The sequence below is a fragment of the Apodemus sylvaticus genome, chromosome 19, assembly GCF_947179515.1.
Source record: "Apodemus sylvaticus chromosome 19, mApoSyl1.1, whole genome shotgun sequence".
NCBI lineage: Eukaryota > Metazoa > Chordata > Mammalia > Rodentia > Muridae > Apodemus > Apodemus sylvaticus.
The window spans coordinates 43724364-43796240 of record NC_067490.1 but is presented as its reverse complement, the minus strand read 5'-3'; the positions used below and the strand labels follow the sequence as shown (position 1 = coordinate 43796240).

At 46.1% G+C, this 71877-nt stretch overlaps 2 protein-coding genes across 2 annotated transcripts in view; both read right to left on the bottom strand.

The window, feature by feature from the left end:
• Positions 1–14464, bottom strand: part of Mettl24 (methyltransferase like 24) — a 109729-nt gene extending 95265 nt beyond the window's left edge. The window contains 1 exon segment of the mRNA XM_052164303.1: positions 13991–14464. Coding sequence (XP_052020263.1) covers positions 13991–14299 — 309 coding nt within the window. The 5' untranslated portion in view covers positions 14300–14464.
• Positions 14465–46358: 31894 nt separating this feature from the next.
• Ddo (D-aspartate oxidase) lies at positions 46359–66142 on the bottom strand. The gene is made up of 5 exons (XM_052164272.1): positions 66061–66142; positions 64375–64549; positions 63039–63147; positions 58587–58763; positions 46359–48755 (listed from the first exon to the last, which is right to left on the bottom strand). The coding sequence occupies exons 2-5, from the start codon at positions 64544–64546 to the stop codon at positions 48188–48190; spliced, it is 1026 nt and encodes a 341-aa protein (XP_052020232.1). The 5' UTR covers positions 64547–64549; positions 66061–66142; the 3' UTR covers positions 46359–48187.
• Between the last annotated feature and the right edge of the window lie 5735 nt (positions 66143–71877).

Below are 71877 nucleotides of genomic sequence, written 5' to 3'. Positions count from 1 at the left end.
TAACAGACTCCAGGATTAGCTCCCACAATGTTTAAGCTATACAGTAAGGCTGTTTTTTTATCACACAGGACTACAAGATGTAGACTGTGTCTTAGTTAGTGAACAGACACCATGACCATGGCAAACATTTAATTGAGGTCAGGTTACAGTTCAGAGGTTTAGTCCCTTATCATTTTGGCAGCACAAGGGCAGACATCTTACTGAAGAACTAGCTGAGGGTTCCACATCCAGATCTGCAGGCAGCAGGAAGAGAGCAAGACAGGGCCTGGCTTGAGCATCTGAGACCACAGCAGTGAAGAGGAAGTAAACACTTCCTCTAACAAGGCATCACCTTCTAATAGTGCCATTCCCTGTGGTCCATCCTTCCTATGGAAGCCATTTTCCTTCAAATCATCACATTCTGGTTCCTGGCCCCCATAGGCTTGTAGTCCACCATCAAAAGTCTCCATAGTTTATCACAGTATTGGCACTATTTAAATCAAAGTCTCTTCTGAGACTCATGCAATCTCTTAACTCTAATCCTCTGTAAAATCAAAATGAAAAAGCAGATCACATACTTCCAACATACAGTGGCACAGAGCATACATGACCATTCCAAATAGGAGGAGAGGGAGAGGGAGAGGGAGAGGGAGAGGGGGAGGGAGAGGGAGAGGGAGGGGGAGCGGGGTGAGGGGGAGGGGAGGGGGAGAGGAGGGGGGGAGGGGAAGGGAGAGGGGGAGGGGGAGAGGAGGGGAAGAAGAGGGGGAGGGGGAGGGGAAAGAGGGAGGGGGAGGGGAGGGGGAGAAGAGGGGGAGGGGGGAAGGGGAAGGGGGAGGGAGAGAGAGAGAGAGAGAGAGAGAGAGAGAGAGAGAGAGAGAGAGAGAGATTGGGCCTGTCTTGAACATCTGAGACATCAATGCCCACCACAGTGCCACACTTCCTCCAACAAGACCACACTTCCTAACAGTGCCACTCCCTATGGGCCTATAGGGGCCATTTTCATTCAAAAAAATCACAGACTGCTACTTCATTTCATATCTCAGCCCCTGAAAACAAACAACCATGCTTTCTTCAATACTGTCAACCATGATGATCAGCAAGGAGCTCCAAACATAGACATAAAACATGACCTAGGCAGTGTCTACACAGACATCCATGATTGAGAGGTTGCATGCTGCCCACCAAACATTTCAACTCTTCTGGCACCTGGCAGGAGGGCACCACTGGCCTTGGGTATCTCTGAACATTGTTCTATGTGCAAGAGAGAGAGAGAGAGAGAGAGAGAGAGAGAGAGAGAGAGATGACTTCTAGACTTCTTTTTTTTTCAATCCTTAATTATGCGTGTATATACACCTCTGTATAAGTTCATGTGCACCATGCCCATGCAGGAGTCCAGAGAAGCCAGAGGCGGTATCAGATCCCCTAGAACTGAAGTCATTAGCAATTGTGAACCGCCTTGTGGGTGCTGAGAACTGAATGCAGATGCTCTGAAAGAGCATTTAGGTTATTAACTGCCAAGCCATCTTTTCAGCCCCCAGGGGCCAAGCTGGGCCAGCTCATCCTATGCTCAGATAAATAAAGAGCCTCAAGTCCAAGGAGAGAACAGTTACAGCACAGAACAGCATGGCGCACACCCATCCTACAGCAGTGTGAGCCTCGAGTCCAAGGAGAGAACAATTACAGCACAGAACAGCATGGCGCACACCCATCCTACAGTAGTGTGAGCCTCGAGTCCAAGGAGAGAATAGGTACAGCACAGAACAGCATGGCGCACACCCATCCTACAGCAGTGTGAGCCTCAAGTCCAAGGAGAGAATAGTTACAGCACAGAACAGCATGGCGCACACCCATCCTACAGCAGTGTGAGCCTCAAGTCCAAGGAGAGAATAGGTACAACACAGAACAGCATGGCGCACACCCATCCTACAGTAGTGTGAGCCTCAAGTCCAAGGAGAGAACAGTTACAGCACAGAACAGCATGGCGCACACCCATCCTACACTAGTGTGAGCCTCAAGTCCAAGGAGAGAACAATTACAGCACAGAACAGATGGCGCACACCCATCCTACAGCAGTGTGAACCTCAAGTCCAAGGAGAGAACAATTACAGCACAGAACAGCATGGCGCACACCCATCCTACAGTAGTGTGAGGCCTGCCCCACTGGTCTCTCATTTGTGACACCCTCAAGCACACGTTCCTTCCTTCCTGATACCCCAGGCAGACAGCACTGTGAAACACGGCTCGATGTCTCCAGAGATGACTTAGCAGATCTGTATAATTTAGTGTCTGAAACTAAATATTATCATCTTGTCAGGGAGAGACTCCTCAGCCCATAGTTCACCCAGCGCCTGATCATTATGCTCCAAAACCTGAATTAAACAGACCCAAGCTAAACTGAAAAGCAAAGTTATAGCCGCAATCCTCCAAAGTATCAGCTCTAATTTACTGTTCTGTCAAGGTTCTTCATTGTAAACAACAGAAACCACTCTGGCTAGTTAAGCAGAAAGGGAATTGATTAAAGATTTATTGGCTTACAGATACCACCTTCAGACACACTAGTATAGACTGCACTATCTCACCACTGGATACAGACACTAGGACATCTTGCTTACCCATCGTGAGACCCCTGGCCTCAGCTATGCTGTGGTCCTCCTGCCATCTGCTTCTTTACATCTGTAAAGCATAATCCAATCTTCCTTGAAGGTGTGTCTGAGGGATGATGCCCAGGTCCCTTGAAGGAACATCAGGTGCAAGGAAAAATCGAGAAATGTTTTCTTAGAAACGCGGAGAGAGTACAGACAACACTACCAGTCGATATCCACTACATTGTGACATGGGGTCATCCAGATAGCTAAGGTATCCAGGCTCAGTTTAGCCCCTGCTTGATTTTCTGGAACCTTCCTTGCTTCTGTATTTCTTCTTTGTCCTGTTAGACTGTTGCAACCATTCTCCGGTTTTACAAGTTTCAACTAGGTCAGTCACTCACAACCCAAGTTCTCGGTGGTACAGAATTAACTTATACTAAGTAATTGTAAACTAGCCTGCTAGAAAAGAGGTTGCAAAGACGCAGGAATACTAAGCAATAACTTGGATGGTTTTGAAAAGGAACTACACTAACAAAAAAAATCAAATACCGTAAGACTCTAATTTTGGTTTGAGAACCTGAACTGAGATGATGAGCTAACTATTGCTATTTAATTTTCTACAAATCCTTCCAAAGAAGGTTTTGAAAAAAAATGGAATAAAGAAGAAATGAAGAGATGGAGAAAAGAAGAGATGGAGGTATAGACAGATGACTGGAAACCCATAGGGACTCTGTGTACACACACCCACCAAGTGTGTACCAGATGCCAGCTTCCTGCAAAGCACAACCTTAGTATAGGATGTGTGATGGTTTGTATGTACTTGGCCAGGGAGTGGCACTATTTGGAGGTGTGGCCTTGTTGGAATAGGTGTGTCACTGTGGGACTGGGCTTTCATACCCTAGTACTAGTTGCCTGGAAACCAGTCTTCTAGCAGCCTTCAGATTAAGATGAAGAGCTCTCAGCTCCTCCTCCACCATACCTGCCTGGATGTTGCCACGTTCCTGCTTTGGTAATATGAACTGAACCTCTGAACCTGTAGGCCAGCCCCAATTAAATCTTGTCCTTTATAAGCCCTGCCTTGGTCATGGCATCTGTTCACAGCAGTAAAACTCTAAGACAGAACTTGGTACCAGGAACGGGGTATTGCTGTGATAGGCCTGACCATGCTTTTGTTAGGAAGAATGTGGATTTTGGGACTTTGGATTTGGAAAGTGGTAGAATGCTTTAAATGAAGTTTAATGGGCTATCCTAGTAGGAATATGGAAGTCTTTGATGCTGAGAGTAATTTGAATAGTTCAGACCTGGTACAAGAGGTATCAGAGGAGAAGAATTTCAGTATGTGGCATAGAGACTCTTTTTTGTTGAAGAATGTAGCTGCTTTTTGCCATGGTCTGAAGAGTCTACCTGAGGCTAAAGTAAAGAGATTTATATTAATTACATTGACAAAGGAAGTCTCAAAAAAGCCCAGAAGAGACTTTGTTCTCTGGTTAAGTCTCATGAAGATCGTTTTGAACAAACGTAGCAAACTGAGAAAGGAAAAATACAGAATATATAGTTTTAGTATTAAAGGGACACCAGAAAGTAAAATGGAGCTGAATCCCGTGTTCAAGGATACTAAACTGAGTTAAAGGAGTAGCAACCTAGGGGCAAGATTCCACCCAGCTTAAGTTTAGGTCCAAGCATGGTAGTGCAAGTCTTTGGAGGCAAAGAAAAGTAGATCTCTGAGTTCAAGGCAAGATTAGAACAGAGCAAGAAAAACTTAAATCCAGACTTGGTGGACCACATCTTTAATCTTAGTGCTTCGGAGATAGGCATACAGATCTCTGAGTTCAAAGTCAGTCTATGGAGCAAGTTCCAGGACAGCCAAACTTAGTGAAGGAGTTGGAAAACAGAAAACTGGTGATAATGTAATAGAACAAGGGAGAATGTTCCAGCCTCAGCAAGCAGCAGAACTCAGCACGTGGACACGTGGTTCTGGCTTTAGAGTCCAGAATAGAAGGGACTACTGGGACAATTGATGCTGGTTAGCTAGAGCTAAGAACTTAGTGGGGATTGAGAAGAGACCAGTATCACTGAGGTGAAATCTTCTGAGAAGTGTTTTCTGAGAGCACAAAGAAGCTATGCTCCAGAAATAGCCAAGGTTGTACCTCTTGCAGCAGTTGTACTTGGTAATGTGTAAAAGTCACCCAGGTGGTACTGGTTTTGAAGGTATGAAGGGGTCGTGAAGAACAGCTGAGGCTTGGCACTGTGAGAGGCCATTGGAGGGCATTGGTGAAAGCGTACCTCAGTTGCAGTTGTTGTCCCAAGACTTAAGGGGTCATGCAAAGGATTTGAGGCTTGGCACTATGAAGAGAGCCTATGAGAGGCTCTTTGTGAAGCCTAGTTGCAGCAGAAGAACCCAGTGTATTGGAGATGCCAGTACCATGGGATGATCCCCAAGAACAGCAGCAGCAGTGAAGCAGATCAGCCTGAGCTTAGAGTGCTACAGAGGGCAGAGTTGGAGATGTGACCCAAACCCTTTGGAGGATCCCAGAAGATCATTTCTGGATTCCAGACATTGAAACAAAAAGCTATAACATTGAAGTTGACTTGGAGACGCCAAGATGTTGGAGATGCCAGAGCTGTGGGTTATCTGCTGAGGAAAGCTGCTAACAGGGAGTGGAACCAGCCCAGGAGAAAGAAGTAGTCTACAGGATGAAAAAAGAGTTGGAGATCTGAAGTCCACTTTGACATCAGCCATGGAGATGCAAAGTCTGGAGTTTGCCCAGCTGGTTTCCTGTTTTGCTTTGGGGATTACGGTTAAGTGATTGGATGAATCTCAGAAGAGACCTTGTGGACTTGTAACATTGTTGAAACTGCCATATATGGGGATTTTGGAAGTTGGACTAAATATACTTTTTAAATTATGTTATGGCTAGCTATGTCCCCCATAGATTTGTATGTTTGAACAAGTCTATTGGGGGGGGGGGCAGGGAGTGGAATGTGATGGTTTGCATATGCTCGGTCTAGGGAGTGGCACTATTAGAAGGTGTGGCCCTGTTGGAGTAGATGGGGTCCTGTTGGGGTAGGTGTGACACTGTGGGAGCGGACTTTAATACCCTAGTACAAGCTGTCTGGAAGCCAGTATTGTGCTAGTAGCCTTCAGATGAAGATGCAAAACTCTCAGCTCCTCCTCCACTATGCCTGTCTGGATGCTGCCATGCTCCCACCTTGATGCTAATGGACTGAACCTCTGAACCTGTAAGACAGCCCCAATTATATGTTATCCTTATAAGAGTTGCTTTGGTCATGGCGTCTGTTCATAGCAGTAAAACCCTAATTAATAAAGGATTTTAATATAGAAAAGGGCTGGGAGACGGCCCAGATCTCCCACACTCATGTAAAAACCTGAGTATCATGTACCTATAAATCTGGCATAGAAAGCCAGAGAGAGGAGGATCCCAGGAGTTTGATGGCCAGCCAGGCCAGCCAATAGGTGAACACCAGGTTTAATGAGAAACACTGTCTCAAAGTTGAGGTTAGAGAACAGGGCTAGAGAGATGGCTTAGTGGTTAAGAGCACTGGCTGCTCTTCTAGAAGACCCCAGTTCAACTCCCAGTACCCACTACACAGCAGCTCCCGCCTGCCTCTAACTCCAGCTCCAGGGGATCCAGTGAATTTGTCTGCTTCCTCTGGTACCAGGCAAAACACTCATACACAGGAAGTAAAAATAAATAATTCTTTATTTCAAAAAGGGCAAGGCAGTAAAGCAGGAGATCTAATATCAACTTCTGGTCTCCACATGGGGACTAACAATGCCTACACCCCAAAAAATATCATTAAAGGGTAAATAACTGCGAAAGAAGGTAGACACATACATTACTGTTTAAACTCTCCTATACAAGACAGGGTCTGGGACCAGGAAAAGCAAAGCAAAACAAAAATAATAATCTATTTCTAGGTCCCAGGTCCAAGATTTCCAAAATGGGTCACCTAAAATAATATAAAACATGAGAAAACAAAAGTCTAAGGGAAAACAACAAAAATAATTCCAAGTAGTTAGGGAGCAGAAAGGACTTAGCTGTTTAGAGCGAGCAATTTAGTGACATTCTTACTCTAAGAATGGCTTTTAGGACAGGAGATGACCTTGTGTGGTGTTTAAAGACAGTGGTCAGAGCTGGTCAATTCAAAGTGGACATCAGAGAGCTAGTCCTAGGGTAGAGCAAGGAGAGCCACCTCCTGGCAGCCCCTCAGAAATGAGGACAGGAGACTCTGAAAACTGGAGTTTTCTGAACAGCCCCTTCCTCCAAAAGGAAGCAATTGAATGCTTCCTCCAGCTCAGTGAGAAATCGCCAGCTTCTCTCAACAGACTTCTCTAACTCTTCTCTTTGTTTTATTTAAGTCTGGCAAGAGTGCAATTTTCTTATTTAAAAACCAAAACCTGGGGCTGGAGGGAGATGGTTCAGCAGTTAAGAGCACTGACTGTTCTTCCAGAGGTCTTGAGTTCAATTCCCAGCAACCACATGGTGGCTCACAACCATTTGTAATGTGGTCTGATGTCCCCTTCTGGTATGTCTGAAGACAGCTACAGTATACTCACATACATTAAACAATCAAACAAACAAACACATAAATAAATATTAAAAAACAAAAACTGAGTGATTTATAGTTATTGTTTTTGTTGCAAAACCCATAACAGTGCTACACTGAGTAAATACATTTCCTTAAGAGCATCTTCCCCAATATCCACTTCTGGCCCCCAGGTAATTCATCTGTATCTGTCACTTTCTCATTCCTGGAACAAAATACCAAGAGGCAAGTTAAGGCAAAATTCCTCTCCAACTGACTGATTCAATCTGGCTTCTCTGAGCTTCTCACTGAATTGCTCTGCTTGGTCTCACACTAACACTGGTAATTTGTTCTAATCCTCTGGCTACTTCTCATTCTCTGGCTTCAACTGCTTCTCCTGACCTGTACTGAACTGCACTGAACTCAAGAATGAACTCAGCTTCACTGCATCCACTTCCAACTGACTCTCTGTCTCCTTGAATAGCCTTTTTCCCCCCTGCGCTAGTCTCATGAGAGTTGGGAAAATCCCATCCCTGACTCATGTAGTCAAATCTTTCTCTGGTTTGTCACTTTGCCTCTCAACCAGACATCACTTTCAAACATGGCTGCTTCTTTCTACAAACTAAATTTGTTTGTTTGTTTGTTTTTTGTTTTTCGAGATAAGGTTTCTCTGTGTAGCCCTGGCTGTCCTGAAACTCACTCTGTAGACCAGGTTGGCCTCAAACTCAGAATTCCGCCTGCCTCTGCCTCCCAAGTGCTGGAATTAAAGGTGTGCACCACCATTGCCCGCCTCTGCAAACTAAAGGTGTGTACTAAAGGTGTGCCTGTACTCTGGTCTGAAGGATTGAAGGTGTGTGACATGTCTGCATGCCAGCTGGACCACAAAGACTCAGGTCCCTCCATGTGATCCCCTGTCAGAACAATGCTACTGGACCAAAACTCCTCTACAGGGCTTAGTGCTGGTCTCACTGGATATCCTGTCTAAAGACATCCACATTATAGTAAAGGCAGGGCTCAGGAGCAGAGCACTACCATGTATGTGCTCTGAGTTCAATTCCCCTACTAGAAAAAAAAATGCTATGTGATTCAAATTCATTAGCTATATTTACCTTCAGGGTGACTAAGAGGCTAGCTTGCTATTAGTTGAAATTACACATGTCCCTGGATTGTAAGGCTTCTAAAACTCCATTTTCTTTCAATCATTTGATCGGGATAAAAATTCTTGTTGGAGAGCAAAATTTGGCCACCCTTCTTTTTCAGAAACCTCCACAGGACACTAATGGGTCCACTGTGACATATCCAGAGGACCCAGGTGCTGTTTGAAAAGACGCTTATCACTGCTGGCAGATTGCTGGGCTGAGACTTGTCTCATGGTAAATGAAGCAGGCTCCTGTTACTTCCCGTGTATGAGAGAACAAAGAGCCCAACTTCTCAGAGGCAGAAGGCCTGCAAAGGTATCATTGTACAGATGGAAAAGCACAAGGGCCCTCCACCCTTGCCGATCTTCCGTTTAACTATGAGGCCTCGATTCTCTTCACAGACTGAAAAAGGAAATCCAATTCTATTCAAGAAAACCGGCAGGTCATTTTTCTCTTTAGAGAAAATGGACTGCACAAACTACACAAAAACCCAAATCCCCACCTCTGGTTGTTGAAAAACAATAGGGCCTCCATTAGCAGCCCTCTGCCCACAGAACCCGCTCCAAGAAATTAACTGTAGGGTTTGGGTAGAAGCAGAGCCTTGGTCCCCACTGAAGGCACATCAAAATTGTAATAAAAACCCACTTTTTGAAATGAAACTAAGCAACTGCTATTTCACACCCACGGACTGCTGGAGCTCGCTCAATTACTCTCCACTGACTTTGTTTCAAATGGAAATGTTCTGCTTTCTGTGGGAAGTGGGAGGGGGCTGACTCATGCTGTTCCCTGTACGTCGGAAGTATGGGTACACATGCATAACCAGAGGGGCTGGACATGACTGCTGAGTTCCAAGATTGTCACAAGCAGAAGAGGCAGTGCTTATGCACCATCTGTTCTGTTCTCATCTCCCAGTGCTCACAGATCAGGACTCTGCATGTGCAAGAGGACTTCATATTTAGAGTGAGTTCTATAGAGCTCGGTAAAGGAGGAGAGGAAGCAAAACAGAGGACTGTCTTCTCTCTGTGTCACAGCGGATCCAACCTTCCCGCAAGGAGTCTGAAAACAAAAAGGGCTCTTAAGGCAATTTCGTAGACCTAGAAGGGACATATGCCATTTCCCCATCTTCTCGATGACAACTACAGAGTTAGAAAACTAAGAGAAGGACAAGAAGCCAGGCCACATTTGCAATTTGGTTTTCCAGAAGAGGAAACAGTTTCCCCTACACACACACACATACACGCATATGCACATATACACACATACACACACAAACATGTATGCATGCACACACACACACAAACACATGCACACACACACACACACTCAGGTACACTCACACATCCATGCATGCACATGCATGTATGCAGGTGCACACACATGCACACACATGTATGTATGCAGGCATACACACAAGCACACATGAACACACATACATGCACATGTATGTATGCAGACACACACAAATACACACATGCACATACATGCACATACATGTATGTATGCAGGCACATATGCACACACACCACACACACACACACACACACACACACACACACATGCACATCTATGCAATCATGCACTCAAACACTCATGCAAGCACACTGTTCCAAAGGATCTGTAACACACCAGACAAGTCAGCAGCACATTGCTGGGTTCTGTAGCTCAGTGACTCACAAGTCACTTTTCTTGCCAGGATATTAAATGTCAAATGACATAGCTCTGAAAAGACATTTCTCCTGGCAGCCTGGGCCTCAGTTAGGTATCCCCAGAACAAGTAAGGCCTGGAGGTTAAAAAGCTGCTTCCTTGTAGGTGGACCGCTGACCTGTAAGGGGTGCCACATGCACTCCAAGAGTGCATACGAAACCTATGTCACAGGACCACATCTAACCTTCTGTAAGTAAGCCTCCCCCACAGGAGAACTTCACCCACAGGAACCGTAAATGCCGATTTAAGAAAGAAAACAACAGCAAACCCCAGACACATGCAGGAAACAGAAAGTAAAGAGACATCAGGAATGTTTCAACACGTACGTACTCTGAGAAGTTTATGGACTTCAGTTTATCTCTTCAGTTAAGCACTGAGGAGATGCTCAGAGTCTAATGTGCAGAAATGGATAGGTTCCAAGATCGTCACAATCAGAAGAGGCAGTGCTTCCCATCTGTCATGTGTCCCCATCTCCCAGTGCTCAAAGATTAGAACTCTTTATATGCGGGACTTCATATTTAGAGCTAGTTCTATATAGCCTGGCAAAGGGAGATGCAGGAAGAGAGAGCGAATTACAGGAGAAATTATCCTCTGTGTGTGTGTGTGTATCTGTCAGTGTGTCTCTGTGTGTGTCTGTGTCAGTATGTCTGTGTGTGTATCAATCTCTCTTTCTCTCTCTCTCTCTGTCTCTCTCTCTCTCTGTCTCTCTCTCTCTGTTTGTGTGTGTGTGTGTGATTGTGTCTGTCTTTTTCTCTCTCTTTCTGTGTGTGTCTCCAGATTGTTTCCTTTAAGAACAGCATATAAGGGGGTAATATAATTGCTGAATGTTTGTGCCTCTCATTCCTGTAACAAAAGCTTGGTAGCAAGAAGCACTCTGCAACCCAGGTAAGTATTTTACGCAAACTCTCATCACCCAGAAAGCTGCTCACAGAATGGAATTCGATCTTCTTCACAGATGTGGAAGCTACCCAGGGCAAAGGAATGGAGAATCTTGTGAAACTGTTGATTGGTATTCACAAACAATTAAAATAAAATAATAAAGTAAAAATAAATGAAAGTTCAACGGGTAACTTCCAAATTCTATTTACTTTTATTAATGGTGCCTCATCTTGAATTATACCTTGCCTTATAAGGCTCAAAAGGACCAAGGTTTATCCCAGGATGTAAGATGGTAAACTCCGTTCCCATAAGTCAGAAAACAGATTAAATAACTGGCCTTTCCAGTTTTGAAGAATATTTTAACTCAGCTGTGAAAGACTGGCAAAGTGAAACAAATCCAAAATCCTGTCTAGGAACTTGGTGAGATGAGATATATTTTCTCATAATAAGTATGAGAATACTTACCATACAGTAAGTAAATTTTATAAATTTATAATTGTTATTTTATATATTTATATATAAAATTTATGGTTGATATATAAAATATATTTCTAAATCTATAATATATTATAAATTTATAATTTTAAAAATCTCACATAAAATAAGTAAATAATTATGGAGAAGATAATCTAAGGAAAATGTTCCCAGGAGAGGCTAATAATATTTTTTTACAATATTGATAGTCCTTACTTTTTTTTACAGAGTTTAGCCAAAGACTTTTAGAATCACAGATGAGAAACTCAAGAAGGAGCAGCATCCATCTTTCACAAGTTAGTGTCTCCGGAGTTTACCACAGTAACCGTGGGAAAGGAAATCCCTCCTGGTTGAGAATGCTTTGTTCCGACAAAACATTCCGTCTGAGATGGATTATTAGGTCTCCGCATGAACACAGCAACTCACACTGACAGAGGGCGTTGCTATCCACTGCCATCACGGGCTACAGCGAGATCGGCATGGAGAGAGGAGTAGGCTCTCAGTGACCCTTGACCTGAGTGTTTGAAGTATGAATGGGCAGAAGATTGACAAGATGCAGGATGGAGTACTTAGGCAGGACCAGATATGGCAAAGGGATGTAAATACTCTGTGACGGTTTACACTTGAGGAACAGCTAAGGCTGGGGACAACTTAGAGAAAAATAAAAGCTGTTACATTGTGTTTGTAACATGCTAGACACTATGCTAACATTTTCCTTTTCTTTTTAATTTAATTGTAAAGACTGAACCCCAGTACTCAGACTCCCATCCTGTGAGCCACACTCACCCCCAGACGACCTCACACCATCTCATAGTTGTAGTACCACTTGCGAGTAATGGCCCCAGATTGCCACTTCAGCCTGGACACTGCCTTTTAAGCTCCAGACCAACATGTCTGAGTGTCTATTTGACATTTCCAACTGAATCACTAAAAGCTATTTGAAAGTTATCTGGAGCCAGCACCTTCATTCTGTAATCTACCAAAGATAAATAGATAACAGAGATAAACAAAGATGGCTGTTTCTCCAAGTAACTTTCAAACATACCCAGTGTCTGCTACTTCTTGCCACCTCCGTATCTACCACCTGCCTGCCATTTTCAGACTGATCTCTGTTCCAGATCCTGCAGGGGATAGAGGTGAGCTCCCCACAAACACCCCCAGTGATCCTCTGAGTCTATGCATTCCAAACCGCAACACTGTGAGGCAGGCTCTAGTTACCAGTAACGTGGAAGACAAAACCTTAGGTCTCCTTGAACAGGCGACAGCAGAAGCAAAAGTTGTGGAGAATCGCTCTGAAAGGGAAGATTATCAAAGACAGAAAGTTCAAGGGTGTCCACTGAGGGACAAAGAAGACCAGACTCTTAGGAAAGTATCAGGTCTCTGTTCAAATGTCTCCTTTGTTCTCCCTTTGATCTTTCTTTATAGGTTCAAGGCCTGAATCAAAGTGTATGCCTTTCCTGAGCCCCCAGCCACTTTGAATTCAGTTTGTGTGGGCAGCTCGTGACCTTGGCCAGCTTAGCATAGCATCCTGGGAACTGCAAGGGCACAGAGAGAAGGAAGTGTCTCCTAGATAACTAGCTAAGTCTTTCTTTATATATAGGAGGTGCATTTCAGAGACAGAAAACAGAGCTGTGTTTATCCCAGAAAATAAGAGAATCGCCTGCTAAGCAACTGCCCTGTTGGACAGACTGAGCACCCGCCCGTGTAGAAGTGGGGGAAGAAAAGAACTGGAAGGGTGTGTGTGTGTGTGTGTGTGTGTGTGTGTGTGGTGTATTAGAATTGGAGAGAGGGTAGAGGAGTCAAAGGAAGAGTAGGGTGATAAATGCAGGAGCCACACACCAGCAGTGGGGGAGGGAGGAGGGGCCCAAATGCCATTGAGACCCCCCCACCCACACACACACACTCCAGGCAGCATACAAAGCCTTGCTTCAGAGGATAGCATTGGGGTTGGAAGCCAGAGTGACAGGTGTAAGGACCTGGCAAGCTCACATATGCAATTCCTAATCTTTATGCTCCCAGGAACCACGGAGTTCCCAAAAGAAGGCGGGGAGGCGAGGCTTCAGCAACCAGAGGTTTAAATTGACCTACTCAGTGCAGTGTGGGAAGCTGACAAAGCAAGGACCTGGTCTTGGAGCATCCAATTATTTCCCACTAAGTGGTGCTGGGGTGTTGGCTTCTCACCCTGTGCCAGAGGTAACCCTTGGGTAAGGGACTCGGGGTTGGAGCGGGGGAGGGGGCGGTTTCGGGATGCTGCTGGAAGGCAGATCTTGACCATCGCCTGGACCAGTGGATGCGCCATTTGTAGTGTCTACCCATCCGGCTTTGACCAGGCCTGGGTGGGAAAAACACAATGGCAAGCCATGACTCCTTCCCTTTCAGCGCCCCCTCCCTCACTGAAATGGGTGTGGTTGCTGGGTGCTCCAATCCTAGAAGGAAGCCTGCCGCTGTAGGCGCTCAGCAAACATTAGTCAAATTTGGATGAATCCTGCTCCACTCCATTCTATAAGGGCATGGAGTGAGACTACAGAGAGTTCCAAGGAGAGAGAGAGCTCAGTTGGAAGGAAATCGAAGAGTCTGGATGTCCCAGTGGGGAAGTCCACCCGCCTGAACAGAAGGCTCCCCAGCGCCATCTAGGTGCAGGCTCAACTCCAAGGTCCATATCTGCACGGTTTGCAACTGACCTTCCTGCGGGGAAGCCCGCGCTGGGCACAGCAGCTTGGCTCTGGGGGCGTCGTGCTCCTGCCACCCCGGGGCAGCGCTCGGCGCCCACTACGCACGTAGGTCACCTGCCTCCTTCTGGCTCCGCGCGGGGGCCCGGGCGCCGGCAGCACGTGTGTCCGGGGTGGCCCCGGGGGATCGCGGCGACCTGGTGGTCTCGAGCCCACGTGGCGCAACTCCATGCAAAGCCTCAGGCCCAGAAGCAGCGCAGCACCGAGCAGCCACCGGGGCAGGGCTCCACAACCACGCCCGGGAGGCTTGGCTGTGGCCATGGCGGGGACCCTGGCCTCCGGCTGCGCTCTGGGCCGCCTGCAGGGAAGCGTCCCCCACGGGCCCCGGCTGCCAACTGTGGCAACTCCCCAGCGGCCCGCCTTCTTCCCTGCGACAGAGGAGGCCCCAGCGTAACCTTATCCTGCCCAGCCGCAGCAGGAAGAGCGAGGGGCGGTGGGCTAGGCGTGCACCCAGGCTGCCATAACAGGGCTGGGTGTCGTTAGGTATGACCAGTCTGCAAAGCCTGGCTCAAGGGGAGAGCCTGCCACAGAGTCAGCACAGAGCACGCTCCTCCCGGAGGCCTGGGGCTCTGACTTCATTTGTTGGTGTTAGTATTCATCACAAGGGAAGAGGAAAGGTGAGCTCCCAGGTTTGGCACCAAAGAAAAAGTTCTGTCAAACAGTTTGTGCCACTAAGCATGATATAAAAATAAATCATACTTATGCTCGGGTTTACAACTTCTCTCCCTCCTGGAGAGAGAGAGAGAGAGAGAGAGAGAGAGAGAGAGAGAGAGAGAGAGAGAGAGAGAATAGCACTCCATGCAGAAGAATCAAATTAGTGATTCAGCTCCTAAATTCTGCCTGAAGCCAACCCTTGCGTTCTCCCTCTGTGTTATGAAATGTGGGGGGGCGGGGGGGGGGGGAAGGAAACAGCCAGCGAAGACATCTGACAGCGGGAGAGAGGGAACAGAAGTTACCATGGCGTGATGTAAATCAAATTAATTTAGCTCCAAACACACACCTCCCTGCTGCCTGGCAGAAATACAGCGGGACATATTTATCTCAGGGCAAAACGCTCCCCAGCCGCTATTACCATCATCACCTTGACCTTAATTTAAGAAACCGAGATGCTCACCGTTTGGACTCACATACGGGGCTGATGTCCCACTTAGAATTGTTGGGATTCCATCCCTCCACCTGTTTAGGGTGACATTCATTTCTAGATTGACATTCAGGTTCCTTTGGTTTCTTTGTTTTCTAAACCACAGCTGCCAGGTACCCACCCCCACCATGTGCGCACACACACACACACACACACACACATGCGCGCGCACACGCGCACACACACTCACGCATGCACGCACGCACGCACGCACGTGCACACATGCACACGCACACACACGGATTTATTTTCCGTGGTTCTCTGTAGGCTGCCTCTCTCCTTAGCCTGCAACATGGACAACTGTGATGAGGATGAAGTCTGGCCACCTCCCCCTTTGAATTCTGGGATTTTCCCATGGGGAGCTCTGCTCTCTGAAATTCCCATTCCTTTTTGATCAAAAGTCCAATTTATTCTTTGTCACAGAGCACTTAACCTGTTTTCCAACAGTCACAGAACTTCTCAACCTAATCTAGTGTATTCCCTGGCCACTACCAGTCCTCAGGGTCCTGGAAGTTTTATTACGCTTGAAAATATACACGCAGTATTGGAATAGACAGACAGATATCTACCCACCCACCTCCAGGGAAATTGCAGTTAAAAGTCTGTATTAAGGTTATAAACAAATACTCCTTTATTCACACAAACTGGAAGAGACAGCCTCACATCTGCAATTATTTACTTAAATTGCTTGACTCAGAGCCCTCCCATTGCGTGGTGTGAGACATTAAACAAACTATGTATCGTTTCTGACCTTCCATTTTCCTGTGGGGAAATAGACCAATATTTAGGGTTACAAATATTAAATTACTACTATGTATTTAGTACCTAAGTAATAACTAACCTTCAGACATTAATGTTTTTATCATTTACCAATATCAAAATTCTAGGTATTGTCACAAAAATATGCATTTTTTTTTAAAGATGGGCGGAACACAAGACAAAGTGATTTATAGACTTGGGACTTATAACTATATTCTCTTGACTCAGGAATTCCCAACTGATAGGATAAAATAGGTTGTGCGTGTGCACCTAAGCTCCATTAGCAAACCCAGTGATGTGGAATTGGCATACACTATGTGTTATAGATGGTTCTAATGTCAACTGGCCACAAGTGAGAATCACTTCAGTGGGGAGCATCACCTGAAGAACTCTTGCGATTGTCTCCACTGGTGTGAATCTGCCTGCCCAGACTGTGGGTAACACCCTTGGGTAGTAGCTCAGATCCAGTGAGGGTATTTCAGACTGGGTTAATTCTCACCTTTGTTTCCCTGACCCTTCCTTCACCGCTCCTGGGCTGAGGGACTGATTTCTCTGCTGTAGCAGAACCAGAATTTCCAAGCTTACACCAGAGAATGGGGACCAGTGCTCTCCAATAACTTGGCAGACTTCCAGCATCAGCCTGACTCCTAATGCACCCTGCCCTGTGGACTGGCTAGTTACAACTGCCTCTCCTGGTAAGAGACTCAGACACCTAGTATTGGGTTCTCATGTCTCAGATGTGATTTGGCTATCATTATTTTAAAGCTTCCTTGATAACATATTCACCCACTTGGTTCTGCTCCTCTTGTGAACCAGACTAAAACAGCAACAGTTTCAAGGACATGTAAGACTCATGATTCCAGGGTACCTAATAGGTAAAGATCCAGGATGCTACTAAATGTTCACCACTGGAAAAAACAACTTACCACAGTAAGGAATGGTTCAGCACAAGATGTCAGGAGGGCTGACTATGAGAAAGCATGCTTTTCTAGTGACAGATGTTGATATTGAAATTTTAAATTACTGACGTGCCAAGGAGCACGTCAAGAGAGACCAGCAGAAATGATTCTTGCCTTCTTAGTTTGGTTCCGCCTGTTCTGCTGTGTAAGGCGGAAGCACCCAGAGTGAACCAAAGCAATCAGGTTTTCAAGACAAATAAAGTTGGCGTGTGGGCATCCGCAGCTTCCTCCAACAGTCACTGTCTTTGCTCCACATGTACACTGGGTGAGATATATACAAACCAAAGAAGACGTGCCACGGACTGACCCAGCCGGGGAGTCACGACCGAGGGAAAATCAGGGCTTTGGGTATTCAGGAAGACACAGGTACGGCAAGATAATGACAGACAGACACACCAGAGAGCGGTTTGAATCTGCTGCAACTTTACTTTTTAGTCAGGCATATTTATAATACATTGAGGAACAGATCGAGGTTGGAACACCTCCAGAAACACTCAAACAATTGCTAAACAAGGTACATTTCTATCTTAATTAGAACAGCAAGTAGACATGACATGATGCCCACAGGAACCCTTACTCTGTGAACCGTGATCAAAAGCAAACTATGATCATGAACCTCAGTGTTCGATTCTAGTGTTCGATTCTAACTTGTGGTTACTTATTAAAGTTGTGTTAATAATCAACAGGAGAACCTGGGCCTTGAGACCAATTTGTATGCTTAAAGCCTTCTTCTGTCATCAAAAGTCAAAAATGCTTTTAAAATGAGCACATATTCATTACAAGAGCCTTCTCTACTGCCTTGGACAGCAAACACCACAGTGGTCTGGCTCAAGTTAATCTATGTCCATAATCTCAGGAAAATTATAGGACCTTCTAACCTTCAATGTTTTTATCCATTTATTACCCTTATTATCATAAATACCTGTATAAAGCAATAGCTCATCAGTAGTCCTATACTTTTTCATATTATTTTCTTCCTGCTACAAACTATTCATCATTACCTTGGCTAAGGCTAGTGATAAAGATGGACCCTGTTGAAAAGCACTCCAAGGCTTTCTTTCACTAAGGTTCAATATGAGTTCATTGAGTTTAGGACTGGAAGCGGTAGGTGTAATCGCCACATCCTCTTTTTCTTTCCACCGGAATACCAAGTTCTCCTTTATCAATTAACCAGCTTGTAGGCTGGGATCGTGCTGTATAAAGAATTAAGAATGGGAAGAAGAAAGACACAGTGCAGAACCCATAACCCAGGAAGCGCAATATCCTTAGGGAACATCAAGGTCCTTTCTTAAAGCCAGAGGTGGGCACACTGCCAGAGACCTCCAGGGAGCCTAGCCCCGAGGGGCATTTTTCTCCCGTCTGCCTTAATGACGTACTGTCATGTCACACAGACGACACTGGGGTTGGTGTGGCAAAGACGTGAGCAGTCATTTGTTTCTATTCAGAGATCAGTATGTTGTCAAACTCTTCCGTTTCCCTGGGAAACCATATGCATCCTCCTGTAATCTACATTTGCAAAATAATATTATATTATTATATACCCAAGGTATTATACATACCCAAAGAAAATAAAGTTACCACCTTGTAAATAATACGTCTAAGAGTTGCCCTAAAATAATCCTGTGCAGAGAGGTGAGGGGTGAGTAGAGCACAAATAGCAAAAACAAAAAAAAACAAAAAAAAACAAAAAAAAACAAAAAAAAAAAAACAAAACAAAAAAAACAAACAAACAAAAAAAAACAAAAAACAAAACAAAAAACGGCTGTAAGTTGATCTTTGTTACAGTTTGGTAATGGATTCACAATTATCACTAAGTATGTTTGAAGTTATGCACAATAAAAATGTTTTAAGTTGTAAGCTAGTAGCTACATCTTCAAAATGGCACAATTAACAGTTCACGTTAGCTTATAAGATGTTGTTAGAGAAGGTGGATGGTCCCATTGTCACTAAAGACTGACACATCTGGAATCTCAAATGGTTTCTATATTGGGAGAGCAAGAGTGTCTAAAATCTAAGTAGTCTAGATACCGTTCACCCACAGAAGATCTGCTCCAAAGACCCACAATGGATGCCCGAAACTGTGCAGAGTAGACTCTAGCACTGCTATAGAATGAAAGTCAATCTGGTAACAGAGACACCCGTGTGGCAGGTGAGTCGAGTATTCATCACGGGTGTACCAAAAAGGGATGACTGATTTATCATGCTACCTAAACAGTATGCAAAGAAAACTTACAAACTTTTTTTTTTTATTTCTGGAATTTTCCACTTAGTATTTTCCCACCTAAGTTATCTTCAGGAAACTGAAACTGTTGAAATCAAAAGTCGGGTGAAGGAGATGTGGGGTGTTTATCTAGCAATGATACTTAACAGGACGCAGTGCGGTTCCATTAATCAGAGATTTCATATTGGACATTAGGCCTCTAAAACTCAACTTCCCGCATCTCTGCCTTTCTTATCTTTTTAACCTGCAGCTCCCCACTTCTTTCCTCTCCTCTTCCATCGATGGTGATCACTATTCCGTTGTCAGTAGACTCAACTCTGTTGTGATGAAAATCATGCGGCATTTTTATGACTGCCTATAGCTTATTTCACTTGGCATAATGTCCTCTGCTCCATCCATATTGTAGGAAATAAAGAAAGCTCCTCTTATACTAAGGGTCATACTACCCCGCCATATAAATACATGGTCTTTATGCATGCTTATTGATGGGCACTTGTATTTCTTGACTCTTGTGAAGAATAAAGCAGTGAGTACAGGGATACAAACGTCTTTACAAAATGGTGGTTTTGTCTTCTTTGAGCACATACCCAGAAGAGGGCTTGCTGGCCAGTATGAGATGTCCAGTCTTAACTCCTGCAGAAGGCTTGCCATATTTGTCATGATCAGCGTTCCAGTCTACACTGTTACCTGCTGTAGACTCCAGTCCTCATCCTTGCCTACAGGGGTTGTCAACAGGCATTATCTCTTCTCTTTTGTTTGACACCATCTTTGTGGATTTCACTGTTTTTATTTTACCTTCATTGATTATTAGTGATTGCAATATTATTTTAATGGCTAGGAGTACCACAATTTATCCATCCTTCCATTGTCGAACAGTTACATCATTTTCAAGTTTCTACATTTCAGAACAACACAATGGTGAACATCTTCGCAGCTAAATCTGAAGGATCAGAGAAAGAAGTCAAGAATGATTCCAATATTTTTCTTGAGTAGCTATAATAATGAAGTTGTCATTAACTGAAAGGAAAAAGGTACTTGGGGCAGAAAACCAAGAGTTTGATTTTAGTAATTATACTAAGTTTGAAAGCTTCTCTAGATGTCCTACTGAAGAAGCAGATTAGGCAGTTGGGTTTGAAATTAAAATTCCTAGAAGTGGTAAGGGCTTGAAACATAGCCAGACCATCGGCATAAAGTGGGGAAGAGATAAGAAGATTCCGAGATCTTAGCTCCAGTATTCACCAACTTAAAGTCAGAGACATAAGCAGAGTTCACAAAAGGCGCTGAGTTAGATACACAACCAGGTGTGAGAACGCGGATTGCAGAAATCAAGGGTCCTGGTTGCTTTTCTACTAGTGTGATAAGACACCATGACCTAGGCAACTTGCAGAAGAGATTATGGAGGGCCTACAGCTTCAGAGGGCGAATCTATGGTCATCGTGGTGGGGAGCACGGTGCTGGGCAGGAGCCGAGAGTGAGCTCACATCTTGACCCATGAGCACAAGGCCAAGAGAGATGACTGAGGGTGGGATAGACTTTCAAAACCTCAAAGTTTGTCCTCAGTGACTCAAAATGAAAAATGTACTTCCAGAGGGGGCGGGGATCTATTGGGATATAGGCAAGTGGTTCCCAATCTGTGGGTCACAACCCTCATAGGAGTTAGTATATCAGATGATGATTCATAACAGTCACAATATTACAGCTACGAAGTAGCAACAAAATAATTGTATGGTTGAGGTCACCACATGAGGAACTGTATTAAAGGGCCTCAGTATTAGGAAGGCTGAGAACCTCTACTGTAGACTAAGACTTGCCTATGGGAACAATGTGTTCCCCTTGCTATGTCTTCCCAAGCTATAGGATACTGTCTATGAGCTCGGGGACTTTATTTTAGTTATTGTTATTACTCCAATACCTTAAACATTAGCTTGGCAACTATTTTGTCATATTTAGTCCTAAGAGTGGAGTGCTAATTTAAGGGAAATTTGTCTTCTGATGAAATGTGTTGCTATTAATTTTTAAGCATATCACAAAAAGGCTGTACTAATACCATGTAAAGACCATAATTGGGAAACATTGTAGCCTTGAGCCCGCTGCAACAGAAGGATGACCTCAGCAAGTCTGGTCTCCTACTTCCTCTGTTACTTACCTCCCTCCAAATGCCTCCCAAACCCACATCCCAGACAGGGTTTGTGTTCAGTGGCTTATGAATTAGTCTCCCCATCTCCTGGAGTCATAGCTACATATTAAGAAACTAGTGAACATGGCTTACACATCACAAGCCTCCGTGTTCAAGGTCCAACTCACAACGCCTCACCTATTTGAGACCCAGACCATCTCACAGACTAGTCTTCAAGCTATGGGAGCTGGCTAAGGCTGGCCGGCGGAAACACCCAGGTGGTGTGTCTGAGCCTCCTGGTCTGCTGGGCAGCTCGAGCAGGAACCTGCTTCTCTCTTTTGCCACCTTACCTATAGTGTTACACTGTTCCCGTTGACCATGCTGTGGGCCTGTGGTAGCCCTCCTCTGGGATGTTTCTCACACTTAGGGATGGAGAATCTGTTGCCCTGATGCCACTTCCCACAATGCCTTTCACAGCATTGGTTTCAACCACATGTCAGGATGATGGACGAACAACAGGGACCACACTCCGATCCCATGGAGTGGCGGGATGCAAGACACCACATTTCTTCCAGCAGACTGTGTTGCTGGCCTTATCTCAACCAAATAAGAGTCGCAGTCAAACCCAGACTGCCTGCTCACAGACTGCATTCCAGCCTGCTACCCCTTGCACTGCAGGACCTGGAGAGTAACCAGAGCCACCATCATGGAAGTCACCGGGAGGAAAACAGGCACAGATCAAATAAACAATTGTGGAAACAATAGTGCTCAGGAAGGGTGGAAACTACAGCTGGCTCTGAAGTCAGTCCTAGGTCCTGGGTTTCTGACAGGAAGTTTTACTGACAAAAGATGTAACACACGCTCACATATACACACTCACTCACACATGTACACATACAAACACTCACACACATTTGCACACACACATGTGTATGCACACACTCACATACACACACTCATATATGAACATGCACCTGTGTACACACACACACACGTACATTGTCACATATGCACTCATAGACACACTCACATATGCACACATACTTTCTAAACACATTCTTGAAACAAACTTCAAGCATTCTTAGGAAAAAAAATATGTTTGTATAAATTATCTTCCACCATTCCTAGATTTTAACAAAGGGTCTTGAGTTAAGAATGATCAAAACATCATTTTTCACAGGGTCTCTTAGGGAACACCTCCCTCCTGCACCTTCCAGGAATCTTATCATTATGATATATACCAGAAATAATCTCCCAGCTGTAGGTCACTTTAAAGTTAAAAAAAAAAAGCCCTGATTTAAGCTCTCCCCAACCGTTCAAGGTCAGAAAAGAGCACCAGGGGCCTGACAGGATAGACTGAGGCACAGCACACCCAAAGGCAAAAATCTCAGGGCTCTGTCATTTCAGCTCAGCTTGTGAATATTTTAAAAACCCTGAGGTCAGAAGCCATCTTAGCTTCTCCTCACAGTAAGGCAATCGCCCTAGAGAAAACTCAAGAACTGTCTAATTTTCAGACCAGATCACACAGACTCTCCGACACTTAGGCGTGCTTGTGGCAGCAGCAAAAGCCCCGCCTCAGGAGAGCTCTGTCAGAGGCAGCCCTGTAAGTGTCGGGGGCCCATGGTCCAAGCTCTAGGAGCTTGTCCCCCTCTGTGGCAGCAGCAGGTGTGGGAGACGTCGCTTTTTACAAGGCGCCTTCGTAACCGTGGGTGCAAATGTTCTGTCAGTTCCCTCCGTACACACACTAACAAAGCTTCCCAGCATTGACAAGGAGTCTTCGCGTCCAAAAGCTGCCTCTCGGTCTTCTCCCAGCGCGTCTCACGCTTCTCACGGGGAGGTGAAGAGAGTTCCTCCCTCCATCCTTCCGTCTCCATTTTTCCTGCTCCAGGTTGTTCTTGGAAGTCTCCAGAAGAGTAGAGTAGGCCTCTCCATTAGAGTTGCACAACTTGGCTAAGAGGCAGAAACTGCCTGCCTCAGCACTGTCAACTGGAAAACCGGAATAAATAATAATAATAATAATTATTATTATTATAGTAGTAGTAGTAAAATAATACAAGTTCTTCGTGGGGTCGTAATGACGAAATGAGTTCATAGATTTGTATAATTTTCAGACCAGATCACACAGCTGCTTTTCCCCACCCAGGCCACCAAGCCTGCATGAGTCCACATGTCTGAAGAGCTTGCAGGGATGTGCGGGGCCCACAGGATAATTTGTTGCTGACATCGTCTGTAAATCACAAAGGACATTTGCTTCCATTCTGTGTCTTACAGCAGTTCATGTTCTCCTTCCCTGGCCTTCAGTTGAATTGTTTGTGACTTGGGCTTCCTGGGTCTCAAATGGCCTGGAATAAGACGAGGGCATCTGTCCGTCTGTCCGTCTGTCCGTCTGTCCCCTCATCCATCGCCACCCCGCCCCAGCCTGCCATCTTTCCCCTCGGTGCCTTGTAAGCCTGGAGGTGGCACTCTCCAGAGTCCCTGCTCTTTCTGAAGTACACTGGTCCGACTTAACTGGCGGGTCTTGCCCTCTGATGTGCACCCATGTTGACAGCTCTCCTTTCATTTCTGTCTCTCGGACTGTCGTGTTCCCTTTTATCTCCTCCTCTTTCTCCGTTGGGATGCTCACACCACCCTCTGTCTCTGCAGCTCACTCTTGGCTGGTACTTTTAACCACAAGCCACCTCTAAGTCCCTTTCACCTGCCTCTCCTCCCCCAGAACGGCCTCAGCAGCCAGAGGTCACTAGACCTCACATCATCATCAGATGCAAACGGGCTTGCAGAGCACACATCCTGCAATCCCTCCTTCTGGAATTTTCCAAAGCTGAGAGCAGCTTCCACTGAGGGGGAGCAGGATGCCTGGAGCTCTGCCTGCCTTGTCTACTCCTCCAGCTTCCCCAGCAGACTGAGCCAGTTGCTCAGAAAGGGAGACAGATGCCTTCGGAAGGGACTCTGCTGTTGCTAGGAGAAAGGAGAAACCACTCCTTGTCACAAAGGATAGCCAGGAGAGATGCCACCCGGATGGACAGCAAAGAGAGGGTGGAGGTGTGTGTGTATGCATGTGTGTGTGTGTGTGTGTGTATGTGTGTGTGTGTGTGTATGTGTGTGGTGCGTATATTGTGTGGTGTGAGTGTGTGTGTGTGTGGTGTATGTGTGTGGAATATGAATATGTGTATATGTGTTTTGTGTGTGTGTGGTGTGTGTGTATGTGTTTGTATGTGTGTGGTGTGTGTATGTATGTATGTGTGTGTGTGGTGTGTGTGGTGTGTATGTATATGTGTGTGGTGTGTGTGTATATTGTGGTGTGTGTGTGTGTGTGTGTGTGTGTGTGTGTTATGTGTTGCTTCAGCCACTACGGCCATGTCACTGCTAAGTTTCTAATAGCCAAGAATCTTGTTTAAGGTCTTTGTGATTTTTAAATCCTGCTATAATGTGGGGAAACACATTTTTTTTAATCAAGAAAACACTCCCGTCATTGCCGGGACCAGGACCTGAGCAGATGTCAAAGCTATTAACATATCTGTGCCTCTTGTGCACCGGCCCTGAACCCACAGCAGATGCAGGGCTGGAGCTAGGAATGCGGATGGTGAGGTCATAGTTTTTGCCTCCCTGCCACCAGCCCGTCTCTGGCAGCAACTCAGTCCAGTGTGTGTGACAGAGGATTCAGGAGCCTTCCAGTGGCAGGCATGGCACGGGGCCCAATCTTCAGGCCCATTCATTCACTATCGCGACCTGCACTGTGATGCCCTGCCACTAGGCCTTTGCTCTGGTTGCTCTCTGTGCCTGACAGTAAAAGCCCTGTGACAGAAATGAGGCAGTCACAGTTGTTTGAAAAGCAGTGGGCTGAGGCGTTTGGGTTCACTGTGGGCACAGGGAGTCACTGATGGTTACAGTCATAATATAGAATTTATATTTTATGTATATGAGTATTCTGCCTGCATGCCTATGCTCCACATGTGTGCCCAGTGCCTAGGGAGTCCAGAAGAGGGCTTTGGATGCCATGGACCTCGAGTTGCAGATGGTCACGTGAGCCACCATGTGACGCTGAGAACTAAAGCCAGGTTCTCTGAGAGAGCAGTAAGTGTTCTTAACTGCTGAGCCTTCTTTCCAGCTCCAAGGTATGGGTGAACTCTGAGCAGAAGACATTGGCATTGAAATCAACTCTGACTACAGCCTTCATAGACCTCAGAATGCAGGGACGGGTCCTTCCAGAGCCCTGTCATATCAACTTCAAAATAAAAACAGCGTCACGCTGGGGAAAACACAAAGTGTCAGCTACTGATTCCAGATCTTCTGGGGGAAGACAACTAAGAAGGCAAACAAAGACTTACCTTAGCGCTCAAGTCCGAGTTAATCTCTGTACCGTAGAGCATCCTGCCACGTAAGGCTTGATTGTGAGGATTAAACAAAATGTCGTGGTCGTGGCCCAGCTGTCAGATAACAATATAACAAATTATTTCTGAATAAATTAAATCCCCCTAGGCTTTCCTCTCTATCTTCCTTCCTTCTTTCCTTCTTTCCTTCCTTCCTTTCTTTTCTTCTTTCCTCTCCCTTCCTTCCTTCCTTCCTTCCTTCCTTCCTTCCTTCCTTCCTTCCTTCCTTCCTTCCTTCCTTCTTTCTTTCTTTCTTTCTTTCTTTCTTTCTTTCTTTCTTTCTTTCTTTCTTTCTTTCTTTCTTTCTTTCATTCTTTCTTTCTTTCTTCCCAGAAACAATGGTAGCTCAATATCAAGGCACAACAAGGCACAACAACTAAAACCTAATCTTGTCAGCCTTATTAAATTTGATTCCTCTGGAGGCAAATCCTGATCGATCCGCCATGATACCAGGAAACTCTAGCAGTTACATCTTGCCTTTATGCCATTCCTGTTCCAAAAGCCCCTCCAGGTTTTCCACAAGCACAAAGAATGTTCCAACAGCTTCAGAGCCATGCATGCGGCTGTACATGAAAGGTTCTGCCCCCAACCCCTAGCTGATGACATTTTAAGGGAGTCTCACATGCGTATATTTAGTATATTAGATTTTGTGCTTGCTAAGTTTGGTGGACAATACCAAAGATTGTTTGGAAGCCACACCGAACTTTTCCAGAATTCAGTTTCAGCTAAAGTGAGAAGCTGTCGAGCGCTTGGGCAGCGCATGACCTCCTACGTCCTTCAAGTTGCCAATTCTAGATTAAAAGGATAAAAAAAACGAATTGACTTTGCAAGAGGCCTCCAGGCCTAAGCTTTTTTTAGCAATTAAATATGAAAAAGAGATGCCGTAAGCAGTCATTGATAAGAAATATAATCAAAAGTAAATCCATAGCCCATCTCAAACTGATCTCATTAAAACAGAAATTCGATTCCACACAAAGGGTCTCTTTCTCCTTGACTGCCCGCTTTCATGAAATACAGCTATTTCCATGTAGCCTGCTTCAAATCCTGTGCTAAACAAAGGGATGACATTCCCTTCTCTTTCGGGGCCTGAACAATCTCATCACCAGCGTTAGAAACTGAGCCTTTGCTGCTGACAGGAGTAAAACTTATCTGGCAGAGCAATGGAATTATTTCAATAGAATAAGAAGACAATGGCAAATAATCCTTCTCTTTTTCATCTGCCTTTCCTGATCAGTTCATGCTCTGAGAAAGCCTTTTGGAGTTGCCCAACAAAGACTACCCCAAAAGGGTCTACAATATCATGTCTCAATTTTTTTTTTCTGCAACTTTGAGGCTTCTGCAGTGCCCAGCTAAAGAAATCATTCTCTATGCACAGACCAGAGCCAGTACTGTAGGAAAATCTTCACATTCCTAGGGGGTCTGCTGTCAGTCAGTGCCACACCCTGGGTGACCACACTTGAAGGTTCTTGGTGATCCAGGGGTCAGAAGAAAAGGAGAAAGAAAGCACAGGTTTGCCCTGAGCAGAAGACTTACCTGGCTAGCTTCACACCTTGGCCCCGGGTGCTTTCTTTGGAAAATACTTGTTATGGAATTTTATGAACTGTTAAAAAAAAAGTGTAAGAAGGGTTCTTACCTATCTCACAAGACTCCCGGGAAAATTAAAATTAGATCATTGTGAAATTGCGCCTCAATCTCCTAGGGAAGACGGGAGCAAAGCTTTGTGGGTAAACAAGCCATTGTAACCTCACAGTAAGCCTACTGAGTCCGTCTCAACCATTACATGTTCTTGGTTCCACTGACCAAGCAGCTCTTTCCCTGGTCTCTGAATAGCTCCTTAAGATCATCCATCCACAGCCCCAAGGAATTAAATGCATGCTGATAGCGAGTGGGGAGGAGGTCACACCATCTTTCTGTGCCTTCCTGGGTTAGTCAGAACTAACTCCAAAAGCCTTGCGCTGACTTAGTTTCCTCCACCCCTTCACTCCTGTTCTCAAAATCCCTTTGTCCCCAGCAAGCACACTGGCCACCATCCATGCCCTCTTTACATCTGCATGTATCCGTACTGTCACCTAAGCCCTCGCCAGAGATGGTGTGGCCCACCTTCAGATAAACAGGCTTCATCCATCACTTCATGCTCCAAGTTCCAAGCACCATCCCCCTTGGCGACAAATGCTTCTAGCTCTAGCAGATACTTCACACATGTAGATCTCCCAAGCATTTTCGCCTTCTGCCCTGAAGCCATTCCCACTGCCAAGTTCACGTTATCAAAGACAATCGCCCTCGGAAACCTGCAACACATTCAGGGCGTTGTAAATGGTCAGTGTCTCTTTCTGGTCACACCTTCTAAAATATGTTAAGAAGTCAGTCATGGTGTGTGGGTGTGTGGGATGTGTGATGGGTGTGGGGGTGCGTGGGTGTGTGTGGAGGTGTGTGGGGGTGTGGGGGTAGGGGGTGAGGGGTGAGGGGGTGGAGGTATGTGGGGGTATGTGGGGGTGTATAGGGATGGGGTGTGTAGAGTGTGTGGGGGTGGGGAGTGGGGGTTGGGGGTGGGGGTGCATTTCAGCTAAGCTCATTGGAAGGGTAGGACTTCTTCAGGTGACACTTGAGGACAGTAAAGTGAGCATTCCAAGCTCAGAAGTCACTGGACTCAGGTGCTGCCTGGTCTACAGGCAAGCCAGCCCCAGCAGCCTATGGATCCTAGCGAACCTTAGACGATGTTTCAGTCTTCAAGACTCCACAGAAAATGCCCATAATATGGAGTCAGAAATGAGTGTTACACAGTTCACAGGGTCTTCTACACAGTATTTCTAATTAGCAAAGTTTCTACGAAATGGGAAGACCAATCAAAATATTAAAAGCTTTAATGTGAACTCTTTCAAGTTCCGTTACTTCTTCCAGATTCATTTAAGAAAGCAAAGACAGTATAATTTATTTTCTCTTGATAATCCCAAATCATATCCACAAACATCAGTTATTTCCCGGTCCTGGAAAATAGCCATGCCCTGATAACTGTTGAAGTATGGAGGGATGCGGGTCTCCTCAGCTGACCTCCCATATGGTGTTGTGTCAGTCTCCTCTTCCCTCACAGTTTGTTAGCTACCCAGAATTTCTCTAAAGACGATTGGTCAGCTGTCTATCAAACTTTCCTCATTAAAAAGGAAGTGAAGATTGGATACATAGGTCCATCACAGAGCACATGTCTGGTGTTTGGTCCTCAGCAGAAAAAAGAAGGAAGGAAGCTGAGGGGAAGGCTCAATGTCTAATTGGTTCTCTCTCCCTCCTCCCTCCCTTTCTCTTCTCCCCCACCTGCTCTCCTACCTCGCCTGATCCCCTCCCAGGGTTTCCCAATGTTCCTGATATTTATCTCTGAGTACCACACAGCTCAGATCTCTCTGTGTTTCTCTGGTGTAGTTTTAATGACCTGTTGTTTTTAGTTTCACTAACAGAAAAGTAACAGTAAAGGTGATGTTTTAGTCAGGGCTCTCTGGAGCAGTGATCCACAGCCTTCCTAGTGCTGAAACCCTTTAATACAGTTCCTTGTGTTGCAATGACCCCCAACCATAAAATTATTTTCATTGCTACTTCATAACTGTAAGTTTGATACTGTTATGAGTCATAATGCAAATATCTGATAGGCAGATATCTGTCTGACATTTGGCCCCCAAAGGGATTGTGACCCACAGATTGAGAACCACTGCCTTAGAGGAACAAAATGAATAGTGTGTGTGTGTGTGTGTGTGTGTGTGTGTGTGTGTGTGTGTGTGACTTACAGGCTGTGGTCCATCTAGTCCAACAATGACTGTCTTCTATCTGAAAGTCCAAGGGTCCAGTTCAATCCATGATGCTGGATGTCTCAGGTGGTCTTCAGTATGCATCAGGATCCTGAAGAAGCAGGCTCTAATGCCAGTGAAGAATTCTCAGCAGCAGGATAGATGAACTTGTCCATGAGAATGAGGACAAGAAGACACAGCCAAAGCCCCTTTCCTCCCCAACTTTGATGTAGGCTGACATGAGAAGGTATAACACAGATTTAGTGTTCCAATTAACAAAAATTCCTTCACAAGTGTGCCCAGATGCTTGAGCTTTTACTTGGTTTCAGATGTAGTCAAGTTGACAACCAAGAATGGTCATCACAGGTAAGATCTTAAAAGTTTCAAACTTTCTCAACCTAAAAAAAATTTAGTCTGGTCCCAAGGGATCAACATCTGTCCCCATTTTCCTTCTCTCACAGCTGAATATTTCTTCCTCAAGCATTAGTGTGTGTGACTAGCTCATGTTTTGCCTGCAAGAAATTGGCATCAAATCTCTTAGCAAACACAGAGGACTTTTCTTCATAAAATATCAAATGATCTTCTCATTCCAAATTCCAACACAGTGACCCCATTTGTATTTTGTGTTGTACATAGGAAGATTTGTGGCAAGAGCTTGAATTACGGGCCAGCCTTCCCAGCTCAGAGGGCTGGAGTCACATCAGGCATAACATACGATAGCCAGCTCATGCCTGTGCCCTCCTCATTGACACTAGGAAGGAGGGTCACAAATACCCAGCCATAAAAGGTTCACAGTGATACAGTCCCTGAATCACAATTGGTAATTCTTAGACACCTACGGTCCAACAATTCAGGAAGCTGAGGAGAATGCTCATGAGTTCAAGGCTGGCCTGGTCACACTTAGACCCAGTCTCAAGATAAAAGCAGGCTGGGGAGAGGCTCAGTGGTAGAGCTCTTGCCTAAAATGTGTGAGGTCCTCGGTTCAAATTCCAGTGGTAGTACAAAAAATAAGGAGAAGGAAGAGGAGGAGGAAGAGAAGAAGGAGGAGGAAGAGAAAGAAGTTATGCTTTTGCTCTGTTCATCCATATCTCTTACTCTACTGACCCCCACTCTCCATTCTACTCCTTGCATTTTTATCCTTCTATCTTATCCATTACTGGTTCATGGGCCATAGTACATTATAATGACCAAAAGTCTCCTAAGGGACCTAAGATGAGACCTGTAGAAGCTGAGACTGGAGAAGACAAAAACTGGATTCCCAGGTTGGGGTGGGGGGAGAAAAAAGAAAACTTCTGGGAGATTTTTTCCCCCTCTGGAAACATCTGTCAATTTGGTGTGTAGGTGAAGATGGTGTGTGTGTGTGTGTGTGTGTGTGTGTGTGTGTGTGTGTGTGTGTGTGTGTGTGTGTGTATAGGAGTTAAGTGACATTTCCAGGAGTCCTCTGAGACTGATGTAAGCCCCAGTAGTGGCTGGGTTCCACTATAAGGCACTTGCTGCGTGCTGGAGTTGTGTCCAAGAGGCTGGGTGGAGAGTTACAATGTGAACTGTCTTACAGTCTTGGTTCCTGGAAGCAGAGGCCTAGAGCTAAACTGTGGCTCAATTACACATTCTTTTTCCCGAGATATTTGCCATGATGTTAACCTGTGGGTAAATGAAGATAAGTGTATAAGGCCCAAACTCCCCAAACCCTCAATATCTAACAGCACCACTGGGCAGAATATGGCATAGGCCACTGGGACTTGATTCACTAAGCCACCAAACTGTCACTCAAAACTCTAGGTCACTCACACGTCAAAAAAACACCAAGAAACCCAAAGTAGATTAACTTTTACAAAAAACAATGTCCTGTCTTTGTTTGCCATTGTTTCTCTCCTCCAAGGATCACAGTCCCACCTCCTTGGCCATCCAACCCATTCCATGGGGTCCCAATTCAGCTACTCTGAGCAGTGCCTGAGGTGGTTGTGCCTCCAACCCCCCCCCACTGTATTCACCCTACAGACCATCAGCTATGAACTGACTGTATCATTCCACAGTATGTCCTCCACTGTCGTAGATAGGGTTCTGTTGCTGTGAAGAGACACCGTGACCAAGGCAACTCTTACACAGGAAACCATTTAATTAGGGTTGGCTCACAGTTTCAGAGGTTTAGTCCATTATCATCATGGTGGGGAGCATGGCAGTGTGCAGGCAGACATAGCAGTGGAGAAAGAGACTGGGTGCCACACTGGGTGTAGCTTAAGTGTAGGAGACCTCAAAGTACCAGCCCCCCCCCCGCCCCCACAGTGACACACTTCCTCCAAGGTCACACTTCTTAATAGTGCCACTCCTTCTGGCCCAAGCATTCAAATACATGAGTCTATGGGGGCCAAATGTATTCAAACCACCACACTGGCTGTAATCACCCTACGTCTGTCAGCTTCGAACTGACCTAGTGCCACAATCCGCATTCACAGTGTTGCCCAACAGCTCAGTGGCTCTCTGGGCTACATCTTCATGTTGCTGCTTTTCATCTCTGTCCCTGGGCATTGTGAAACTCCTTATGACTCATCTCCCACTTGGTATTTGTACTTCCTCTCTCCTCACTGTCTCTTAAGCCCGCTCCTCTCAGAAGCTTCCCCTTTACACGTCAGAGATATAGTTCTCCTCACCAGTGGTTTCCTGCGAAGCCCAAGGCCTCACTTTCCAATGGCGTGCCACACAACCTCGTCCTTCACTCAGCTCTAGAGACCCGCTCTCCCAGGTTCTCTTCTTCCCAGGGAAGAGTCTTACTCTGTCTTCGATTCTGCTGCCTCCCCATCATCCCACCATCTAAGTGCTGGTGGCCTCCGCTGTCTTCCCCAGCATCTTCTTCCCTCTTTTTATTACACTTCCCAGGTGGTCCCATAAAAACTCCTTAGCCTCAAATATCCTGACAGCTCTAAAATTTATACCTCCAAGCTAGCCCTGAGCTCAGAACCATCTGTTGACCTGCGTGGCCTACATGTCCACACAGATCTCAAATCTAATATGCCTCAAACTTGATTAGCCATTACTCCGGCCTTGCACCTGGGTGTTCTCTTCTCTACCTGAGAACACCAAGGTTTCATCCACGTAGCTGCTCAGACCAAACTTCGTTGAGTCAGCATACCCTCTTTTTTAACCTTCACACCCACATCCAATCCCTAGCACATCCTGTGCTATCTTCAAAATGGATGCGGAATACCGCCACTCCTGACCTGCGTCATCGCAACGGGTTTCTTGCCCTGTCTTTCTTTTTGCTTTCCTGCCCGTTCTTCAGTTTACTTTCTGTGGTGGTTTGAATATGCTTGGCCCATGGGAAGTGGCACTCTTAGGAGGTATGGCCTTTTTGGAATAGGTGTGGCCTTGTTGGAGGAAGTGTGTCACTGTGTTGGCAAGCTTTGAGGTCTCCTATGCTCAAGCTCCACCCAGTGTGGAAGAGAACCTCCTCCTGGCTGTCTGCAGAAGACAGTCTCTCCTTGCTACCTTCAGAGTGAGATGTAGAACTCTTAGCTCCTCCAGGACCATGTCTACCTGTCATGCTGCCATCCTTCCTGCTGTGATGATAATGGACTCTAACGGTAAGCCAGCCCCAATGAGAGCTTTTCTTGTATAAGAGTTGCCTTGGTCATAGTGTCTCTTGACAGCAACAAAACCCTAAGACACTCTCCAAATATAAATCAGGTTAATGTAAGTCATGTCATCACAGTCTTTAGCTTTGCATTGCACTTAACACATGAGGCCCACACAGCTCCAATCCCGCATGATCCCAACCGGATCTGGGTCATAGCTCAGTCCTTACGTCACTGGCCTCCTTGCTTCTCCTTGTGTGTACCGAGCACATCCCACTCTGTCTTGGGGACTCTGCACTGTGTTCCTCTCTGCCTGAAATGTCCTTCATTCAGTTCGTCACGTGGATCATTGTTCCCTCACTTCAGGCAAGCATCTTCTCAAGGACAAACCCGACTGAAGTGCCAGAATGGAATAATAGTTCTAAGTGGTGATCCCCCTACTTCAAAGAGAATTTGCTCTTCTTCATAGCGTACACTGTATAGCATTAGAGCGCGGTGTGCGCTTACACATTATGTGTCCTCCGATTGTGTATAATCTCTGTGAAGACAGCTCTTGTTTGACCCTCCTGTGTTGGAGAACTTCACCTGGTACACTGTAAGAATTTAATAAATATAACTTATTAATTAATTAATTAATTAATTTGCAGAATCAAGGCACCAACTTTAGGATCATTAACCTCTAGGTATCACTTAGTGAACAATAGCGTGTGCACATAGTCAGAGTCTGTAGGTTTTTCTTTTCTTTCTTTTCTTTTCTTTTCTTTTCTTTTCTTTTCTTTTCTTTTCTTTTCTTATTAAGTGGACACATTCTGGAATCACCTGGATGAGAGTCTCAGTCAGTGAGTGTCTAAATAAGGTTGTCCTACAGGCATGTCTATTGGGGACTTTGATGGCTTTACTTGAGGTGGAAAGACCCACCTGTTGTGGGTGGCACTGTTCTCCAAGCAGGAGCTGCTGAACTGTTTAAGAGTGGGTAGAGCTATCTGAGTGCAGACGTGCAGGCAACCATCACTTTCTTCTGTCTGTGAATATAACGTGACCAGCTATTTCAGATTCCTGCCACTGTGGTTCCCCACCCCGGGACTGTGAGCTAATAGGCCTTCTTCCTCAGAGTTGCTTTTCTCAGACATTTTTCTCCCACAACACCAGAAACAAACTAGAACAGAGCTCTCAGGGGTCTTGCCATACTGATGCTACAATTTCTCACTCATCAACAGCAGAAGGTTTTGTTTCCCACTGCACAGGGAACAGTTGAAGACATCAGGTGATAACCCCAGCAGACTATTATCCACGCCAGCAGAGGCTCCCATAGCCACTTCCCTTTGTCGGCTGTCTCAGCACAGCACAGTATTTCTCTCTACTTTTCCCTCCCGCTGCCTTCTCAGTTTTACCAGAGTCGTTAGGATGAGAACCTGAGCCCTAGCAGCAACCCTAAAAAGCTACTAAATGGACCTAAATGGACCAACTGAACAGACAAGTTATAACCAAAGACAGAAGACAGATATTCATTGTAGCTGCATTGGGAAGAGGTCCTGGGACCAGTCTGCATCCACCTTTATGGTCCTGATGGAGGCTGAGGTTTAAATACAGAGCAGGAAGTGCAGAGAGTGACAAAGTCCTGATGGAGACGTGGTCCCACCTGTCATCCTCTGGGCTCCTCTCTCCTGCAAGGTGGCTTACAAGTTGTCAGACTGTGAAAACTCTTCCTGGGAGACAAGCACTGCCTCTGGCTTGTACAAGGCTTCAGTCACAGGAAGGGCATGAGTTTCTTTTTAGAATAACTTCATTCTGCCAGGGAAGTTAGGTGGGTGACTGGTGAGGTATATGTCAGTTAGCACTCGGGCTTGGCTTTACCCTAAGTGCTAACTGACTGAAGTCTTGTATGAGCCAGAGGCGGCGCTTGTTCTCACCAGGACCAGAACTCTAGATCAGTGGCTCTCCATCCTCCATGCACATTCAGATCATCTAGGAGAGGTGAAAACGTTGCTGCCCACCATCGCCAACAGACAGATTCTAGTCTTGTTGGCTTGGGTGGCCCAAGGTATGGATCGTTTGTTTGTTTTTGTTATAGCGACCCACTTGATCAGAGAAGGCCTGTGATCAGTGCTGTTGGTGGCCAGGAGAGCAGCTAGACTCAGGGGCCAGTACAAAGAAGGGCTGAGCTATGGTACAGTAGCAGTCTTACCAGGAGGCCTTGGGTCAAAGAAGCTTCCTGACCCAGGCTTGATGTTTCCATATTGCTCTTCTTCTGGGAGGAGAGTCATCCTAGGTCTAACAGGCCTGGAGGTCACCAAGAACACAGACTCAGGGAAAAGACACAGCCAGAAAGCACCTCACACACCATAATCTCAGCTTGGGCTCAAGCCAGGGATACATGTGGAAATGTCCAAAGCAAAGGTGAATCTCATTGCCCTGGCCCTATAAGATGCTCAGTTAATTCAGCTACCCCAGGACTCTAGGCATGATTGCAGTATTCTCCTTAAATTTCTACAGTTCTTGAGGAAAATCAATGAGAGAGCTAACAATAAATCTTGATAAATGGGTCTTACTACATCTTTCAGTTTAAGTTGGGTAATCTGTCCATTGATAATTTGTTCAGCACATGTTGTCATATACCAGGCCTGGTACCTCCAGCTAGGTATAAAAATGTTGAACAAATCAGACATGTCCCCGCCCAGATGTAATTTGAAGACTGAACTGACAAAACAATATCCTTCAGGCTTGATGTTGGGTGTCTGCCTGTTTTATTAATAAAGCTTTATTGTAACACACTATGGCCATATGTTTACACATTATTTATGACCGCTCGCAGGCTGCAGCGGCAAGTTTGAAGAATCAAGTAGTTACAACAGAGCCTCTGTAGTCTCCATGGCCTTGGTCGTTTGCCGCCAGGATCTCTATGAAAGCGGTTTGTCAACCCAGTCCTACTGGATGGAAGAACTATTTCTGTGTCATGGCAATCCACTCATTTTTAAAAAACTTTTTATTTATTCTTTATCAAGTTCACATCATTCACCCCATTCCCACTCATCTTTCTGTCCCACCCCCTGCCTCAAAATAAAAGAAAAGAAAAAAGAAAAAGAAACAAAAATCTCGCTGCAGTATGTCAGTGTGTCTCACAGTATCTTCTTTCTGTCCACACAGCTTTACTCGTCAGTGTTCATTGCAATGCGTTGGTCTGTTTAAGACTCTGGCTTCTGCTACACTCTCAAAACTGGATCCTCACTGGGACTCCGCAGATATCCTGTTGGTCACCCTGCATCATGGAGAACCTGCAGCTTTGAATCTAGCCTCTTGACTCACTCCAAGATGAGGTAGAATTGGGGTGGATCACCTTAAAGCCCTAGCTGAGTTGGTCAGCCTGCAAGCTCTCCCACACCCACACCACCAGACCCAGCTCTCGGCACTGCCCTGGCTAGCTCACCCGGTGTTACAGTCAGCCAGGGGCAGGGCCAGCTCTCCTGATTTCATGCCTTAAGGGTTGGCTCAACCTCACCCATGCCAACTCTCAAGGTAGATGAGGGGCAGGGCTGACTCGCTCTCACACCCGCTAATGGGGCCAGCTCTACTATGCTGCCCAGGCAAAATGCAGGGCCTGCTCCCTCGAGTGCAATAACCAGTGAGAGATAGAGCTAGTTCTGCACAGCCCTTGGCCATCAACACAGTCCAAGGCAGTAGCCCAGACCAGGAACATCCACACGGCCTCCGGCAGTGACATGGGCCACAGACATTGACATAGACTCCTGCTGTTGCATGGTCATGGACCTACAGACATGGCCCTCAGCAGCAGCGTGGGCTGGGACATCACCATGGCCTCAGGTGGCAGCGCAGACCGCTCACGTCAGGCTGTTCCTCTCCACCCCCGAATCCCCGGATCCACCTCTCTTCATAAAGCTCAAACTGTTCCACTTCTCTTTCTCCCCCATCTGTACACCACACACTTGCACACACAACAGGCAAACCTCCGGGTGTTTTCCACCTCTAATCCTCTCATGTCTAATAAACTGTGTTCACTGGGTTGCTATGCAAAAGGGGAAAAACATAACAAGAAACCAGGACACAAACCAGGTCCCCTAAACATTTCTAGAATTTTGACCTCCTGGCCAGGATAAAAGGTCATAAAACCCAAGACATTTCCTGCTTCTGGACAAGACAGAGCTGACTGCCAAGGGCAGGAAGCATTTTCCAGGCCCCTGCCCTATACTGCCTAGCAAGTTTCTTAGATTTTCATCGCCTGCAGAAGCTAAGCAAACCCTCTACCACTGAACTGCATGCCCGGTCCAAAACAAAATCAGTGCCGCTAAAGTTACCTTTTGTACTGGTTGGTTTTGTGTGTCAACTTGACATAGGCTGGCGTTATCACAGAGAAAGGAGCTTCAGTTGGGGAAGTGCCTCCATGAGATCCAGCTGTGGGGCATTTTCTCAATTAGTGATCAAGGGGGAAGGGCCCCTTGTGCGTGGTGCCATCCCTGGGCTGGTAGTCTTGGGTTCTATAAGAGAGCAGGCTGAGCAAGCCAGGGGAAGCAAGCCAGTAAGAAACATCCCTCCATGGCCTCTGCATCAGCTCCTGCTTCCCGAACTGCTTGAGTTCCAGTCCTGACTTCCTTTAGTGATGAACTGTAACGTGGAAGTGTAAGCTCAATAAACCCTTTCCTCCCCAACTTGCTTCTTGGCCATGATGTTTGTGCAGGAATAGAAACCCTGACTAAGACACCTTTTGTCATAAGATCCCAACCAGGGCATTAATGAAAAGTGCAGGACTAGTGCCTGCACTAGTCCTGCCTGCCTGCCTGCCTGCCTGTCTGCCTGCCTGCCTGCCTGCCTGCCTGCCTGTTAGAAATGAACAGTGAGTCCTGAGTATCCGGGGCTGGGGGCTTTATTTAGGTGGGTCGTGGGGGGGGGCTTTATTTGGGTATTTGTGACTTGGGCTAGCCTAGCAGTGAGTAATGATAAATACAGATAAGACATGAGTATATCAACGATCCCTTTCTGGTGGTAGGAAATGACATGTCACCAAATCTTGAGTTCACACTGTATGTGTAGGTTTTATTCTTAAGCTAGCTAGTGCTAAAAGACAAACTTACTTGCAACAGGTTAGTTAAGTGGCTTCCTTTGGCATCTTAGTCCCTATTTTATTACTGTGAAGAGACGCCGTGACCACATAGCTCTTACAAAGGAAAGCATTTGGTTGGGAGCTTGCTTATACTGTCAGAGGCTCAGTCCATTACCATCATGACAAAATGCTTGGCACTGAAGCAGCAGCTGAGAGCTTCATCCTGATCTGCAGGCAGATAGGCAGGCAGGCAGGCAGGCAGGCAGGCAGGCAGACAGGCAGGCAGACAGGCAGGCAGATAGACAGACAGACAGGCAGGCAGGCAGGCAGGCAGGCAGACAGGCAGACAAGCAGGCAGATAGGCAGGCAGGCAGGCAGACAGACAGACAGGTGGGCAGGCAGGCAGGCAGGCAGGCAGACAGACAGGCAGGCAGGCAGGCAGGCAGGCAGACAGGCAGGCAGGCAGGCAGGCAGGCAGGCAGGCAGGCAGACAGACAGACAGACAAGGTCTGGCATGGGCTTTGGAAACTTCAAAGCCCACCCGGGTGTCACGCCTCCACTTCCTCTGACAAGGCCACCCCTCCTAATCCTTCTAACCTTTCAGAAGTCCCACTCCTTGGTGACAAAGCATCCAAACCTGTGAGCCTATGGGACCATTCTTACTCAAACACCACAACTGGCATTGTTTTCCTTTCTAAATTCAGGCAGAACTTCATTCCATGAAATCCATTAAGTGTTTTGATGGGATGAAGAGAAGATGTTGATTTTATTGGCTGAAAAATATCAGAAGCAAAAGAATTTATTGGTCATTCAAGACAAGAGCAGAAAAATAACTGCCTGGTTAACAGAGCCTTACCTTCCATTATGCATTACTGCAGCTGAGAGAATTTCATTATCATATCAATTGGCACAGACTTGTCTGCAAAACTTGGCCTTTGCTTCTGTGACCCTAATTTCTTGGAAGGTCAGATAAACAGCTTAGTTTCATCTTTACTCTGAGTGGCTTCATTTTATTTTAGTCTGATCTATAAGGATGTGTGGGAGCTTAGAAAGAAACAATGACCTGTAGAAAAGCGTTTTAGTAACGTTACTGCAGAGATAAAAAAGAAGATTCTGAATGTGTGTGGTGTGAATGCATGTGTATTACACATGTGTGAGCACATGTGTGTGCCGATACTGTGCATGCACATGCTTGTAGCCCTGAATGTCTTCCTAGATGGTTCTTAAGATTGTAGTTTGAGGCACTGTCTCTTGCTGAACTGGGAGCTTGTTAATTCAGGCTAGTGTAGCCAGCCAGCTTGCTCCAAGGATGCCTTGGCTCTGCCTCTGGACCACAATCAGCCACCATGCCCGCCTGGCTGGTGTGGATTCTGGGAACTGCAGCCACCATGCCCGCCTGGCTGGTGTGGATTCTGGGAACTGGATCCTTTGTCCCCACACTTGCAGAGAAAGCACTTAACTCAATGAATCATCTCTCTAGGTCCCAATAAAAGCAACTTTTAAAAAAATATGTATTTTATTTATTTTTTTAAGATTTCTTTTTTCTTTATTTTTTTCTTTTTTCTTTCTTTCTTTTTTTTTTTTTTTCAAGATAGGGTTTCTCTGTGTAGCCCTGGCTGTCCTGGAACTCACTCTGTAGACCAGGCTGGCCTCGAACTCAGAAATCTGCCTGCTTCTGCCTCCCAAGTGCTGGGATTAAAGGTGTATGCCACCACCCCCTGGCCAGATTTATTTTTTCTTATGTAGTATATGAGTACCTGCATGTACACTTGGGTGTCAGAAGAGAGCATCAGATCACATTACAGATGGTTGTGAGCCACCATGGGGTTGCTGGGAATTGAACTCAGGACCTCTGGAAGAGCAGTCAGTGCTCTTAACCACTGAGCCATCTCCCCAGCCCTTTATTGTACTTTTTTAAAATTACATGTGTGTATGCTCATGCAAGCAAGCACGTGACTGGAAGCACAGATGAGACGCAGAACTGAGAGTCAGATCCTCGACGCTGGATCAGCCACCGTTGGGAACCGCCTGACATTCGTGTTGGGAACCAAACTCTGGTCCTGCAAAGGGCAGAGCATGTTCTTGAGCTATTGCTCCCCAGCCCAGACACTTCTCAGAGAATCTGAAACATTCTTTCCCTCTGTGCTCCCTCTCCGTCTCCCCGTCCCCCTTTCTTCTCTTTATCCTTCTCTCCTCTCCTCTTTCTCCTCTTCTTCCTCTTCCTCCTTCTCCTCTTCCTCCCCTTCCTCTTCTCTCTTTCCCTTTATCTTCTGATGTAAAGTTTCTGAGGAACATAGAATTGACTGTGCACCTTCAGACTTCGCAGGGGTCAGGATCTGAAGCCTCTCGTGATGCAGCCTCAGACACGCACGTCCTCTTGTCAGGCTTCTGTCCCTGCTGTCTTGGTTTCTTCTCTCTTGTTTGTTTTATCTCCACATAAATCTGAATAATCTGGTCGTCGGTTACCATCTGCATACATATTTCTAGAACTTGCAGTTGCCTGGAAATCATTACAAAATCCCTTAGAATGCATTTTTATTATCCTAGGTGTATGGGTGTCATGTCTACATGTATGTCGGTGTGCCACCGGTGAGCCTGATGCCACCAGGCTAGAAGAAGATAGTAGGGTCCCTGTAACTGGAGTTGCAGATGGTAAGGCGCACCTTGTGGGTGCTGTGAATCTATCCCCGGGCCTCCGGAAGAGCAGCCAGTGCTCTTCTTAATGCTGAGCCGTCTCTCCAGCCCACTTAGAACAAATTCTGACTCTAGCTGGTGAAACTGTTTAACACTTAAAGCAGAGTTGAGACTTTGGCCTTTTCTTGCCACCAAGTTGACAGACTACATTCCCGCCGTCTTTCAAATCTCCGTGGAATCCTGGACTAAATCCCACGCAAAAACACGGAGGCAAAGTGCCTTGTGAGTCTTCTGGGGCATTTCCTTGAGGGAAGACAAAATGATGTGCTAGCTAGAGTTTCCCCTATCGTGAGCACAGGGCCATATCCAAGGAGCTTGGGTGATTGCAGAATCCTCTCACCAGCCTTAACCTGCCAACATCCTGGCTTCCTTCATGCTAATTTATGCAGATATTTGGGGGCTTTCTATTCCTTGCAGCTGAGCCTATATTTAATGTTCTTGTTCTCACTAAAAAGCCCTGGACACAGATGGGATGAGCCCCTGCAGGGTCCAGAAAGGGCCCTGGTCAGAGGCAGCTGAGCACAAGATGTGCGGGACGGCCAGACGATCTGGGTCTGAATGAAGAGAAATGCTAGGACCCATCACAATGCTGGGAGTGGGTTGGTGCCATACAACATATGCTGAGGTAAGTTTAAATCCAGGGAAACAGCTGTGAGAGATGGGACTGTGAGCAGCATGGCTCCAGGCTAGGTCATCGGGCGCCCTGAGCTGAGGAAGGCAATTGCTCCACTAACAATCAAGAAAGCCTGGAATATATTTTTAAGGGATCTGGTTAACTGTTCCCTTTGGCTACTTAGGGCTGTGATTTATAGACAGCAAAGTCACTTAGGATAATAAAACCCCCAGGCCTGGCAGCAAACTGCTGAGATTTTTCAAGAAGAAAGGTACCATTTAAACATCTCAATCAGATTTTCTCCAGTGAGTGATATCCAGAGGAAACAGGCTTCAAAAGTGTCTCCATCCTTCACACATTCAAGAAGAAAGATGAGAGGATTTGAGGGAGGAAATACTAGAAGGGCTGCGTTCATTTCAAACATTTGACATTAGGAGAGTCTTGTGGTAGGTTTGTAAGAACTACAACTCCCAGCAGGCAGGGCGCTTCCATTCTTCCTTACCTCTAAAAACTAGTAATTGACTTAGAAAATTTGGCTTAAATGTTAATTGGTGGTTTTGGCCAGCTTGAGCTGCAGCAGACCCTGTTTCAAAAAAAGAAAAGGAAAGGCTGGGTGTAGTGGTACACGCCTTTAATCCCCACACTTGGGAGGGAGGCAGGGGCAGGGGCAGGGGCAGGGGCAGGGGCAGGGGCAGGGGCAGGGGCAGGGGCAGGGGCAGGGGCAGAGGCAGGAGGATCTCTGTGAGTGCAAGGCCAGGTAGGTCTACATGGTAACAACCAGACAACCAGAACTACATAGTGAGCTCCTGTCTTGATAATGAGGAGGAGGAGGAAGAGGAGGAGGAGGAGGAGGAGGAGGAGGAGGAGGAGGAAAAAAGGGAGGGGCAGAGCTATGCTATTTTTACCCAGCAGTTGTCTTAATTAGTGCACAGCCTGCCCTGACCCAAAAGAGATTACACTTGTTGTTTCAGCTTACAGGCGAGACAGCATCAGGAGTGTATTGATCTCAAAGGGTTCTGCTCATAGCACTGACCGGTCACAGTAGTTCTGTGTGATAATCTTGCCTAGAATCAGAATTCTGGCCTTAGCACTGGGTACTCAGGGCAAAGCTGCTAGTCCAAGGGATATCTAGGCGTAAACAAAGCCTGAATAAGACGCACGACTTCGTCCCCACCTCAGCCTGAGTCTGCACTGGAGGCAAACCTTGCCTAAGCATTCGCGATGGTTTGAATAAATTTGACTTCTACAGATCCATGTGTTTGAATGCTCAGCTCACAGGAAGTGGAACTATGAGGAGGTGTGGCCCTGTAGGAGGTTTGTCACTGTGGAGGCGGGCTTTGGCGTCTCAAATGCTCAAGTTTTACCCACTGGGAAACACAGTCCCTTTCTTTTGCCTTTGGATCAAATGCAGAACTCTCCAGCACCATGTCTGCCTACACACTGGTATGCTTCCTACCAGGATGGCAAGGGACTGACCTCTGAAACTATAAGCCACCCACAATGAATTGTTCTTATAAAAGTTGCCTTGGTTATGTGATTTGTTCGTAGCAATAAAATTCTAACTATGATAGCAAAAACGGGGGAGGGGAGAGGAAAGGGGAAGGAAGAGAGAGAGGAAGGAAGAAGAAGAAAAAATGGAAAGAGAAAGGGAAGGGGAGGCAGAAAGAGAGGAAGGGAGGAGAGAGAGAGAGAGAGAGAGAGAGAGAGAGAGAGAGAGAGAGAGAGAGCACTCATTTGAATGTGTCTATTCTGTAATAGGAATATGTGTCCTTTTAAAAATAGCTTATCTATACATTACACCCAGCTGGGCTGTGGCCTTTCTGTTCAACATCTTTTCTTTCCAAGTGAATAAAATCCCAAACTCTGAATATAACCTTTGTCCACAGTAGCGTCACGCTGACAATGACAGTGTCTCAAAGTAGCCTTGTTCCCCAGGTCACACACAGCAGGCGCCCACTCAGTCACAAAGGCTTCACACTTGAAAGCGAAGAGTTAAGAGAGAAATCAGTTGTCCTCTGCGACTACAAAGCACCAAAAATTATAATCGACGTTCCAAAACTGGAAACAAAGAAATAAAACAGGTGGCTCATTCTCAGACTGTAGCTCCCCCCAATAAGCATTCTACTTACATAAATGTGAAATTGTCATAGAAATAAAGACCAGTGGCGGATGGTTTATCTCATGTGGTCACTTGCCTGAGTCATGGGTGCCCAATTAGCTGGTCACATGTGGACGTGAGTGTGGATCTGGGAATGTCTCCCGAAGAGATGAGTCTCTCAAATCAGTTTCCTCCTTCTGCTGTGGGTTCTGCTGAAGGTTCTGGAAGATGGACTTGGGTTGTCAGGTGCTGCCCCTGTCTCCTTCTCCTGCTCAGGGTAGTGAAGCCTGTGAACTGGTTCAGTTTATTGGGGACCAAGAGCTATTTAAACCTTTGGGGGGTGGGCAGGGGCTATGAGGTGAGTGTGTGTCATTGGCCAAGGCCAGGATTCTGGGAATGATTCATTTGCATGAAGAGGAATTCCAGGTGCTGCTGGCCATGACCTTACAAGGAGAAAGGAGGTTTAACCTGGCTACCAGGCTATGTGACCTCCTGGGGTGGGGTGAAGATGGGGGATACAGGGTTACATGTGCCAGGGTCTGCAGGCCCAGGAGTGGACGGGGAGGGACTCTGCTCCTGTCAGTCTCAGGGTGAGATTTTCGGAGTTTGGACAAGATTCAAGCCCACTCTTGCTCCAGGTCTGCTCCTCCCGGCTCCACAGTTTCCTGTCACACAGTCAGGTTTGAGTGGCAAGTGCCTTAATCCATTAAGCCATCTTGGTGGCCAGAGATGATAAACACCAGTGCAGGCCTGAATGGATGGAAGGTAAGAAAGGACGAATCTCTTCCCTACCGGAACTGGGCTATCTCCTGACCTCAGACTGCAGTACTCCCGACCTTCACGCCTGGACTGGGGCTGCCCTGGTCCTCAAGCTTCAAGCTGGACCACTAGCTTTCCTGGATGGAGGTGGAACATTCCATCATATGCAAAATGGAGATTTACAGACAGCTGCTCAGCCTCCGTGACCACGTGCTCTGACACGGCCTCTTGTGATAAATCTCTATTTATGAAGAGTTCTGACTAATACGCCAGCCACAAGAAAAGCGAGGGCTAGTCCTTAAGTGCTCGTGTGGGAGTCGGCCTGAATCCCTTGCATTTGGCAGGTCCTCAAAGAAGGCAGAGGAGTTAGAAAGCTTTGGAATAGAACGGGCAAGGCGTCAGAAACGTCCTGCTTGGAGACCTTCCACATGGGAAACAGCAAGCAGGCCCACAAAGGCAAGACGTTCACCGTCACTGGAGAGCGGCGCATGTTTTGATTTCTTGCGTTGATCCAAAGTTAGAAGGAGAGGCAAAATTAGGGAAGATCTCGGTCATCAATCACACTCTGAGCATTTTGTGCCGATCCTTACAGAAGTGATTGTTTAGGTTTCTTGATTGGAGCCCTGCAAGTCTGACACGCCTGCTGCCTTCCTGTGTTGTATCTTGTAGATAAGGGGACCTGGTTCCTGGACAGAAGCTGCAGGTCATGATGGCTCAGAGCCCTGCTGTCTTAGGCGGTTGTACATGTGCATATTCTATCTCTCATCTTTCGGACAGGTAGCTGTCTCACAGCAGCTAACCTCTAGCTGGCGAGGTAATTTCCAGCCTTTCTAGAGAGCCATTATGGGAGACCGCTAATTCTCCTAGGCCACTTGGTGCAGACAGATGGCATGAGGATGTACCTGCTGAAGCTAGCACAGTCTCCAGGTTCTGCAGCATGGCGGCAAGGAAGAGTGGGCAGGTAAGGGCTATAGCGGTGGGAGGAGCTCTAAGGGAAAAAGAGATGGTGCCCTGATTCTCCGCCAAGGCACAGAGCCCGTGGACAGCTTTATACACACACTGAGGCCGCATCACCTCCCCCTCCCCCTCCCTTTTCTTCCCCTCTCCTCTTGTCTTAGAGATTCTGCTTTAACAGAGCAAGGACCCCACCCCCAACTCCCCATGTAATGTTATGATGCAGCCCAGATCGGCAGCTCAAGACTAACATGAATACTATCCTTTGAGAACTACCAAGGAAGCCTTTAGCAATTAGCGACAATGACATCGGGGGCAGGTAGCCAGGAAGCCTCTGATCTTCCAGTCCCACAACGTGGAGCTTGAGAGATATAAAAAAGGGAGAGGTCATGGAGGGTGGGAGACTCAAGATGCAAAAGGAGGAAACTGGGCGCCCACACAGCGCAAGGACCGGATGAGGAGACATTTGAAGCACGGTCGAGCCTCGTGGAGCCCAGCACTGGGCGAACGTGCAGACCAGGTCCCCGCCCCCCAAGGTGCTGTTTCCGGTTGACACCTGGTGGCAAAGCGGAAGTCAGTTTTCTCCATCGGAGTGGCCCTGGGCACATCAACCACACTCCACCACGGCATGCCGGGGCGTAGGCAGTTGGCCAACGCAAAACAAATTTCATAGCTTGGAGTTTTGCTTGGGTTACTTTTTTTTTTTTTTTTTTTTTTTTGTCTTGGGAGTTTGGGGGATGTTACATCTTTTTTTCATTTTTGAGTTCTCGTGGGTGTTTTGTTTGTTTGTTTTGAGAGAGACTATAAAGGTGTGGGGGTAGGGAAGTGAGGAGAGTCTGTAGTTGCTTGTGAGGAGGAGAAAACATGATCAAATGTATTGTAGGAAAAAATGTGGATGCCCTTGAAGGACGAGACTCCTGCTGTGCCGAGCCCCACCCTTCATCTTTATTTTTAACCATTAAAAAGGTTACCTCGCCATGTTAAAACGCCAGTTTTCATGCTGCATTTCCCATGCGATGCACATGCTCTCAATGTAAACACATGCTTTTCTTGCCTACTTTAAATAGAATTCAGAATAGTTGAATTTTGGCCTTAGAAATTCTGAAGTCTCCACACCAAAAAGGAGGAGGAAGAGGCCAAGAAGGAGGAGGAGAAGAAAGAGGAGGAGGAGGAAGAGGAGGAGGAGGGAGAGGAAGAAGAGGAGGAGGAGAGAGAAAAAACCCACACACGCCACACACTTCCTTATCTACTTTTTATTTCTTGTCATTTCTAAATTTTCAGAGGCTCTGGTTTATTTGAGATTGATACAATATCGCCCCCTGGTGGAAATTAGTAGAAATGAGCGCTTGATTAAGCAAGAATTTTTAGTAGCCCATTAAACATTGTTTTGTCTGAAGCTCTCTTCAAAGAAAATCACAGTGCTCTCTTCAAACAAAATCACACACAAAACCTCAACAAAAAAGCAAAAATAAGCTTCTCTTCCATATGTTTTAAAATATTTTTACATGATTTATTTATTTAGTGTGTGTGTGTGTGTGTGTACCTACAAAGGCCAGAAGAAGGGGTTAGAAACCCTGAAGCTGTAGTTATAGGAGGTTGTAGGCACCTCAGGGGCACCAGGAAACAAACTCTTGTCCTCTGGAAGAGTAACAAGCAATCTTAACTGTTGAGCCGTCTCTCCAGCCCTGTCCCTATATTTATGGCCAAATTTATCTATTCCTCCTAGGAGGTTCAAAACAGACTTTACTTTTCACAAACAAAAAGTACCTCTCCTCAAAATTTAATGACATCCCCACCCCAGGATTGATTACGTCAATGAATAATCTTTTCCCAGGCCAAAAACCCTCCGGAGGATCTGTAATGTACCGGGAGGTTAAAGGCTCTGAATAGACCTAAGTTAGGGAGCCGGGCTAAATTACTCAACTCAGCAATTCTCAAACTTACAATATCGCAAGACACATCCCTCTCTCCCAGTACTTTTTGACATGAAGAAGAACACTTGTGTCGTATGTCATTTAAAAATGATTGTTCCGTCTCCATTCGCAAATTAGCTCCTTGGTTGCATGGACGATTTGATCTTCGGCAGTGCTCGCCCACCGCAGTTTGTGGTAATGAAGTCCGTGCCTCCGTGATTGCTACAGCAAATCCCTGTTGGCAGCTTGACAAGATAGGGGCTTGCTTAGGAGAGAAGTAAAGAACCCCCTTGGGTGGAGCGTTTCTAGATACGGATGACCTAATCAATGACTTAATCCATGGACAGATTTGAGAATTCAATGAACCTTTGGGAGAAGGCAGAGCTGCAGGAGGAGAGGGGGAAGGGGAGTAAATGAATGGGAATGAGTGCGTAGATGCCGGGGTCTCACCCATCAGCCCTGGCAGATGTGCGCTCACAGCTCTGTTCTACAAGGGCCCTCACCTGGCGCCGTGGGCTGCAGCTATGAGCAAACTCATTCTTTAGGTTGTTTCTGTTCGGTGTTTGGTCCCAGAAACAACAAAACACCCGGTGACAGACACGAAGAGGCTGCAAAACCAGTGCAGCCTTCGAAGGCGACTCCACCCCCCTTTGTCAGTACCAGTTGGAGGAGGAAGTGGCTGCGGTCTACACTCAGCTGAATACAGGGGTCCGCACTGTGTGGTCCAATCCAGTGAGATGAAAACACTTCCTCGGTTGACTCCATGACCTGAGGGGATCCTGCACAGCTCTACGACGGACAGGAAGCCAAGTATCTTTCCCACACATTTAATCTCCTCATATGTGCATATGTGCTTCTGAGACAAAGATACAAAAACCCCTATCGCTTACATCATCCACATAAATTAGCATTCGATCCTCCCCAAATCTTACCCTATAGAACAAGTATTTTTAGAGAGCGCATATTTCGACAGAAACGGAGCTTCGTGTGTTCTGTGTCGTTACTGGCAAGCTTTCTAAGTCTACTGATACGCGTTGTGTAATTTCTAATATTGAAAACAAAGAAGGTAAGATTCAACTTTCAAACAGTAGGGCAGTTACGAGACCGGGTTCCGGACCTTAGTCTGTGCTTCGACCCCTCTCACCTGGATTACTTGCTGTCAGCTACAGCTTTGACGTGGACGCTGGGGTCCTGAGGGTGTGGATACACTCTATCACCAGCCTGGTGGCTTCCAGAGCAGAGCCCCAGTGCACAGAGATGCCCCCGCTCCCGTGGCCGTAGTTGTGGACCACGGGTAGCCTCTGCTCCCCCCGCACTAGGATCTCCTTCTGCAGCCGCACACCTGGCCTGCTGGGCCTCAGACCTACTTTCTCTTTTATGTCACGGGCTCTGTGGAGGGAAGGCTCAAGAGCGCAGCATCGAGAAAATATCTCTCTGCTAAGTTCTGCATCTGGGGACAGATTCCAGTCTCCTTTCTGTCTGGTGCCTCCCAGGGTTACATAGGACGTGCCAGGGTAAACATAAGTCAACCCATCCCCATCTCGGATGAAATGCTTCACCCAGGGGGCCTGCGCCTGAAGCACCTGACCCCTTACCGGGGAAATCGTGGGGTCTCCCACAAGTCGCCGGCTTCCCAGGCCTGAGCAATTGACCATGATATCAAAAGATGAGTGTAGCTCCCACAGGTCTTCTATTCTCCTGGTGAGTAGCAGACCTCCACTTCCCTTTATCCTGGGGAAGAGAGACTTGGGTGAGCCTTGGTAGCCACTGCTCACCCACTTTCCAGAAATGAAGGATGAGTAGAACAACAGGTTTTCCGGTGCTTTGGGGTTTCACTGTGGCGCAGCACAGTCTGGGCCCGTGCTTGGTCAATGACGACTCCTATGGTTCGTCTTTGGAAATCCAAAACAAAGAAAATCATGTCTTGCTCTTATAACATTCCACAGAGTTCCACTATCTAGATGCAAAACAAATGCCAAATTGATCTGTGCTTTAAACACCCTAGCATTCCTTGTGAGGTGCTGCGCCCTCTGCTCTGGGTCACACAATGTTAATTCTTGTGTTCTTTCTGCTGCGCCCTCTGCTCTGGGTCACACGCTGTTAATTCTTGTGTTCTTTCTGCTCGTCAGCTCTCTCCACTAGATGGTTGCTCTGTGTTCTCTCTCTGTCTCTCAGTCTCTGTCTCTCTCTGTCACGCACACACAAACCCATGCTCACTCACAGGGTAGGAGGGATGTTTTCACAAAAGGAACAATCTATAAAGCTGATGGAATAAATGGCCACTTATTGTTGGACCAAACGAGATGGAATGGCCTTGTAATTGTTTTTGAATTGTAGGATAATACACGCAGCATAAAAACTCAACATGGGAGCTATTTTTAAGTATAGAGCTCAATGGTTCTAAGCACATTTGTGCTGTTGTATGACCCCTACCACCAGCCATCCCAGAGACTCTTTTCATATTGAATGTGGAAATTCTGTAGCCATTTTTTTAAAAAATAACCTCAGTAATCTTGTCATCATAATCTTTATCCCTTGTAATCCCATAATCTTATTCCTAGGTTCCTTATAGGATACAGGGGATTTAATACAAGAGTCTCTTGGCAGTTCTGGTCAACAGATGCAGGTTGGTGATCCAGAGGCAAAGCATTACTAAGAGGAACAAAATGTAATAAGACATGGTGCTCTTTCTCAGGGACCAGAGAAAGAACTGGAAGAGAATGAAGTATCAACATACAGATATGTGCGTGTATGTGTGTGTGTGTGTGTGTGTGTGCACGCGCGCACACACACACACACACACACACACAATCAGACAGTTGGTTCCATCTCTGGATAACTCTGACAAATAGCCTGGTACCACAGAGACATCTGTCTCCCCGTCTGCTGTCACTCAGGAGAGATCACGGGACAATGTGACTGACAGCACAGAGGTTTGGATGCCTCTACCCTCCCCGCCTCTGGGAGGGCAGAAGTGCCCACGCCAGCTCTCAGCACACCCCTCCTCCATTCCAGATGGACAAAGGTTCCACAAGAAGGAAAACACAAGGAAAGTCAGAGCCTCCCGGACACAGCACATAGGCGTGCCTAGAAATGGTGGCACGGTTTCATTGCTGATTTTAACTCAACAAGAAGAGATTCTGACTCTCTATCCCCATGTGCTAGCTGGGAAGCTCAACTGAGACTTGCATTGAGGTCTGCGAGGAACTGGCTCTCTGACCAGTGCCAGAAGTAGAGGCGAGTATGTGAGGCGTTCCCCAGGGCCACAGACCTAGCAGCTGCCTTCTCGCGGTGGCTGGTGAGCAGTCCATCAATTGCCGCATGCCTCCCACAGTGGGGACCATTTCACCACTGAGCGATTTGAAGGGCAGCTGGAAACCTCTGGATTTGAGTCATGCATTATATACTAAATATTTACAGAAGGCCCAGCTATGCTAAGCCCTCAGTAATTCGAACCTGGAGTGTACTTCCTTTCCGTTCAGTCCAAGAGGCTGTTTCAGGCACTAATTTTCACCCTATGCATCCATGATTGTTATTCAGAAAGCCGGTGGAAGGCTATGCCATTTACCTGGGACAAGAAAACCAAAGACCCAGCCTGGCAAGCGACCACAGGGCCACAAATAACCGTGAAAAGTTTTAGTGTGGGAGAGTGATTTAAATGAGTGAGAACAGAACATTTTATTTTACGGACATAAGTTTCTGCTCTCTCCATGCGACAATTTGGATGTGCATTAACAGACTGTCTTTAAAGGAGAAACCGTCCTCTCAGGCGGAACACTGCCACAGAAAGGGGAGTGAGCTGGTGCTTTGCGGTGACTCGAACCAGCACCCTGTAAGCACCAACGCCACCGAAACATGGAAAGGAAAAAGCATAAAAGCCAGAAGGCAGGGAGGAGGGCTTGAGGGGAAAAGGTCTTCTGGACATTATCTGGCTGCTGCAACCAAGAACTGGCAGCAGCTGGTGTGACCTGCAAAAGACGGGCACAGACTGGGCCAATCCAAGCTTTATCATGGACGGGGAGGGGCTCATGAGGCCCCGCCCTTCTCTGGTAGTTTCTGGGGGAGGAGCTAAAATTGTTTTTCTGTTTGGTAGCTGCTGATAATTTGCCCGTGTTCTAGTAATACACACACACACACACACACACTTGTTTTGTAAATAATCCTCACTAAACTCAGTGAGTCACAAAAAAAGAAAAAAAAATACACAAAAGTAGGCCAAGAGCTGTCTGGAAGAAAGGTGAGCTGCCTGTCTTGTTTTGTTTTGTAAGCTAGATAACAGAGAGAGTTATCTGAAAAGAAGGAATCTCAATGGAAAAAAGGCCTCCGTCAGATCAGCCAGTGGGCAAGCCTGTGGGGCATTTTCTTGAGTGGTGATTTCTGTGGGTGGTGCCATCCCTGGGTGGGTGGTCTTGGGTTATATAAGAAAGCAGACTAAGTATGGTCGTGTGAATAAAAATGCCCCTACCCGGCTGTAAGATGGTACAACCACTTTGGAAATCAGTCTGGAGGTTCCTCAGAAAACTGGACATGACACTTCCGGAGGACCCTGCTATACCTCTCCTGGGCATATACCCAAAGGATTCCCCAGCATGCAATAAAGACACATGCTCCATTATGTTCATAGCAGCCTTATTTATAATAGCCAGAAGCTGGAAAGAACCCAGATGCCCCTCAAAGGAGGAATGGATACAGAAAATGTGGTATATTTACACAATGGAATACTACTCAGCAATTAGAAACAATGAATTCACAAAATTTTTAGGCAAATGGTTTGATCTGGAAAATATCATCCTAAGTGAGGTAACCCAATCACAAAAGAATACACATGGAATGCAATCTCTGATAAGTGGATATTAATTAGCCCAGAAGCTCTGAATACCCAAGGCACAAATTGCATAACAAATGACTCCCATGAAGAAGTATGGAGAGGGTCCTGATCCTGGAAAGGATTGATCTAGCATTGGAAGGGAATATAAGGACAGAGAAAAAGGAGGGAGGTGATTGGAGAAGGGATGGAAAGAAGAAGGTTTATGGGTCATATTGGGAGGGGGGATCTGAGAAAGGGGAAATCATTTGGAATGTAAACAAAGAATATAGAAAATAAAAATATTAAAAAAAAAATGCCCCCCCTCCAAGGGCTCATAGGGAGTGGTATGATTAGGAGGCTTGGCCTTGCTGGAGTAGGTATGGCTTTGTTGGAGGAAGTGTGCACCAGATGAGTGGGCTTTGAGGTCTCAGAAGCTCAAGTCTGGCCAGTGTCTCACTGTCACTTCCTGCCACCTGCCGACCCAGACATAGAGCTCTCAGCTCCTTCTCCAGCACCAGGCCTGCCTGGACACTACCATGCTTTCCGCCATGATGATAAAGAACTAAACCCCTGGACTGTAAGCCCCAATTAAGTGTTGTCCTTTGTAAGAGTTGCTGGGACTGTGGTGTCTCTTCAGAGCAATGAAACCCTAAGACACGGAGCGAGCCGTGCAGAGCAATCCAGGAAGCAGCACCCATGCGCAGCCTCTGATAGACTGTAATCAGAACATACAAGCTCAAGAAACCCTTTCCTGCCCACGTGGCTTTGACCATGTTTTCTCACAACCAGGACAAAGGGTTTGAACAGAGGAGGCAGAGGCATGAGAGAGGGTAGTGGAAAATGAAAACAAAAGTTCTTAAATGTATGACGCTGTCAAAGACTAACCTCAGACAAGCACTGGGAAAAGACTCGGAGGGAAAGCCATCGCCCCTGCTGTCCCTGCAAGCTCCTTAAGGTAGCCGATCTCTCTAAGCTCCTTTCGACATATCGACATATCGCTGTGAGGCCACCTGTATCAGCTCACTGTGAAACTGAAAGAAGCTGGTATCTGGAGCAGGCCTGACTACAGCGTGACCCACCACAGCTGCTGCAGCTGCTTTTCTAGAAGGGTCAAGGGTTTGCCGCTATAAAGCACGAGCCGGGCTCTGTGGCCAGTGGGTAGCCCTGTCTCACACCGTGTACTGCTTATGTTTAACGACGACCATTTGGACTCCGTAAAGGCCTTACTTGGTTGTTCTTTTTCATCGCTATCTTGCCTTTGTTTTTCTTTTAATAGGATGTGGGTTCCGTGTGCTAGTCTTTGAACATTCCTGGGCTCCACCGTTTGAATCAGAACTCAGGGTTAATTTTCTAATTCAGGGAAATAAGTGGACTTCTCAGCCTTAGGGTTCATGTAATTTTCTTAAATTCACTGAACTTGTTTCCTTAACCATAGCCCAGGGAAAATCAAAGAGTAGTTAGGTCTATGAGAGAATTCAATAAATGCAAATGTTCTTTTCTATTTCAACAGCCATCCCTGGGAGCTATGATAAGGGAGAGGAAGGAGCCAAGCGGCCTGTGGCTGGGCTTCTGGAAGGCCTGGCCAGACTTGTTGTGCTGAGTCCTTTTGAATCCGGTGGAAGAAACTTATTTCTCATGTCCAGAGACAGGTCAGCCAGTGCTGTCTGAATGGGAGTGCATGATCGTGCCCACCCATCATCATATATCTCAGGGATATACATGTGTATGTGTATGTGCATGTGATATATATGTATATGATATATATGTGTATATGATATATATGTATATGATATATATGTATATGCTATATATGTATATGATATATATGTGTATATGATATATATGATATATATGTATATGTATGTGTATGATGTATATATATATGATGTATAAGTATATGATGTATATGATATATATGATGTATATGTATATGATGTATAAGTATATGATATATATGTATATGATGTATATGTATATGATATATATGTATATATATGTGTATATGATATATATATGATGTATAAGTATATGATGTATATGTGTATGATGTATAAGTATATGATATATATGATGTATATGTATATGCTATATATGTGTATGATGTGTATGCGTATGCATATGTATATCAAGACCCTCACACTAGTGTAGAGAATCAAACTGTATCCAAAAGCCAGATATAAACTTAGATGACCAGGTGCCTAAAACTTGCTTTTACAACCATATGAGGCTGCTATGGCAAAAGTTGAGGAGACCGACCGGGGCTGCAAAAACACGCCATTGCTTTCCTCTGGGACTTCTGGCAACTGAGCGAGACCCCATCCTGCAGAGGGAGAACACCATGGGCTGAGAATCCACGAGGAAAAGGGGGCTGCGTTGACTCAGAGCGCTGAGGCAGAAGGAGGGGCTCTGTTGGAGAAATACTGCAGGGAGGACTGGTAGTGGGGAGCAGAGAGCTTTGGGGGTGGGGTGGAGAACAGGGCAGGGTGGAGGGGACAGCTCAGTGCAGAGACAAACCGACCCCAGGGAGCTGCCTGACCACACCCTGGGACCCACTCGCCTGGGACCAACCTACGAGACACATTCTAATTTTTAAATAGAAACTTGATGAAGAGAAAAGGAAGAATAGTAGACACTTTAAAATCATTTAACTTTTAAGTGGTTTCTAAGCTGGTTACCTAAGTAACCATCTGAATTGCTAAACTATATGGTGAACACTCCTTTTGCAGATTAAGTCGATACTGGAGACGAGGTAAAAGACTTGGGGTTATGTCTCTGCAGACTGCATGCCCAGGAAACTTCTGCAGCTGGAGGAGAAGAAGACCGGTACCCTGCCCTTGCCCAACTGGCTTCTCAGGCATCGGTGAATCCCTGTAGAAGCGAAGACATTCTAGAGATGTTTATCCCCTCACTTTAGCTATCAGACTGTTGAGAATGGACTCCAAGAAATGGAAATTTCCCCCAGGAATCCCATGCTGAGAGAGGAAGGCTGAACCCCTGTGTTAGACAGAGGGGAGTGTCTCCTGGAGAGAGATTTAGGCAGTCCTGACAGCTTGTTAGACCATGTGCAGAAAAGACTGCAGCAGGACACAGTGTGCACCCGGACCACACGCTGACCAGAGTGGTTCTGGCCCTCTCCTTGAACCCTGAAGTTGGCTGGCTCAGGAGGGTGGGGTAGACCTCTTTGGTTTTGTTACAATGTGGCTAGACTGACTAACACTCCTTTTTGTTAGTCTGTTAGCTATGCTTTTCACGTTACCTGCACGTTTAATTGATTTATGGAGGATGGGACCAAACCTGGCTTATCAGGGCGGCCAGGAGCTCTGACTCTAACCACTCGGTATCTGAAGGAGGACATCTCTCTTGGTATGGAGTCAGGTCTCCTCTCATCGGAGAATGAGTAGAGGCGACCCTGGTAGGGGTCTCTAAAGCCAATCAGAATGAGTTTTTAGTTACCATGGGAAAACAGGTTTGGAGTAGAGAGGTGAGAAATGGAGAGAGGCTTGGACGCCACACTGAAGATGAAGAGAGCTGTAGATAAGGAGAGCCGTAAGGGACAAAACAAACAAAACACAAAACAGCTAAGTGTGTGACTTTGCTATCCCAAGATATAAAATATTACCTGCATAGGTGATTAGACCTCTGAGGGCTTTTGCATGTTGGCTTGTTCTAGGCATTATTGGGCAATGTTTGAAGGGGATGACCTTTGCTGGTTTTGGAAAAGAATGAACGATTTAAGTTATAATAAAATAATATGCTTTTTCTGGGTTTTTCATTTCCTAGCTAGCGTTGAGGCTGAAGTCATTGCTCTAGGATGGTGGGGCGGGGCAGAGCGGGGCAGAGCGGGGCAGAGCGGGGCAGGGCTCATGGAAGATGGGAACTTCTGAGAGTTGTTTTAAGATTGCTGCATGTTCATTGTTAGCTTCAAGCTGACTCCCGGATCCCAACCCAAACAGCAGCACTTTCTCATCAGAGATAAAAACAATCACCTATGTTCGATCAATTTGTTCGCAACCAGGAGGAAGCCTTTGTTCAAAGTTTCAGTTGGCAAGTCTTAAAGGGAAATCTGGTTTCTTCATAGCAACGCGTCCTGTCGCTATGCCCGATGTCGCTCCAGAGTAGAGCTTTAAGATGTATTATAGGTTGGCCAAGCCACCAGATGCATGCGGACTGTCTAATTCTGCTCTCACTAAGTCCCTCACGGTGAGCTGCGCGCTACTGCAATCTCTCCAGTGTCCACCCAGCCTGGGCGACTCCATGAATACACACTAATCACACCAAACACACCAAGCATCAGGTATAAAGCAGCCTCCCGTTCCTCGGCCCCTCGGAGGATGGTATCCGGATATGGCCCAGGGTTCTGTAGGCAGAGAGGCCGGAGGGGGAGCAGCCAGGCTCTCTTAGTCCAGAGAGGCGGTGGTGAGGAAGAAGAACCAGCCGGGAAGATGCCTCGGAGCAAAGGCCTTAGGAAACCCACAGAGGTCATTGCACCCGCATCTTGCGTCTGTTCTTTACGAAGCTTACCACCAGCGCCAGGAAAAGCAGGTGCCATCCTCTTTTAGTCTTTGGCAGTATCCTCTCAATCCTTCCTTGCTTATACCCAGGGGAAAACAGCAGTGAGTGCGTTCAACTATGTCCACAGCCTGTGTGGCCTCATACGCCTCTGATGGACACTGAAGGACAGAAGGTAGGCTGGGGTGGCAGTCCCTAAGGGATGGCCCAGAGTGGGCTTCAGGAGAGGAGCACAGCAGTCTGTGCCACACCCAAGGAAAGGCCCTTGCAAGTTGGTCAAGAATAAAGCGGGGACAGCCTGTCCTCTAGGTGACGTACGGTGTAGGCGTGTGTTTCTATAGAATCTAGGAAACCATAGGTGTCAGGCAGGTGGGAGAGCACAAGGAATATGAGGAAAACTTGGAGATTCGATGCCTGCCCAGAAAAAGCCACAGAGAAGCCAGCGGCGTGGGCAGGGAGGGCAGCGGTGTGATCTGTGTGGGCCGTGGGGAAAAGCCTGGCACCCTGGAAAGCCATCAACTGGTCTAAATTACAGGCCCCCAGCACTGAATGGAAGCACCAGGCCGTCAAATGCAGGGTGACTCTGCTCCCTTCAGGATAATTTATGTAGGTAGGCTGCCTGGCAGGAGACTTATTGCCTCTGTGATTCATTTCCTGAGATGGCAAGCCAAAAAAAAAAAAGAAAAGAAAAAACCAGCCAAGTGAGCGACTTTGCTGTCCCAAGATATAAAATATTACCTGCATAGGTGATTAGACCTCTGAGGGCTTTTGCATGTTGGGTTGTTCTAGGCATTATTGGGCAATGTTTGAGAAACCTTTGCTGGTTTTGGAAAAGAATGAACGATTTAAGTTATAATAAAATACTATGCTTTTCCTGGGCTTTGTCACTTCCTAGCTAGCGCCGAGGCTGAAGCCATTGCTCCAGCACCCGCTGAGAGGAACGTTCCCCTTTGAATCAGGACACAGAAGGCTGAGTGCGCGCACACTGTGGGCGAGAGGCGTAGGAGGCAGCAGAACAGGCCCAAGTGTGAGGAGCAGCAGGGATTGTGTGGCTGCCCATCTGGGTCTGCCCAGCCCACAGAGTGAGCCCCAGATGCCCAATTCCTTCACTGCCCCACCTCCCGCCAGCCTGAAGGTCTCCCCTTGGGCTGCTATGAGGCACTACCCTGTTCCACAACGCCTTTTATGAAAGAAAAGGAGTCAGGTAACCCTTGTCATTCCCTATTGGACCATCTGGCCAGAGGCCTGGCTCATTAGTTATATTAAAAAGAAGAAGAGGAGGAGGGAGGAGGAGGAGGAGGAGGAAGGAGGGGTAGGAGGAGGAGGGAGGAGGGGGAGGAGGGAGGAAGGGGAGGAGGAGGAGGGGGAGGAGGAGGAGGGAGGAGGGGGAGGAGGAAGGGGAGGAGGGAGGAGGGGGAGGAGGGAGGAAGGGGAGGAGGAGGAGGGGGAGGAGGAGGAGGGAGGAGGGGAAGGAGGAAGGGGAGGAGGGAGGAAGGAGAGGAGGAGGAGGGGGAGGAGGAAAACTAAATTTCAAAATGCTTCCAGTCCCAAACATTTTAGATATGGGTTCTTTACACCACACCTAGATTTGGGGACTGACAGTGCTTATGTTTTACAACCCCACCCACCCCGACCCCCCCCAACATCACACAATGGCTGAGAAAATCAGCAAGAGATTTGTTGATGGGTCTCAAATGAAGACACTGTCGCTGTCCTAACGAGCTAGACACAGGATGTGCTGAAACCAGGCCAGAATGAACTGACAAAGGTCGAAGGTGTAAATTTTAAGGAAGCAAATCCACACTTTCGAAAGGTTGTCAATTTTATGTTCTCATCCCTCACATGTTAGCAACAATAAATAACGAAGCTAATTTTTACTGAAGATGAGAAAAAAGATTAAACAATAATTTATGATCAATATAAGATTTTTTTTTCCCATCCAAAGAACTAAAGGTTCTTTATCTGAACACCTCCAGTTTTTGAACTGAGATTCAAGATTTTAGTAACCGGCTTTGCTCTGAGGTAATGGGAATAAATGAGGTACTGAGTTACCATGCACGGGCTAAAGACTTCATCCCTGCCTCACAAACACTCTGCAGATGCTTCCACCAACCCCTGGCTGTTGGTGAGCTGAGCGGCAGGACCATACAGGAAAGTCCCAGAGAGTGTGCTGTGTGCTTTATCAGGCTGTGTGATAATTCATCACCATGTCAAACAGGGCAGAACACAGAGACGTTTCCACCAACCTTTTCTCCAGCCACGGGAGGTAGGCAGACGTCTCGCACTTCAGGGTTGTAAAAGCCTGACCAAACACATGCTGAGGGAATCGCTTCAGCTCCGCTTCTGTCATCTTCCGAAATCCCAGCACGACGTCAGCCCAGAAAGGCACTTCTTCAGCGGGGACGCTGCGAAATATCTGCCAACTGAAGCACCGGAAGTGGAAAATGCTCCTTACATTTTGTGAAATTGTGTGTTTTTCATTAACTCCTAAACTCCATTGATATAAAGCTTCCTAAAGCATTTTAAAACTTTACTTCCTATAAACACAAAGAGGGAGAGATGAATCCCTCCGATCTCTTGGCTGATAAGTGAATAACTAGATTTCAGATGCTCACAACTGAAGGCATCTGATGTTTGTAAAGTACTTGCAAGGCTGGGACTTTACTTTGTGAGTAAGTCCCAGCTAGCATTCAACAGTTCAGATGTTTAACCCTAAGCATAACAAAAAACATAATAAAAATAAATAGCATGACTTTTTAAAAAATTTACTTACTAGGCTGGGCAGTGGTGGCCCCGTGCCATGCACTTAGGAGGCAGAGGCAGGAGGATCTCTGTGAGTTCAAGGTCAACCTGGTCTGTAGAAGAGCTCTGGAATAGCCAGGACTGCACAGAGAAACCAAAAAACAAAACAAAACTAACAAAACTATTTATTTTTGAAATGTTTTTTCCATGATTCCCTTTATTTAAACGAGACTGTGTATTTTAGAGGAAAAGTGTTTTTAATGTTTTTGCACAGCCCTTCACATGAAGAAGAAAAGGAAAATGTAAGGAACCCATAGGTTAGCCTCGATTTTCAACATGATATCTTTTTTAGTAGGATTTTGTTTGTTTTTGAGACAGGATCTCACCATAAAACCTTGGCTGAAAAAAAAACAACAAAAACAAAAAACAAACAAACAAACAAAAAACCCCAACAACAACAAAAAACCTTGGCTGGCCTGAAACTCAAAATATAGCTCAGGCTGGCCTTCCAATCACAGTGATCCTCCTGCCTCAGCCTCCTGAGTGCTGGGATTAAAGATATGCATCACCATACCTGGATAGATGGAAGGAAGCAGGGATGTGACATTTAAGTCAAGTTCTAGGTCATAAGGTAAGGGGTCACCAAAAGGAGGCTTTGGAGGGGTCACTGGGGCCACAGTGCAGTCGGGACAGAGGGAGGGGTCAACGGTACTATTGGTCATTGACAAGAAGCTTCTAACAGTGGATGAACCTGACCAGAGTGCATTGCATGAAACTTTCAAAGATCTAACAATGACGATGACAACAACAACAACAACAACAACAACAACAACAACAAAACTTTAGATTTAAAAAAGGGGGGGCTTGGAACGGACTGCCTGTAGCTGCTCTCTACGCCTGGACCTGTTAAGTACTGCATTGTTTCCATCAGCAACTGTCAACTGTCCCTGCTCTAAAGTAACAAGACACAACCCGAATGTTAATTTGCTGACACGCCAGACTTTGTGTGTTGAAGTACACCAGTGCTCTTAGAAAGGAAACCCTGACAAGGGGGAAGTGCACCTTGGGCTTGGCAAGTCTTTTTCCCTGTCAATGTGTAAACCCTTCCTGGGTTCTGAGGCCCCCCTCCACAACTTTGCCCCTTCACCTCCCCCTCCAGCAGGGCCCAAGTCTAAAATGTTAATTATCTTGCCAGGTGCTCATAAGAGCCCTCTTTGATCCCTAGTTCCCCACACCATTAACTTTTATTTATTTATTTATTTGTTTGTTTGTTTGTTTTAATGTAGCTATAGTTGTCCTGGAACTCACTCTTTAGACCAGGCTAGCCTGAAACTCACAGCAATCCTCCTGCCTCTACCTCTGGAGTCGCCACCCTGGCCTGGTTTAACTATTAAATCTCATACATCGCATACATCGTCTCCTCTTAGGCATTTTGCTAATCTGTCTGCTGTCTTCACACTATCCTACTATCATCTCTCTTTCCCCTATTTAGTCTCTCCACTACAGATAAAACGCCATTGCAATGCAAATCTGAACAGTTACCTCACTGAGTTCCAAACCTCCAGTGGCCTCTCAATACCATGGATTTACATGAGCTCTTCAATACACCACAGTCACAGGAGACAGGTCAGGTTGTGTGAGCTGTCCTCTCTACCTGGACCAATCTCCTCTGAGCCTCTCTCTATCCCTTCACCTGTAAGAACTTACACTCATCTTGAGGTTCTCATTGGAATCACTTTTTTCCTACACAGCTTCTGATGACTCTTTGAAACAAGTGTCTTCTCTAGATACATCTATCCACAGCTGTACTCCAGTCTTTGGCAACTGATGCATCTGATTTGTAACTAGTAAGATTTGGGACATTCCCCCACAGGCCACAGCCACTTGAGGACAGAACTGTGTCTGTCCTCTGCAAAATTCACTTAGCACGCATTTATTAAGCATTTACTGTATATGAAGTCCCTTATTGCCACATCCCTAAGACCTAGAAGACCAGCTGCAGAGAGGGCTGCCAAAGGTCCTCTTGAGGGAATGGATTGAAGATTAAGGTCATATCGGAGATACAGGGGACATTTGTGAAGCCTTGATTCTGAAGAGAAAGACTATTGGAACATATCTGTTTCTGAAAATTAGTTAGAGGCAATGTTGATGAATTCCTATTAGTTTTGGAACAAGTTAAGCATGACCATGACCCAGGGAACACCATGTTTCAATATGGCACTCAATAACTAACTGTTGGAGAGGGAGTCTAGACCCTGACATTGATAAAAAGACATCCATGCCTCGTGTTTAATCAAAACCTGCTGCTTGGGGTATGGGCTTTGGAAAAGTAAGGATTTCATATCCATCCTGGTGGTTCTGTGGTGAGGGAGGTTGTGGAAGAAAGAGTAGAAATCCTTCTGACATAAGTATGCACTCCATACATGCATGAACCTAGAAGACGTGTCCTTGGGGCCTGGCATCAAATGAAGAGACTGGTACTTTTACTTTCTTCTGTTTTTAAAAAAAATGTTGTTTATTAGATGTATGTGTGTGTGTGTTCTGTTTTTTTAAATGTTATTTGTTTATTATGTGTGTGTGTGTTCTGTTTTTTAAATGTTATTTGTTTGTTATATGTATGCGTGTGTATGTATGTGCCTGCATATGTTTATGGATACTGTGTGCAGGCAGACACACAGAGGCCAGAGGGGACACCAGAGCTCCTAGAACTGGAACTGCAGGCGGTTGTGAGTAATGGTGTGGGTGCTGGGAACTGAACCCACGTCCTCTATGAGAATGGAGAATGCTCCTGACCACTGAGCCATCTCTCCAGTCCCAAGACTGACACTTTTAAAATTGTCTTAATGTCACAAAGATAGAATTGCCCTTGAAAATATCCCTCTGGTCTTCGGGAGGCACAGCCTTCCGAAGATAACATGGGTGACAAATGTCTTTTGTCATTTGATGACACCAATTAGTTTGATGACCTGAATTAAAGATGCTAGAACATTTAGCAGTCTCTGCTTAGGGGAATGTAGGATGGAATTGTCATGTTTTGAGGGCTGTCTGTGTTAGAAGTGTTAAATTGGATATGTCCTCAAACCTTGCTTAAGTGTGCATCCAATCAGATATTAATAGTCAGATGGAAACATATGGATGGTTCCAGAAATGCTATTTTCCAAATGACACTTCAAGAGATAATTTTAGGACTGGAGATATAGCTCAGTTGTAAGCACAGTCCTTGCATGTGCAAGGCCCTAAGCCCAATTTCCAACTCTATCCCTCCCCAAAAAGAAATTTTAGTGATGGATGCATAAAACTTACTTTGGGGAGGGCATCCTGATTTCTAATGATTCTCAAAAAAATTAGACTCTCCTCAGCCTAAGGTCTCTGCCCAAGCCTGTGCCCCATCTCCTGGCTTTCCATTGGCTACCCCACCCTCCACATACTCACACTCAGGGATGACTTGCTATTCAGGACCTTTGCTTGGTTTTTCCCATATGCCCAAACCACTTCACATTCCTTCAGGAAAATTATATATAGAGAATTTATACTATATATAAATATAGAGAGAATTTATGCTATATATAAATATTTATACTATTTATAAATAAATAATATATTATGCATATATGATATAGTATACACACATAATATATTATACATATACTATACATATACAGTATATTATACATGTGTATATTATATGTATAGTAGACATATACAATATATAATATATGGTGTATATGTTATATAATATAAAATATATTACTATATTTTATATTATGTATGTGTGACAAGAAATGGCAGTGGTTAAAACAAAAATTACCAATCCCCCTAACTCTGTAGGTAGTGTTTCTCAAGTTCTCTGAAGTCCTTTCTAAATCCTCCCCAGGGCTGATAAATGTTCTGCTGACCTCTGACTTCTGCTCTGTTTTGTTTTTATGCCTGCAACAACTTCAGATCCCTTTCCTTACCCAGACACCAGGTGAACCCCCGCATCTGCAGCCTCTGCAGACTTGGCGATTTCAGAAAGATGCTGGAAGGTCTCTCTAAACCATCGCTTCTGCGTGGGCACCGGGGTATCTGCGAGATCATGGAGAAAAGCAATGGATCGTGTGAAGAAAATGGTCGTGACTGTGCCTCTGCCACAAGTGTAGTCAGGGAGGAGCATTTCAACAGAATTCTCAGAATTTTACTTGTTGCTGTGTCTGACTTACTCTTGTAATGATCTACTGAGGGACTAGAAACAGGCTAGGCAAAGTGAAAGGCATAGGGGCCAGAAGCGAGTCTTTGGTACAAGGTATAGCCAGTCCCAAGATGCCAGCCTGAGAAGGAATGGGTGTATGACGGGGAAATCCAGCCAGGCACATTTCTGGGATAACAGAAAGAACTGAGAGGCTCCTTATAAGAGGAGGTAGGTAACAAGCAGGGACCCTAGGTCAATAAGGATAAATTAGTAGTAAGACTTTTAAATAAATAAAGCACTGGTTACAGAATCAATACATATTTCTATAATATTGACTAAAATTGACATCAATAAAAAGCGTGCCCGTGTGAGTGCCATACTCTCTTCCCAAATTGCAGATAGGTTGCTTGTTTAGAGACCAAGAAGAAATAATAGTTGTACTGCAGATTTTACGTTAGAACTCAATGGACTGTCCTTCAATGACCTATGTCACTGAGGAGAGTTGATTTAATATGCATTCCCATGTCCCTACCCCTGAACCTAAAAAGCAAGACCAGTGGCTGAGGCACGTGCTACAGCAATCATCCCCGAATAAAAGTTCCAATTCGGCTGTGGATCAAGCAAGCCCGTGCTAATTCATATTCAAGTGCTGGTCAAGCAAAACTGTTGTAGCCAGAGTGGCGTGGGTGGTTGCAAATGCTGACAGAGGGTAGGGGGGTGGGGGGTGGGGGGCTCAGTGCAGGGCACTGGCCTGAAGTCTGTGATTAGCTTATTTAATTTCACAAGAGCCTGCCGCTGGAGAGGCATGGGGCAGGACATGTCTGCTCTGAATCCTGTCTAGGGAAGAAATCCCGCGAACGAATCCAAGCCTTCATCTCGCGACAGCAGAAAGAAAAGGAAGCTGACCCCCGGAGACCGAGACACTCAGCCACAGAGAGGTTGGAGGTCCCCCGTGATTTGGAGGAACTCGCAGATGAAGGGCCTCTTTTAAAGATGACTGGGGGACAGCAGGGAATCTTCAGGATCACCCATGCCTGCTGTAAGCAAAGGAACTCTGGGAAGTGGTCTCAAGAAAGGTGCATAGCGTGGAATTAGCATCTTGCAAATATACCCATCTCTCTCACCTGGATATGTGTGAGGAAGAAGCATCCCAGCTGCTACATCGCTGGTGGTATCAGGAGTGAACCTGTCTGAGAGGACAGTAACGGAGCATCGGGGGACCCGCTGGGAAATGCACGCGGCAGTGGACAGCCCTATCACACCAGCTCCGACAACCGCAATGCGCACCGTGTCCATGGTCTAAGGAGGAAAACACAAAAGGACCACCTTGCTTAGGGCGTTATTCATCCCGGATGAAGTCCGACCCTACAGTTCTTTCCTTACATCAGGCGGCCTCTCAGAGGAAAGCGTCCTTCTGATCTTTCCGTAGCTGCACACGCCCAGCAACCCTTTAAACTCTCGTTCCATAAATAACACTGCGAACATCGAGGTCTCTCACCAGGCAGTCACCACCAGAACAGAATCAGCCTGGATTTGCCCGCCGCGCTCGCCAGCAGTAGTCCCATGACATTTGGGGGTAGACATCTAGTCATGCTGAGATTGCCTGAACTTTTCCCCCCTGGGCACAGCCTAGGGAGGCCTGGGAAAGTAAACTCATCCTGGGACCCAGCTGAGCTGTGACCTCTGCTCCTAGGACTCTGGGGAGCAGACACAGAGGTCATGTCTGGCTGCCACGGATGATTGAGTTACAGGGAGGAATGGCCCATGCCTGTGGTCTTTTAGCCTCTCTGCCCTCACCTGAGGACCGCACCAAATAAATTCCTATTAGCTCCTTTATGTGGTAAATGGCAAGCCACAGAGGCTGTCTCCCAGATAGATTCCTTGTGGGAGGGTGTAGGGAAAATGTAGGTACCATTTGCCTGTGCCAGGCACCCCAAGACTGACATCTGTGTGGAAGGTAAAGAGAACGGCAAAGACTTCAGTTTCCTCTGCTTCTCAGCGCGTGCGCGGAGGAAGCAGGAATCCCCCTGCTGACCCATCAGCCCCCTGCCTGTCTTCACTTCGTTGTGCTCCATGTCTCCCAACTCCCTCTCCCTGGGCTCGCTTCCAAATTAAGGAGAGTGAACAAAAACAGAATTGTCCCAGTTAGTCATTGTCATTCTTCGGGGGTAAAGTTCTCACACTCAGCCAGCTGCTTGGGTTGTCAGCCTAAAAATCCGCCTCTGGCGCAATCGCAATCCCTTCTTGCAATGGGCAAGGAACAGGGCCTCAGGCCAGTTGGAGTCAGCCACAGCAGGCTCATGAGGTCTGGCCACGGGAGTTCTCTGCCTCCTGCCTAGCTCCAGTCTGTGAGCCTTTGAAACCTTTCCGGGAGGTTTAATGTGTGCTTTTTGTACTACTGAGCAGGTGAGCTGAGACAGAAGACTGCGAGGGCTGAGGAAAACCAAGACAAGGTTCCCAGCAGGAGATGGTCCCGTGTGGACGGCTGGGAGAGGGAAATCCTGGCCATACTTCCAGAGGAGGTAACAGAAGACAGACAGCCATGATCTTACTAGCCACCATTCATTCCACAGCGCCTTTCCCTGCCCAGCAACCTTTCTCCACAGCTCTAATAAGTTAACACTAGGGTGCGAGCAATCTGTGGCTAAGAATAACCAGCTGCCAGTGGAGTGGAAAAAGAGCCAGAAACAGGACGGATCCTGGTATAGTGTGACCTGTCAGTCTCTGGCACCAGTCCCACCAAGACACGCCCCTAAAATCCCAGAATGCATACAGAATGACCCTTAAGCCAAAAGTGAGGATTCAAATACCTGTCTCTGAAAAGGCACACTGGTCTCCACCGGAGGCCCTGGCACCAACGCTTGTTTTCCAGTGACCTGTTAGCCTGGTCTCCTAAGAGACAGGGAAAACGAAACTCCTTCCCATTGGGGAAATTATTAAGGACACTCTCTCTAAGCGTACACTCCATTGGTCCATGCAACCGTGACTACCTCTGACTCCCCAGGAGAGAGGAGCGTGGAAGCTCTGTGGAGCTGCCTCTCTGCCAAGCCTGCAGGGGAAGTTGCGTCCTCCGTGACCTGTCTTTTCTTCAGCTTGACATCAGCCAGAAGCTTCTCCCACAGATTTGTTTGTGTGGTAAATAAACGGGTGGTCTGTCTGACTTCCAAAAAGTCCCAGCTAGAGCCAAACGCCTGTTTACCATTGCACCGTTCAGAATTGTTGATAGCTAAGATGACGGCCTGGTGGCAGCTGGACAATTGATTCAGAAAGTAAGTTAAGATGAACCAAGTATTTATAGAAGGTAACCAGGATTTGCTGAGTGTCAACTGTGTGCAAAGCACTGATCATTTTAAAGTGACTTGTTTCTAGAGAAGCAATTGGATGTATCACAGTAGAGATAGTAATACACTTTAAAGATTTGTTTTATATTTAAATTGCTGTGTTCTGTTGGCGTATGTACACATGCGTCTAGTGCCCACAGAGGCCAGAAGAGGGCATCAGATGCCCTGGAGCTGGAGTTATAGGTGGTTGTGAGCCACCTGATATATGTGCGGGCAACTAAACTCTGGTCTACTGGAAGAACTACATGTGTTAATCGCTGAGCCATTTCTCCAGCCCAGGTAATATTTAATATAATAATATTAAATATATTAATATGCTAATAGGAGATTTATCTTTAGCCATGCAGTGTCGCTGTGCATACTGCTATCTTATGAAATGAGATGTGCCCTCCTTATTCTATAGAGAGATAAACCAAGGCTCCACAACACTGAGGAAAAGCCCATGGTCTCTTGTGTGATAAAGGCCATTCTGTGTAGCAGATTCCAGACGCATGCTCTCAGCCAAGCAGAGATCCTCGTTGTCAAAGCAGGGTCCTTGCTGTCTTATCTTTGCAAGTCAGCAGCCGTCTCCGTCTGTCTTCCCATCTGAAGATGGGGAGGAAGACAATTCCCTGTGCGTGTGTCTAAGCCTCTGGTGAGCTCAGCTAGGTAAGATTCTCTACAAGGCCGGCTGGGCGTCAAAAGGGGAAAGAAAGGGCATTTCCCCTCCATGCCCACAATCCCAAGGACATGGAAAATGGAGCATTTCTGTGACTAGGGGAAAGGGTTCTTTCTCCACACACATCCTGCAACCAATATCGCAGATTCTCCAGCAGACACATCCAGTTCAACAGGATTCTCTTTCAACTCAATTCTGCCTGAAGGTGGCATCTGATGTCACAGGTTGAAGGCTCAGTTCTTAAGACTAACCCCTTATCAAAGGTCAGATGCCAATCTCAAGCCTTGGGTTGTGCCCTGTGCCTCAGGTCTATCACTAGCACCACAAATCTGGGGTCCTAGGAGGCCCACACTGGATTCAATTCCTTTGCTGCAGCACCTCACAGAACTCAGGAGTGCTTGGTCTGGTATAAAGGCTGCAGATGAAGAGCCAGACAAAAACCGCTAACCCTGTTGTCTTAGGAAGGCTTTCAGAAAGTTAGGATGAGGCTCTTGAAGTCCACTCCCACAGTGACACACTCCCTCCAACAAGGCCACAGCTATTCCAACCGGGCCACACCTCCTAATTGTGCCACTCCCTGGGCCGAACATATTCAACCCACCTCAGCCGTCCTCTCAGATGTTGATGTGACTTACATTCATAGATGTGACTGGCTGTAGCTTGAGGATCCCTGGAATCTGAGGGAGGAGGCTGAAGTCTCGACCTTCTAACCATGCCTTGTTCTTCTCTGTGAGAAGGAGCTTTTATGGAAGATCAACAAGTCAATGAGTCTGCATACAGAAGATACTCTTAACCCTTAAGGTGCTAAGAGTTTTAGGAGCTGTCAGGACTTGAAAATAAAGACCAAAGGTAGACTGCACTATATCCCAGGTGATATCCATATTTTATTGAACACAGCTATAAACTCAGGAAATGCTTACAAAGCAGTTCCTCTGTTGAGGAGCACTTCAAAGGCTTTAAAAGATTTAAGATTTCTTTGTGTGTGTGTGTGTGTGTGTGTGTGTGTGTGTGTGTGTAAGAGAGAGAGAGATCATTTTATTTGTTTGTTTATGTTTTCCCATGAATTTACTTACTCACTTTACACCCTGATCATGACCCCCAATTTCCTCCCAGTCCCCCTTCCACACCACTCCTCCTATCCCTCCCCTTCATCTCTGAGAAGTGTGAGGTCCCCACTGGGTACCAACCCACCCTGACACCTCAAGTCATTGCAGAACTACATATATCCTCTCCCATGGAGACCAGCCAAGACAGCCCAGTTAGGGTCCTAGACAGGATCCACAGGCAGGCAACAGAGTCAGGGTAAGCCCCGGCTCCAGTTGTTGTGAGACCCACACATAGACCAAGCTGCAGGTCTGCTGCGTATGCATGCGGGGTTGGGGGTGGCCAGGTCTAGCCCTTGTATGCTCTTTGGTTGGTGGTTCTGGCTCTGGGAGCCCCCAAGGGTCCAGGTTAGTTGACTCTGTTGGTCTTCTTTCAGAATCCCTATCCCCTCCAGGTTCTTCAATCCTTCCCCCAACTCTTCCACAAGGCTTCCAGAGCTCCGTCTAATGTTTGGCTGTGGGTCTCTGCATCTGTTTTGGTCAGCTGCTGGGTGGAACCCCTCAGAGGACAGTCATGCTAGACTCCTGTATGCAAGCCTATCCCTCAATATCTGTAGCATTTCTTGTAGGTAGGACTATCTTTGTGTCTTGAGTTTTTATGGGTATGTTGGTGTCCTTATCCCTCTATGGGGAGTCCTGCCTGGCTACAGGAGGTGGCCACTTCAGGCTCCATATTCCCCAGGGCTAGGAGCCTCAAGCTAGAGTCACCCTCACAGACTCTCTGGAGCCTCCCCTCTTTCCCATACTAATTTCTAACCATTCTCCTGGCCTTCTCTCCTAGACTCTGTCTACATCTGATTCCACCCCACCCCCAACCATCCACTCCCCATCCTCTCTCCCACCCAGTTCCCTCCCTCCATCCAACTCTGTTGACAATTCTATTTCTAGATTCAGAGTGAGATTTAAGAGGGTCTCCTTTGGGCCCTCTTTATTTAGCTTCTTTGGGTCAGTGGATTGTAGCATGGCTATCCTATACTTTATGGCTGATGTCCACGTATAAGTGAATACATACCATGCATGCCCTTTCAGGTCTGGGTTACCTCACTCAGAATGATATTCTCACGTTCCATCCATTTGCCTGCAAATTTCACAATGTAGTATTGCATTATATAAATGAGTCACATTTTCTGTATCCACTCTTCGGTTGAGGGGCATCTGGGTTCTTTCCAGTTTCTGGTTATTATGAGTAAGGCTGGAATGAACATAGTGGAGCATGTGTCCTTCTGATGTGCTGAAGCATCTTCTGGATATATGCCCAGGAGTGGTATAGCTGGGTCTTGAGGTAGACCTATTCCCAATTTTCTGAGAAACTGCCAAATTTATTTCCTGAGTATCTGTACAACTTTGTACTTCCACCAGCAATGGAGGGGTGTTCCCCTTGCTCCACGTTCTCTCCAGCATGTGCTGTTGCTTGAGTTTTTGATCTTAGCCATTCTGATTGGTGTGAGGTAGAATCTTAAGAGTTATTTCGATTTTGATTTCTCTGTTGACTAAAGCCATTGAATATTTCTCCTTCTTCATCTTCTTCTTCATTATCTTCATCTTCTTTTTCATCATCTTCATCTCCTCCTCCTCCTCCTCCTCCTCCTCCTCCTCCTCCTCCTCCTCCTTCTCCTCCTCCTCCTTCTCCTTCTTCTTCTTTCTTCTTTCTTCTTTGGGGAAGATTTATTATAGGTATGTGGGAGAACATACTCAGAGGGGGGACATCTGGGAGAGTCCAGCATGGACACGACTAGGCTGAATTTGGGCCCTGTGAGGAGAGGCATGGGAGGGACAGGAGAAACAGGTGCTGCAGTCAGGAGGCAAAAAGGTACAAAAAAAGGTGGGAAACCAAAATGTCTGGATTATATAGGGAAGAGCCTCTAGGGTAAAGCAGCCTAGCCCCTGGCCTGGAGGGTGGGATATGTGATCCAGGCCCTGTAACAGGTAAGGATTCAAACATTTCTTTAAGTGCTCTTAGCCATTAGAGAACCCTCTGTTGAGAATTCTCTATTTAGGTCTGTACTCCACTTTTAAATTGAGTTATTTGATTTGATTTGTTGGTGTCTAACTTTTTGAGTTCTTTTTATGCTTTGGATATTAGCCCTCTGTCAGATATAGGGTTGGTGATGATTCTTTCCCAACCTGTAGACTGCCATTTTGTCCTATTGATGGTATCCTTTGCAGAAGCTTTGCAGTTTCTTAGGGCCCATTTATCAATTGTTGATCTTAGAACATGAGCTATTGGTGTTCATTCTGTTCAGGAACTTGTCTCCTGTGCCCATATGTTCAAGGCTCTTCCCCACTTTCTCTTCTATTAGATTCTGTATATCCAGTTTTATGTTGAGGTCTTTGATCTACTTGGACTTGAGTTTTATGTAAGGTGATAAATATGGATCTATTTGCATTCTTCCACATGCAGACACCCAGTTAGACAAGCACCATTTGTTGAAGATGCTTTCTCTTTTCCATTGTATGGTTTTGGTTTCACTGTCAAAAATCAATAAGGGTCTTCAATTCCATTGATCAACGTGTTTGTTTCTGTACCAATACCATGTAGATTTTAATCTGTATTGCTCTGTAGTACAGCTTGAGATGAGGGATGGTGATCCCTCCAGAAGTTCTTTTATTGTTCAAGATTGTTTTAGCTATCCTGGGGTTTTTTTTGTTTGTTTGTTTTTCCATATGAAGTTGAGAATTGTTTTCTACTCCTCCTGGGTGAAATAGCTTCTTTTTGTTCCAGGGCTTTCAGGTGTGTCATTAAGCTGGTAGTGTATGCTCTCTCCATTTTCTTTTTGCAGGCACTCAGGGCTATGAGTTTTCCTCTTAGCACTGCTTTCATTGTGTCCCATAGATTTGGGTATGTTATGTCTTCATTTTCATTGTGTTCTAAAAAGTCTTTAATTTCTTTCTTTATTTCTTCCTTGACCAAGGTATCATTGAGTAGATCAAACTCAGGGTCGAAATCAATCAGGTAGAAACAAAGAGAACCATACAAAGAATCAACAAAACCAGGAGCTGGTTCTTTGAGAAAATCAACAAGATAGATAAACCCTTAGCCAGACCGACCAAAGGGCACAGAGACAGTATCCATATTAACAAACTTAGAAATGAAAAGGGAGATATAACAACAGAAACTGAGGAAATTCAAAAAATCATTAGATCCTACTACAAAAGCCTATACTCAACACAACTGGAGAATCTGGAGGAAATGGACAGTTTCCTAGACAGATATCTGACACCAAAACGAAATCAGGATCAAATAGATCAACTAAACAGTCCCATAACACCTGAAGAAATAAAAAGGGTCATAGAAAGTCTCCCAACCAAAAAAGCACGGGACCAGATGGCTTCAGTGCAGAGTTCTATCAGACCTTCATAGAAGACCTAACACCAGTACTCTTCAAACTATTCCACAAAATAGAAACAGAAGGAACTCTACCCAACTCATTCTATGAAGCCACAATTACGCTGATACCAAAACCACACAAAGATCCAACAAAGATGAATATTGATGCAAAAATACTTAATAAAATTCTTACCAAC

Coding starts and splice junctions, on each gene's coding strand:
- Ddo (XM_052164272.1), bottom strand. CDS start 64,546: ATGGACACGGTGCGCATTGCGGTTGTCGGAGCTGGTGTGATAGGGCTG. Junction 58,764..63,038: donor GGGGTTCACCTGGTGTCTGG/GTAAGGAAAGGG, acceptor CCGGTGCTTCAG/TTGGCAGATATTTCGCAGCG. Junction 48,756..58,586: donor CTCCCGTGGCTGGAGAAAAG/GTTGGTGGAAAC, acceptor TCTCTTCCCCAG/GATAAAGGGAAGTGGAGGTC.